At 43.0% G+C, this 69,714-nt stretch overlaps 4 protein-coding genes and 1 non-coding gene across 6 annotated transcripts in view; 2 read left to right on the plus strand and 3 right to left on the minus strand.

Annotated features, from left to right (window-relative positions):
- Positions 1-735: 735 nt before the first annotated feature.
- Positions 736-7,409, minus strand: trim54 (tripartite motif containing 54; the record flags this gene model as incomplete). Its single annotated transcript, XM_069724817.1, has 5 exons — positions 7,069-7,409; positions 5,967-6,145; positions 3,480-3,669; positions 1,443-1,538; positions 736-969 (listed from the first exon to the last, which is right to left on the minus strand). Coding segments are annotated over exons 1-5 (894 nt in total), but the record flags the coding sequence as incomplete, so codon positions are not given.
- Positions 7,410-11,911: 4,502 nt separating this feature from the next.
- dnajc5ga (DnaJ (Hsp40) homolog, subfamily C, member 5 gamma a) lies at positions 11,912-24,906 on the minus strand. 2 transcript variants are annotated; one of them, XM_069724813.1, is made up of 7 exons: positions 24,711-24,905; positions 16,947-17,074; positions 15,811-16,024; positions 14,600-14,756; positions 13,440-13,621; positions 12,710-12,753; positions 11,912-12,580 (listed from the first exon to the last, which is right to left on the minus strand). In XM_069724813.1, the coding sequence occupies exons 2-5, from the start codon at positions 17,063-17,065 to the stop codon at positions 13,443-13,445; spliced, it is 669 nt and encodes a 222-aa protein (XP_069580914.1). In that variant the 5' UTR covers positions 17,066-17,074; positions 24,711-24,905; the 3' UTR covers positions 11,912-12,580; positions 12,710-12,753; positions 13,440-13,442. The 2 variants fall into 2 exon arrangements, with proteins under 2 accessions (XP_069580914.1, XP_069580916.1); XM_069724815.1 differs by lacking the exon at positions 13,440-13,621 and having other exon boundaries at positions 24,711-24,906.
- A 1,221-nt stretch (positions 24,907-26,127) lies between these two features.
- Positions 26,128-48,130, minus strand: cad (carbamoyl-phosphate synthetase 2, aspartate transcarbamylase, and dihydroorotase). The gene is made up of 44 exons (XM_069724800.1): positions 47,840-48,130; positions 46,945-47,084; positions 46,702-46,831; positions 46,455-46,597; positions 45,802-45,943; positions 44,807-44,978; positions 43,098-43,283; positions 42,895-43,004; positions 42,541-42,683; positions 42,117-42,248; positions 41,788-42,021; positions 41,475-41,696; positions 41,176-41,364; positions 40,409-40,533; positions 39,783-39,916; positions 39,445-39,557; positions 38,486-38,650; positions 38,306-38,391; positions 37,972-38,218; positions 37,663-37,761; positions 37,348-37,572; positions 37,064-37,246; positions 36,753-36,971; positions 36,390-36,557; positions 36,039-36,221; positions 35,175-35,279; positions 34,228-34,473; positions 34,048-34,129; positions 33,796-33,962; positions 33,335-33,499; positions 32,787-32,918; positions 31,772-31,973; positions 31,489-31,679; positions 31,262-31,402; positions 30,546-30,641; positions 30,257-30,398; positions 29,895-30,088; positions 29,514-29,588; positions 28,998-29,210; positions 28,477-28,602; positions 28,196-28,351; positions 27,994-28,095; positions 27,394-27,488; positions 26,128-27,086 (listed from the first exon to the last, which is right to left on the minus strand). The coding sequence occupies exons 1-44, from the start codon at positions 47,928-47,930 to the stop codon at positions 26,987-26,989; spliced, it is 6,711 nt and encodes a 2,236-aa protein (XP_069580901.1). The 5' UTR covers positions 47,931-48,130; the 3' UTR covers positions 26,128-26,986.
- Positions 48,131-49,170: 1,040 nt separating this feature from the next.
- On the plus strand, positions 49,171-49,242 carry trnaa-ugc (transfer RNA alanine (anticodon UGC)). Its single transcript has one exon. It is a non-coding gene; the product is annotated as a tRNA-Ala (tRNA).
- Positions 49,243-49,646: 404 nt separating this feature from the next.
- Positions 49,647-69,714, plus strand: part of ift172 (intraflagellar transport 172) — a 35,971-nt gene continuing 15,903 nt past the window's right edge. The window contains exons 1-25 of the mRNA XM_069724818.1: positions 49,647-49,844; positions 50,491-50,634; positions 51,006-51,118; positions 51,216-51,255; positions 51,519-51,584; positions 52,340-52,419; positions 53,084-53,171; positions 53,267-53,481; positions 53,708-53,831; positions 54,148-54,243; positions 54,894-55,055; positions 55,143-55,196; positions 55,772-55,875; positions 56,749-56,834; positions 57,319-57,431; positions 61,098-61,265; positions 61,747-61,883; positions 63,195-63,302; positions 64,795-64,879; positions 65,381-65,473; positions 66,027-66,104; positions 66,974-67,222; positions 68,802-68,880; positions 69,018-69,138; positions 69,554-69,698. Coding sequence (XP_069580919.1) covers positions 49,806-49,844; positions 50,491-50,634; positions 51,006-51,118; positions 51,216-51,255; positions 51,519-51,584; positions 52,340-52,419; positions 53,084-53,171; positions 53,267-53,481; positions 53,708-53,831; positions 54,148-54,243; positions 54,894-55,055; positions 55,143-55,196; positions 55,772-55,875; positions 56,749-56,834; positions 57,319-57,431; positions 61,098-61,265; positions 61,747-61,883; positions 63,195-63,302; positions 64,795-64,879; positions 65,381-65,473; positions 66,027-66,104; positions 66,974-67,222; positions 68,802-68,880; positions 69,018-69,138; positions 69,554-69,698 — 2,787 coding nt within the window. The 5' untranslated portion in view covers positions 49,647-49,805. The remainder of the gene's footprint in view (positions 49,845-50,490; positions 50,635-51,005; positions 51,119-51,215; positions 51,256-51,518; positions 51,585-52,339; positions 52,420-53,083; positions 53,172-53,266; positions 53,482-53,707; positions 53,832-54,147; positions 54,244-54,893; positions 55,056-55,142; positions 55,197-55,771; positions 55,876-56,748; positions 56,835-57,318; positions 57,432-61,097; positions 61,266-61,746; positions 61,884-63,194; positions 63,303-64,794; positions 64,880-65,380; positions 65,474-66,026; positions 66,105-66,973; positions 67,223-68,801; positions 68,881-69,017; positions 69,139-69,553; positions 69,699-69,714) is intronic.

Raw genomic sequence — 69,714 nt, forward strand, 5'->3', positions numbered from 1 at the left:
CATACTATGGGATGACTATTTCTTCATATTTTAGACAACATACTGAATTATTAAGCATTTTTAAGTTTTTTTGGGCAAAAAAAAAAGTCATACTATAGTATGACATTTTTTGTGATTTTTGTGTCGATGAAAAAGTTATGCTATAGTACGACTGTTTCGATGACATACTGTGGTATGACTTATTCTTCGTATTTTAGACAACATACTGAATTATTAAGCATTTTTAGGTTTTTTCGGGTAAAAAAAAAAGTCATACTATAGCATGTCGTCTAAAATATGATAAAAAAGTCATACTATAGCATGTCGTCTAAAATATGATTAAAAAGTCATACTATAGCATGTCGTCTAAAATATGATTAAAAAAGTCATACTATAGCATGTCGTCTAAAATATGATAAAAAAAAGTCATACTATAGCATGTCGTCTAAAATATGATAAAAAAGTCATACTATAGCATGTCGTCTAAAATATGATTAAAAAGTCATACTATAGCATGTCGTCTAAAATATGATTAAAAAAGTCATACTATAGCATGTCGTCTAAAATATGATAAAAAAAGTCATACTATAGCACGTCGTCTAAAATATGATTAAAAAGTCATACTATAGCATGTCTTCTAAAATATGATAAAAAGTCATACTATAGCATGTCGTCTAAAATATGATTTTGGTGATTAAAAGCCTGCGAATGCTCGTATATAAAAAGTAACATGGATACGACTTCAGTTTCACCCACCCGTATGAAGAGCGCCTCGAGCGGCTCCTCCGTGGACCGTATGGCCGACTCCACCACCGTGACCGCGGCCTCCAGCTGATCGCTGTGCCGCCGGATGAGCGATCGGACGTGTTTGAGCTTGTCGTCCTGCTGTTGGGTGATGACGCCCACCAGCTGCTGCTTGCGCTCCTCCAAGATGGCCACCAGGCCGTCCAAGCGGGTGGCGAGTTGTTCTCTCTGCCGCTGACCGTTCTCCTGAAGTGCGGGGAGGAACATTTAACGAAAGGTCTTTGAAAATATATACATTTTTTTTTTCTTTTTTAAAACCGCAAAACGCTTGCAAAACAAAAGACAAAGTTTCGTCGTTCCTTGAGGTCGACTTTTTTCCGTCGTGATGCTCCGACATCTCAGGAACTGATGTTGATTGTTTTACCACGTAAATGTATGCAACCCGCAATCTCACCGAAAGCGTGTAATACACCCGTCTGTCCACCGGAGGGAACCGTGTCAGTGTCACGCTTTATTTAAACATGAAAGCTCACATTTTCTATAAGCTAGAAATAAAATGTATCCTCCTGTGTGTGTGTGTGTGTGTGTGTGTGCGTGTGTGTGTGTGTGTGTGTGTGTGTGTGTGTGTGTGTGTGTGTGTGTGTGTGTGTGTGTGTGTGTGTGTGTGTGTGTGTGTGTGTGTGTGTGTGTGTGTGTGTGTGTGTGTGTGTGTATCTCACCTCTACGGTGCGACAGATTCCCTCCATCTGAGTGATGACCGCCTGGATGTGGTCGTTACTGGCGACCAAGACTGCGATGCCGTCGCTCAGCTCCGTCTGAAAAACATCCAGAGAGTCTCCGACATTAATTCAAGCAACGACCATCGTCTGAAAACACTCGAAAAAAAACACAACAAAACTAATGAGTTTGAATCACGTATTAATAAATGAACCAGCAGCTCGTCGTGACCTCGAATCTCATCTAAGAAGGACGTATTGATTTGCTTTATTATTTTTTTTTGGTGTTCTGCTGATGGCGAAGAAAATGTGAAGAGAATTTACACACCTTTCATTTCAGAATCATCACCGCATTTTTACTTATTTACTGGAGTCCTACACCTTTAAAAACTTATGATGTCATGATTATAACACGATTTATTGTCACGTCACGTTTTTGACATTTTACGGAGAAAATATTCACTCGATAAATCAATAATTGAAACACTTTCTGTATCAGCGACTGGAAAGTCTGTCAGCGTTTGTGTTTTCATGCAGATTACCAAACTCTTTTCTTATTAAAAAAAAAAAGAAAGAAAAAAAAGAGCGATTTGGCGGATGCTGCTGGAGGAGTCGTTAGTAATCCTGACACCACCAAGCACAACAACATGAGTCATCTGCTTCGAGTGTCTCATGACATCATCGCACATTTTTTAAATAGCCTGTTACAGCTACTCCGCCGTTAAAAGTGTCATATATTATCGCAAACATTCGCACTTTCTGCGTGGGCCAAATTATGAAAAAAATAAATAAATAAATCACAAAAGCTCTTGTTTTTCCGCCTCGAAGACGGAGGATCAACAACTCCTCCCTTGGGCCTCATCTACATTTCAGATGAGTGATTCAGAGACGAGCGTGAGAGATGGAGAGGCCGGCGGCCAAATGTCAACAAGAGCCAACTGCTCGATAAAACGCCGGCCGCCGTCGCCGCCGCCGCCGCCGTCTGCATGACAACACCGATGCGTTCGCTGCCCCGTCTTTGTGTCCGAGTGACGGAAAACGCAAACTCTGCTTCGACTCTGCACACAGAACGACGTCCGATATCGCTGAGAAATAACAACGTACGTGTTGGATCGCTTCACGTCTCGTTTTGTCACGACATTTCTAAAACCTCAAACAGGAAAGGAAATAGAAGGAAGATTTAAAAATAGAAACGAGAGACGGAGCGATAAAGGTCGTCATCCGCCGTTTTAAGGCACGGACTTTATCGTTTCCAGTATTTGGTGAACTCGGCGGCCGTTTGACCTTTAAAACGAGCTTCGGCTGAAGCAGCGGGCTCTCTGGGACAGCGAAATTAGACAAACGGAAATGAAGCGGAGTGGAAGCGAAGCGGCCCACGATGAGAAGAACAGTGATGTAAGGATGAAGCGGAGTGACGGGAAGGGAAAACCGAAGTAAAGTGAAGTGGAGTGGAATCAAATGTGGGTGCAGAGGAGCGGAGAGTCAAGCGGAGGGCAGCAAAGGGAAAACGACCAGAACGATAGCGGTGAGATTGTGAAGTGAAAATCGAAAGTAAAGTGAAGCGGAGTCGATCGGAGTGAAGTAAAGTGAAGCGGATTCGATCGGAGTGAAGTAAAGTGAAGCGGATTCGATCGGAGTGAAGTAAAGTGAAGCGGAGTCGATGGGAGTGAAGTAAAGTGAAGCGGATTCGATCGGAGTGAAGTAAAGTGAAGCGGATTCGATCGGAGTGAAGTAAAGTGAAGCGGAGTCGATCGGAGTGAAGTAAAGTGAAGCGGATTCGGTCGGAGTGAAGTAAAGTGAAGCGGAGTCGATCGGAGTGAAGTAAAGTGAAGCGGAGTCCAACGAAACGGGGGGTTCAGAGCGAGCGGACACTCAAGTGAAGTGGGATGAAATGCAGTGAGAAAAAGGTGTGGGTGAAATGAGGTGAACTAAACTCAAGCGAAGGAAACTGAAGCGGGGAACGGTTCTGTGGTCTGATTTTTAGAGCCCACCCTCCCCCCTCCCCGGCGGGATTTACTAAAAGCTCGTCGATTCTTTCACCTTCTGTCTGACGTAGACGCTGCCCAGCGGCGCCACGTCGCAGTCTCGGTGTCGCCCGAACACTTTGCACATGGAGCAGGTCGGTGTCTGGCAGGACAGGCAGTAGATGTTGATCTTCTCCTCTTCGTGTTCTTCACACGTCAGCTGCTGCTGCTGCTGCTGCTGCTGCTCCGGCTTCACGTTCACAAGCCTGCAAAGGAGTTTAAATAAGACGATTTTAGATTGTAGCTAAGTACAATTTAAGACCCTTAAAAAGTTTTCATTTACATCTTAGTTATCCTTAAAATTGGCAATTAAGTCCTTAAAATCCATCTTTCAAAGGTGTTAAAAATGACAAAAAGTTTTGTTTGATAAAACTCTTTTTTTTTAAATTATCAGACAACAGAACAAAATGATAGAAAAAAAAATTCTATCATTTTGTTCACTTGTCTGGTTTAAACTTTGTGGGAGAGTCCAGTCTGTCTAGTATTTCACCACCGGACGATTTGGAAACACATAGATCATGTAAGGAGATTCATTTTACGGGAAATTTACAATAATTGTTTAACCTCAAAAATGGTTCGATGAACAGATACAATTCAGACCAAAGATGTTTTTTTTCGAGGATACGTTTTAAGTTATCCTTAAAGAAAACATTTGAAGGTATTTCTTCTGAAGGCATCTGAAACCACATCTGGATTTAGGAGCCTGTTTTTTTTGGACTAGTTCGCTTTTATTAGGTCGACGTAGGAAAAACACAAAAATCCTGACATGCTGGACTTTTCTTCAAGGTTTTCTTCGAGGCCCGACACTGGAAACACGTCGCCGATGGCTAAATTGAGTCCAAAAATGGGTCTGAAGGTTAACCCGATTGTAAAGTATTTTATTTTGTTTCCCCCTTAAAGCAGCACTTAAAGGAAGATTGGCCTTTTTTTTTTTTTTTTTATCGGAATAAAGGATGTGAAACAAGTATATTTCCAGGTTTCTTTGTGTGGTTTTACATCATTTTTCTTCCAGATTAATCACCGCCAGACATTCGATTTATTTCTTTTTATTTTTCTTTTTAAAACAGAACCTCTCGCGGACATTTGATGGTTCTGGCACTCTGAACATCCGATTCAGCAGGAGCCAAATTTCAAACACAATAAATTTGTCCTTTTGTGTTCTGACGTGGGCGTCTCCGACAGAAATGATGATTAAGTAATGATATGTCTTTTTTTTTATGTTCCACCGAGTGAAATAAATGATGAGAAGCTACAAGTTACAAAACATTAGTGTGCGATCGCATCTATACCAGCCCACGCGGATATTAAAAGGGGACTCCGGTCCTGCTGTTTTCTGATGAATGCCTCATTTTAAAAGCTTCTATTTCAGAAGTGAAGGTGACAAATTAAGGATGACTTTAAAATCAGCTGTAGTAAAGTGTGCACACTAAGAAATCGCATGTACTGAAGAGGCTTCGACATTTTACTTTTTATGCAAAAGCCGCAAAGAGACTTCGGACAATTAAACGTTAGTTAGTTCGTTGATAAGCAGCAAAACGAAGACAGGTACGGTCGGATTCGAGGCGCCTGCTCGGCTGAATTATTAAAGCCACAACACAGCAGAAAATAAAAAAATAAAGCAAAAAGGTCACAGAAGGTGAGACACTGGTGAATATTTGGAAGTCGGAAGTTTTGATTTTTTTTTTTTTTAAGGTCTTTCTGTCCACAACTTATTTTGAGAAACCTGTGAAAGAATCAGGAGTTTCTTTTCTTTGTTTGATTTAGTTTGTTTTTTTTGTCCTTGAGTGTTTTTGACATTCTTCACCTTTCCCAGCATGCCTTGCGCGCGCTCACAGACACGTCATCTGCCCGTAATCATCAACCAGCGCCTCAAAATGTTAAAAAAACGAATTCCCACACGGTCCCTTCGGGGTAACGCACAAAATCAAGAAGCTGCACGTGTTTCCAGGCTGGTTGAAATATTTGTGTGAAAAAAAAAAAATGAAAAGAAAACATGGAGAGAAAATGTGTGACGTGAAAAAAACCAAACACAGGAAATGACAGTTAATCCCGTCGTATGATAATTTAAGCATGCGTCATTTTGTCATTATGAGGTTCTCGTTACTGTGAATTTAATTTGTGGAAAAAAAACAAGAACGCTGCCCACGAGTCTGCAGCTCTGCAGTCAGAAGCCCGTGAACGAGCAGTAATAGAATATAACACCGCCCTCTGTTGGCAGTCTCTCATTACTACAACATTAAGGTTAGGAGGGTTGGGAGGAGGAAACAATATCCTGCCGCTTATTTTCCTGTTGAATTTTATACTATTTTTAAATGATGACAGGCTTCATTAAAACGTTCAATAATCATCTTTCCGTTCTTTGACTTTGTTAAATTCCCCCCTCGTCCAATAAGTCGGACTTAAGAGGACCTATTGGCAGAGGTGTTTTATGATATTTATAATTATGTTTTCAATCGGTGTTTAATCACCTGAAACTAAGTGTCGTCGCGTGTCGTCGTCTCACCTGGAGGACTCCTGCTGCCTGTAGATGTCGATGATGTTCTCCACCAGCAGGTTCCTCTGCAGGCCGTAGACTCCGTGGCGGTCCAGCACCACGTCGCGGCGGCACGACGGGCAGCGGAAGCGTCCGCCGCCGGCCGGCACGCCGGAGGAGCCGCGGGAATGCCACAGGGGATTCGCCGACTGGGCAGAAAAAGAAAAGTGCGAACGAGGAGAGGCGTTAAGTCGAGTCCGGTCCAACTCGTATATCCAGTGACGACAAAATATAAAAGAATGGAAGTTTACATCAATATGCATAAAATATTTACCAAAAACATTTGGGACAAAAGTTTGTCTATGATTTGCTCACATTTGGTGATGAAAACTTATAAATACATAAATGAGTAAAAAGTGAAATTCCCATCCAGCCAATGTTTGCTTTGTGTGGTTGAACATCATGTTCTTTCCTTTCGTCTATCATTAACACATTTTAATCAGAGAGCTTAATCACCTGTTTTCATGAAAGATAATATCTCAAGAGCAACCTTCGGTAAACATTTAACTAAACGTGTTCTGAACACATTTCCTTTCCAGACTCTTCAAAGACTCCAAAATCCGAACAAACCAAAGAAATCTGTCCACACACCAACAAAAAGGACATTTGACCTGTTTTGTGCACGATTTTTTTAATCAATAGGAAAGTTTTCAGACCAAATTGACCCGTTTTGTCGCTCATTTTGTAGTTCAAAAGAAAAATAATCTTGTGCATCAAAATATAAAATAGAAATTAACATTAAAACAGTAAAACAAAAAAAACAACACTAAACATTTTTCAAAATATTTTACACTAGCACAATTTGGGACAAAAGCTTTTGAAGTACGGTTGCTCACATTTGACGAAACCGATAAATCCAGGACTAATGATTAACACGGGTTGCTATGGTAACGGTAAAAGAGAGCAAAGTGGATTTTGAGGACATTTTTAACACTTTTCGGGCGGGTTTTCTAATGTCGATGTGCTGCCAATTCTCCGGGCGCTCCAGCTTCCGAGGACTGCTTGGTGGACTTGGACCTTTAAAATTGATAAAAGACTAAAAACAACGGCGGAGCGTCTGAGGCCGCCTCACCTGGAAGATGTCGTTGGCACACTTGCGGCAGAGGTTGTGCTGGCAGGGCAGGATGACCACGGGCTTGGAGAACATCTCCAGGCACACGGGGCAGATCAGCTGCTTCTCCAGATCCTCCATGGTGGCTCCGCCGCCCCCGGCACCGGGCCCGGAGCTGCCCGGTGTCGGGGGCTTGAAGTCGAGGGCAAAGTTCATCGCTTCGGCGAGTGGGACGTCAGAGAGGACGGAGACGATCCGGCTCAACCGTCCTGCCCGAAAGGTTTGTTGGGTTTTCCCCGTATTTTCTTGCCTTTTTTGTTGTTTTTTTTTTTGCTCGAGCTGTTACACCATCTCCCTCAGCAGTTGTCCATCCATTTACTCCCCCCCCCCCGTCCCCGTCCCCCTCTCCCTCCCCATCACCCCACCTGGTCTCAGTCCCACAGCAGCCGGCCTGTTGACTGCTGGTATTTTTAGCTCCCCAGTTTGTTCTGGTTCGGGTTACTGTCTAAATAAACTGTGTTCAACAGCCGGACCTTTGGAAAGTCCAGGCGTTGAGGGGGGAGGTGGGGGGGAGAAAAGGGGGGTAGGTGGATGGGGGGGGGGGTTTGATGGGGGATCCTGACGATGTGATGCAACCCCTGGCGGCCATGTTGGAGGTCATTAGCACTTTGGCATAAACAACGAGGTGCATTGCTTCACTCGGAGGTCTGTTTAAACTTAGCATCTCTATTCAGAAAGTGAGAACAGACGTAGCGTTTTTTTTAGGTTTTTTTTTACATAAAAGTCGGCTGATTTTCTGAAAGGTTTGACGGATTGTTTTGAAGATTCAAGGCCGTGAATGAATCCTCCGTTTGTTCAGAGTAAAACTCAGCGTGTTTTTGAGGGAAAAAAATATTGTACAATACTCATAAAAATGTAAGTTTAATCATAAAAACTTTGAAAATCTTAACCATTCTTTTCAGATTTACATTATTTGGGTGTCATGTAGCTTTTGGAGGCTAAGGTAAAAAAAAAAAGAAAGAAAATTCAATATCTTGAAAATAATATTTTTCCAATATGGCCCAAAAAAAAATAAAAAAAAAAAAAAAAAATCAAACCAATGCTACATATCTTATTTAATCTTAGATGGATATTTATAGACTTTCAACACATTTTTGGAAGATACTGCACGCCGTTTGTTCGTTTTTAATCACGTTACTCTTGTAATAGTGACTTTTATGGTCAGATTTGTCTTGGAAAAAGAGGAAAAATAAAATAAATGGTTAGTCATGCACAGTTTTATTTTCATGCACACAGAGAAAGAGAATCGGGAGAAACGTGAGCCAAGAAAAAACCAACAAAAAATAAATACAGCTACACCAAAAACAAAAACCAACATATCCTCAGTACCTTTCTGAATGGACTGTTTAATTAGCCAATAAAAAGTTGAGGTATTTAGCACCAGAAAAAACAAAATAAGTAATGAAAAATATTTGTATGTTAAAAAAAAAAAATAAAAGTAGGCCGGCCTCAATAAGAAGTAAAACAACTGATCAATCACACAATAAATTAGCCAACTAAACTCAATTGAGAGCCTTTAAGATGCGATTTTTAAACAACCCCGATACGGTTGACCCAGAGACACTTTCCTGCCCTCCGACCTCCACAACAGAAGAGAAGCGAGGTCGCTTCCTGGCGACCGAAAGCACACGAGGTATTTCGCCAATCGACGGAATGGAGTCGGCTAAGCAGACTGAGCTTCTAATGGGATTACGGGGCTATTTATAGGCTTCGGGGAGGGGAGCCCTGCAGCAGAGTAAGCACACAGTCATTCATGCTGCAGCCAGTGTGTGAGTGTGTGCGTGAGTGTGTGTGTGTGTGTGTGTGTGTGTGTGTGTGTGTGTGTGTGTGTGTGTGTGTGTGTGTGTGCGTGTCCAATCGCCTATTCTGCACTTTTTCTTTGATATATCTCGTTAGAAAAACACACAAACGAGCCAGGAACACAAGCTGCACAGTAATTTAATCCGAACTCAATCCCACGTAGTTTATATGCCGCTGCTGCAAAGATCAAATGTGTATTAATTGATAAATTTTTCCTCTTCAGTTTTAAGACTTTATTTTGTATAGATTTATATCTTCAGTAAAAAACAACAACAACAACAACAACTGCTCTCTCGTCCAGATGCCACGTGTTAATCCTAGACTGTATATAAAAATGGACGTAGTCTCCAAGTCTGAAAAGCAAAGCCAATGCAGAAGTGTCCTAAAGTGCAATACCACAGCCGGCCAGTAGGGGCCGGAGCCGGGAAAAAAACTCCAATGTACTCCTATGAGGTCAATAAATGTTTTCCACAAGTCATCATGGTGTCATTAACTAAAATAAGGTCAAAAATAATAATAACAAACCTGAAGTTAAAGATTGTAATCTACAACCTCACCACTAGATGCCACTAAATCCTTCACGCTGCTCCGTTGAGACAATTTCACAAGCAAATACAAGACAGACAGGAAGTTACAAAAACCCCTTTTTATTTGGTTTAATAACTCATTTACACATCATCCACAGGGGAACCACAACAGTGAGTGACAAGCCCCGCCCCCACCCCCCTCCAAAAAAAAAAAAAAAACACCCAATAACATAAAAACCTCAGCTACAACGATTGGATGTTTTTCCATCATGATGTTTTCTACTCTTACGTTGAATTTATTATTTTTCTTGTCACTCTTAAAAAGACAAAAACAGGAATTCTGGTCGATTGTCCAACCGGTCAACTTGTCCGTTAACAAAAAGTCATCCGCTTCTGGAAGAACGTTAGCGTCACGATAACAGCTTTTAGCACACAAATTTTGATTTAACATCCAAGTTGACCCACCAGTCATTTCCCCTTTTTTTGTCATTTGAAATTTAAATTATGGGTTTCTGAGACATAAAAAAAAAAAAATGTATGTACACTGTTAAATCAGTTCATAAAACATGTCAATGAATAAGACTCTGTTATTTTGCTGTTTTAACGAGTTATTTACAACAACAACAAAAAAATTTAATAAATAATGTGTTTCAGTGCTTCATCACAATAAGAATTAATTGATTTCATTTTTGCGAGACAAAAATTGAATTCATAACGAAATGCTTTTTTTTTTTTCTTTCTTTTTTTCCAGTTTTGGCTATCAAACAATAAAAAAATATGACATGAAATGACCTTTAAGTTTGCAGACAAGCTGATATGTAAATCCATCAAAAGACAGAGTAGACAAAGCGACGGAGACACTCGCCACGATTCAAATTATGAGCAGTTTGTAATTCACAAAATGATCCAACGCGGAGCTCCGTGTTAGTTTATTGCAGTTCGACAGGCGGTACTGAAGAGTTTTAGCAGCTGAGATGAGTTTTAATGTGTTTAAATTTTACACACGGATACGCCGGCCTTTAGTTATCATGGGAGAAAAAACAAAAACAAAACAAGGAATGGGCTTAAAAAAAGACCTACGAGCAACAGTACTCAGCACTGGACTAAAAAACTCTCCACAACACATCAACTTCCACAACTTCTTCCACAAGTAAACAATGTTCAAGATCGAAGATCACATGGCAGCAAAATGTTCCCTCCTCCACATTTTTTCTTCAACTTTAAAATAGTGAAATCCAATCGAACAGTTCAACATTTTTTGGATTTTTTGTTTTGTTTGGTTGTGTCAATACCACTAAAATAAATATTAAGCTTTCAAATAAGCGTAAGGTTAGAAAGATTAGCAACAACAATGCACAAACCAGCACCTCAAACTCCGCAGTCAACGTGTTCATACAAAAAAAATAAACTGAAAATATGAACAAGTTATATTTCCCAAAATGTTGAACTATTCCAAATCCGTCTTAACTGGTTTTTAACTGTAGTTTGTGAATGCGAGACGTTTTTATGGGCCCGTCCGAGATTTCAGACTGATGCTCGCCCATATAACCCGTCTATATGTTCTAGTTCTGCATCTCGGCGAAAGGCTTTTTTTGCCCACCTTTCCTTCGTCCTTTTGCACCCTTTTGTTAGCGTCCACCAACACACACACACACACACACACACACACACACACACACACACACACACACACACACACACACACACACACACACACACACTTCATCTCGACTGAAACCTTCTAATGTATTTAGTGTTTTATGATTTAGTGTTATAGTGGCTGTGTTCATTGCACAATTCGAAAGGTTAAGAAGAAACACGGATCCGGATTCACTGGAGGTTTTTGCGAAAGGAGAGTGACGAGGTCGTGTTTCACCCGTCGTGTACGATATGCACGACAACGTAGAGGCGACAAAAAAAATAAAATGAAATTGCATCGGGAGTTTGCTGTTTGTTGACTTTTCCAAGGTACCGTTAAACTCTGAGGCAAAAATCGGAGAAAAGTTTGATATTTATGGTGCAAAGAATTAATGGATCAGTCGTCCAGTTTTGAATGGCTACGTGAAGCCGTTGGCTTCGGTTCGACGCAAGAACGGAGCGCAATTACAACGCAGACATGACGACAACGAGTGTGTGTGTGTGTGTGTGTGTGTGTGTGTGTGTGTGTGTGTGTGTGTGTGTGTGTGTGTGTGTGTGTGTGTGTGTGTGTGTGTGTGTGTGTGTGTGTGTAAGCAGGAAGTCCGTCCCACGTTTCGTGGGTCCAGTGCAGTACAACGAGGGTCCCATGCAGCCGGCGGGAAACGCATGCACGTCGTCGAAGCTCGGAAATCTTCAGTTTTTTTTGGGCTCAAACATTTAAACATCAAAAGCAACGAAACTCCACCCCCCACCCCCCCCAAAGCGAATCGTCACAGCTTTCCGCCTCCTTTTGAAAGAGGAATATTTGTTTTAAATCCTCCCTCCTCCCCCCCCCCCCCACCAGACTTGGCATGAAGAACTAAGTTTGAGAGGATGGTAGTGCAACGTTGGACAAAAAGAAAGAAAAAAAGGACACAAAACAAAAAGACGTACTCCACGCCGCCGTCGTCAGGTCTTATTTCGGAGTTTCCAAATTTAGCGCTGACCTCCGTTTGTGGGGAAACTCCAACGCAAGTTAAAGGGAGAGAAATGTAGTAGTAAAAAAAACAACCCAAAAAAGCTCCTTATAGTGACCGAGGGAGTCCAAAAAAAAAAAAAAAAATGGAGGTTCGGACAGAGGAAGAGATTCCAGTTCTGGTCCGGAGAAATAACGAGGATCACCTTTCTGTCATGTTTATCGCCGTCTTTCCGCTCGGCGTCGATTCCTTGTCGGTTCTGGAAATGGGATGAAAGTAGAAGGAGTTCAAGCCGGAACCCGGCGGTTCTAACTGGACCGGCGCCGAGTTCACGTCCAGCCCGGGGTTTGGATGAAGAGACCGGGGGCGGGGGAGGTTGTGTAATTTGGAGTTCCCTCCCGACAGGCGTGGCCGGTCGGGTCGACCGGGTCGGTCGGAGGCGGGTCAGGACCGAGGCCCGGCCGGCCGGGTGGTGGCGACGGTGGGCTGGTGGTTCTCCGGGTCTCTGGCGGGCTGGCGGATGTGGCGGGATCGTAATGGGGTCTCGAAAGGCTGAAGAGGAGGAAATATTTCACTTTATTGCACGTTTTGAAACATGAACTCCAACTTGCCGCCTTCGGGTGTTCTCACGTGTATTTTATTTTATTTGTCTTTAAAAAAAAAACCTCCAGAGTATCTCACCTTCCTGCTCCTGCTAGTTGAGGCTCATCCACGCCGTCACTTTCCTGCGGGAGGAGACGAAAAGCAGCAACTTCATTGTCGACACGCTAAAAACAACCAAAAACTGTCATTGCAGGTCCGAAAAAATAAATTAAAAAAGACATCTTTTTTAAAATACATGCAGGATTCAGGGAGGCGGGGAGGGGGCAAAAAAACAAAACTTTACAACAGAGCTGGAGGTGAATTAATCAGAAATAAAAACTATTTATCTTAAAGTCTTGAAGGTGCAACGAGACAAAGATAAGCTGGAAATAAATGAGAAAAAAAAAAGCGACAAATGCACATTGAACAGCGATCTGACGACGTGCAGCCATTTCTGTCACGTCAGCGAATATTCGACGACACGAGTCACACTCGTCTTCCGGCGGCGGAGAGCGCTGCGAGGAGACATGCGGGCGACGAGACAAGCTCCGACAACGTGATGGTTTTGCTGCAAAAATAAATAAATAAATAAATAAAAATAAAACAAACGTGCGTGAGCTAATTGGACAGCAGGAAGCGGTTTGTTACGGATGAGTGAGGAAGCAAAAGACAGGCAGCTGACATGCAGAAAAAACCCAAAAAACGAATAAAACACCGAGGATGAAGACGGCTTCCCGTGACAAGACAGGAAAAATAAAAAATATGGAGGGCGATGCGACACATAAAAATAAATAATAATAATTAAAAAAAAATCGAGACGTGCTCTTACGAGTCATTTCGACTCTGGTAAGGTCTCGCCGGGGTTCTCCTCCCCCGCCGGGCCGGCCGAGGTCGGCGGCCGGGGCTCAGGTGCGGCGATGGGCATGATGGGCAGGGGGATGGGCTTACTCGGGCCTTCTGGGCCATCTGGACCCACGTTAGATGTCGGCTGGACTACGATTACCGCGTTACCTGTTTGGGTCGGGAGCACGAAAACACCGATAATCCTGGAGCGTTAAAAGAGAAGCGTGAAATCCACCGCTTCCATTTATTTATTTATTTTTTCCTAAAAGGAAGGAAGAAGTTGTCTCATCAAGGAAAAACGCCCAAAAAAAAAAAAAAAAGTGTCTATTTTCACCCCATGAATAATTGTGTAAACTTAATTTTGTGCATCTTATAATTTAATATTTATTTACTGCATGAATCAATGCGAATGCAGTTTTTGTTTTGTTTTTCGGGCCCTGCATTCTCTACATATAAATACACAGAAAAAGTCAGTCAGTCACAAAGCAAAACATTTCAGTTTAGTGCACATTAACATGAAACACAACCGTTTTTTTCCCGCTCCTGAATTATAAATCGAATTAAAGTACGTGTGTGAATCGCCCAAAAACGGTGACTAAATTCTAAATGGTGGAACTTCCTGTTGAGTTGAGGTGCTTTTTTTGTTCATCCAGGTGTGATACACATGTCCAGCAAATTTCGTGCATCTCGGTAAACGTAGCCGGCCGGGGCTGTGGTTTAGGAGGGCGGGGCTAGCGAGCCATTTGGCCCCGCCCACTACAATACTTCAGACTTTCGCCACGACTGACGTCGCGGTTCCAACTTTAGTGAGTTTTTCCGAGCACGTCAAAGCCGCCAGAAACAGGCGATTAATCTTAAGGGAGAAGAATAAATAACAGAAGAACAACCGCCTGAATAACGACGGCGCTTTCGCGCCACTCGGTGCTCGGGTCCCGATGCGCTCTCGCGCCACTCGGTGCTCGGGCTCCGACGCGCTCTCGGCCACTCGGTGCTCGGGCCCCGAACCGCTCTTGTGCCACTCGGTGCTCGGGCCCCGACCCGCTCTCGGCCACTCGGTGCTCGGGCCCTGACCCGCTCTCGGCCACTCGGTGCTCGGGCCCCGACGCGCTCTCGCGCCACTCTGCTCGGGTCCCGACGCACTCTCACCTCCGTCCTGCTCCGCTTTGATCTGGGCCTCCAGGTCCTCGGGGTCCACGTACTGGTAGTTGTCGTCGTCGTCGGGCGGTTTGCACTTCCCGCAGCAGAAACAGCAGCAGCAGCAGCAGCAGCAGCAGGTGAAGAGTGTACAGCACAGCACCATGCCCTGCGGAGGGAGGGGCGAAGGGAGGGTGGCGGTCAGAGTTTAAGGCCACGTAATCACCAGCAGGGGGAATTCAGACACAACTTTAATCTTTATCTCCAAAAATTTAACTCAGAAAATAGCGGGCGGGGTGGAGGAGGATGATTCAATCTTTTCAACCAGATTAGAGATGTGATTTCTAGAAAGTTAACAGCGCTGCAACATGTTTATGACTCGTGAACATAACCAAGAGTCTGTTTTTAAGATGTAATAATACGATTTTGACACTAGAGAAATTTTCCTTTGGGATTTTCCTCATTTTAGAAGGAAACAACTACAAGAAATAATAATATAATGCATCATTTCTGACACAGTGTCAACAAAAACATTATGAGCTTTAAAAAACATTTATATTCCAGATCTGTTGTTACTTTTTGGACCTAAACAATTTTCAATATTGCATTTGCAGTTTATAAAAAGCCTTCAACGTGAAGTGACAAATAAATATAAATCTTATAAATGGATGAAGATTCAACCTTTTAATCTTTACGAGCTTTTAAAAAGTGTATCAGGAAGTCAAATGTCAAATTCACCTGACTTTCAGACTAAAAAGCTGAATTTCCACGACCTTTAATAAACAGAAAAAACATGCTGCCGTTGTGCCGAGTAGACAAAAAAACCAAAAAACATTTCTGCAAAAAAAGAAATCTGATGTGATATTAAAAGAAATTAAAAACATACTGATTAAAGAGGCAAAGAATTTAACTAACAATAACGGTAATTATCTCACAAGCTAAATTTTTTTTGTATTTCTGTCAGCGAGCACGAACGCTACCAAACACACACACTGACAACAACTAGCTAGCTAACGTTACAGCTACATCCTCGGAAAATATTACATTTTGATCAAATTCAAACATGCAAAACAAAATTCCCTGATATATAAAAAAAAAAGAAATGATCAAATTCTTTGACTTTGGCTGTCTGGAAAAGAGTTTTTAAAATTCTCTGAAATTCCCTGATTCGTGGGAACGCCGGTCCACAAAGATACGAAAAAAATCCAATCAAATAAACGAACCTTAAACCACCATTTGGACATGAGGAAGTAGTATTTGACGCTCTCCTCTCCGAACTGCTCGGACACGTAGAGGCCCATGGAGCCGTACTCGTCGTAAATCTTCCTCTTGGTGCCATCGTTGAGGATGGAGTTGGCGTTGTTTATCTCCTTGAACTTCTCCGCCGCCTCCGGGTTGTCCGGGTTCTTGTCCGGGTGGTACTTCAGGGCCAGTTTTCTGACGGGAGACGAGAAGGCGAGGCGTTAAAAGCGTTTGAGTGGCGGTGAGTTCGAGGACCGGTGAGTTCGAGGACCGGTTCCTCCGCAGGGAACCCGGGACGCCGTAGTTGTAACCATCACACGGCGACACATCGTCCTCCATCACCAATTCAAGCTCCTCCTCCTCCTGACTGAAACTTCTTTATATATTATTAATCAATTTCTAATTGGAACCAAAAGAATTAGTTGACTGCAAACTATTTTCAGAAAGAATTAAAATATTTGTTTTGTCATTTTTTTTACAGAAATGCCAAAATTCACCAACATTCAGCATCTAAACTTTGAGGATTTGTTGCTTCTTTTTTTTTTGTCTCGTGATAAAAAAAAAATCATTTTCAGATTTAATAATGCTCGTCGAGCAACTTCACGACATCTCCGTGTGATTTAAGAATTTTTAATTGGCCTGTTTCACAGTTTTAAGACACTTTAAAGCCCAAAAAAACCAAGGGACCAACTTTGGAAATAATCACCAGTCGATTGCTCGACTTAATAACTAAAGTAATTTATCAAGGATTAAAAAAAGTCAAACTAGATGATTCCCAGCTTGTAAAATTGAAAGTTTTGTCCTTTTTTTTGTGTCTGTTTTATATCACTGAAACGTGTGAAGACGTCATTATGTCGGAAACAGCAAACAAAAGCCAAACGAGCAAAGTAACCACGTCGGATCGGGTTCTGGAAACTCGTTTCACAGTTTTTACACCGGAATAAACGATTTAACTGAAAGGATCATTTCCACGGGTCGTTAAGGTACGTTTCCCAAACGATTAACGCAAATTAAAGCTAAAGGATAATCTGGAGCAGCTATCCGTCCCGAAGACACGGTTAAAGACATTTTACAAAAAAATAATAACAATAAGTAATAATAACTGCGGACGTCTCACCGGTACGCTTTCTTGATGTCCTCGGCGGTCGCTCCTTTCTCCAGCCCTAGCACCTTGTACACGCTCTCCCCGGCCGTGGACATCTTCCTCTGGGGACGGGAGGTGTTCGGTTCAGCCATGGCTCACCTCTGTTAAGAGAAGAAAAAAAAAAAAAGGAAAAAAAGATTGAAATTTACTGGATCAAGCGTCGCGAGCTTACCGCCGTGTTGCAAGACTCCTAAACTCTCAGCAGCAGCAGCCAAGATCCAAAGTAGTTTTGTCGCCAACTTCCGCCCGTTGCTGTTGTTATTGTTGTTTATCGAAGGAGCGGCTTTTTTTTTTGGGTGTAGATTTAGTCGTCGAGCGAAGACGGAAAAAGTTTCAGAAACCCACGGTGTAACACAGGCAAATGAAATGGACGAGTTTTAAAAGTTAAATACGATCCGACGTGAGCACTTTCTGCAGCGATAAAGAAGAGAAGTAAATATATCAAATAACTATATATATATAAAAAAAAAAGCTAATTAGTTAAAGGGTAATATGAATAGTGAATGACACTTCAATAACTTGTGGAAATCTTTTTTTATTGACTTTGTATTTCATGAGAGAAGTTGAATGGCAGTCTATGGAGAGTCTTTTTTTGGAGCCGACCTCTGGTGGCCCTCGGTGGTATTGCAGCTTGAGGCGGTTTCTGCATCGGACTCACTTTTCAGGCTCCGAACACTTTTATATCCAGTCTACGATTGAAACCAGTGGTTTTCTGGAGCCAGCACCTAGTGGCCCTCCAGTGGTATTGCACTTTTTAGGCACTTCCGCTTTGGCCCTTATTTTTCAGACCCCGGAGGCTACGTCCACTTGTACATACAGTCAGTGGTAAATCCTTGACAAACCGCTAGTTACTGCTAGTTTACGATGATTAAACCTTAGTTCTTTGGGTTCGTTTTTTTTTTTTTTTTTTAATAGAAAACACACAAACACACACACACACACACACACACACACACACACACACACACACACACACACACACACACCGACCGACTCTCACTCCGTCACACAAATAATGCCAACAGGGTCATTGACTAAAGAAGATTACATTTTGCTGATCTCACAGATTACCCGTCCAAGTCCGTGTCAGAGGAGGCCGACGTCCCGGTCGGAGTCCGGCCTGTACGTCCCGACGCACACGAGGCGAACGACCGCACGGCGGGAAACGTGCCCGGAAAACGAGGGAATACGCTGCGTACGGCAGCCGTAAAAATGAAGCCAAAACAAGAGCTTTTTGAGATTCTGAATCCTGAAGAGCGCAAAAAAAAACCAACCAAAAAAAATCCAAGAAATCCTTGAAAGTAAATAAATACAATACAAAATCTGGGCCTAATCACGCGGGATTATTTGACATATTTACAGACGAGGCAGATTTCCCCAAAATGGATTAAAACGCCGGACGAATTTGCAGCTATTATTAATAATCACACGGTGAGCTTTTGTCCCCCCAAAAAATGTAAAGACGTATATTCACGTTTTAAAGACAGAAAAAAATGGTCGCGTACGCGTGTGGTTTCGTTTCATTGAAACTTTACGAACCCCAAACATTTCTGTGGTTCCTGTAACCAAGAACACATCGGTCAGATGATGTTGTTTTTAAGATGTTAAGCCCTCATTACGATGTCATCGGCTCAAAAGAGAAATTAGCGGTCTGAAGATGTAACAGAAGGACACACCAAGGTTCAGTTGCTTCGGAAATAATTGAAAATGTAAAACTTGCCGTTAAATGATCTGTTGTGAAACTCACGAAGGTGAATTTGACGTTCGAGACGATGGTCGTGATGACAACAGGACCTCGTCTGAGGTTTATTTTTTGAAAGACGAGTTGAACGGGAGTCTACGGAGGCTTTTTGGATCCGACCTCTAGTGGCACCCGGCGGTATTGCAGCTTAAGACGCTTCCGCGTCGGCCTCATTTTTCGGACCCGGATCTTAATACCTGCACACTTCTCCTGCGTCGTCCTTCTCATGTGTCCTCTTCCTACATCTCAGAGGACATCGTTTCCGATACATCGTGAAAACTCGGCAGATCAAACCGGCCCGATCAGGAAGCAGGCCAGAACCGGCCAGAGCTGCCGCTCGCTCAGAAACATCCAGCGCGTGTTCCCCGGCCGGTGAAAGGTCGTTTCCGAACGAACCCGAAGGTTTAAGCTCATTAGGACGCAGCGGCTGAAGAAACAATCCGCGATGGAGCGTCGCCAGACCCCCAAATACTCGTGCTCGGGTTCTGGCGACACCGAGCCGATCCGTTTCTGGCCCGCCGGAACAGATACTTTAATTTTCTGTCCAATCGAGACCGACTGGAGCGGTTTTTCTTTTCTTTCTTCTCGAGTGGTTTTAAAACAGGGGCCAAAAAATAAAAATAAAAATAAATGTACTCCCTGAACTCGGCACCATTTAGCCTGCCGGGGAATACACGAAAAGACTGTACGCAAATGTACGAGAGAATTGACGCTCTTTTAAAAGCCGAAGGGTCGTCGTTGCTATCCTTCCTCGAAGTTAATTAATAAATAAAAACTATACAAGACATTTTTTTTAAATTTCTTTTAAAGTATCCTCTGAGGTTTCGTTTTAGTGCGTTAAAACGTTTGGCACGGTGCTTTAATTTCACCCTAAACGTGGTATATGTGGTTTATTAAATCAAACCCCTAAAATCTTTCAGGCGAGTGTACGCTCACATTACCTTCCGCTCTCTTCAGACTCGCTTAAGTTTAGATCCTCGTCCTGAGTGCGTCTCTCGGACGGGACAAACCTCGAGTGAATTCTGATTTAATAGCCGACCGGCCTTCCCTTTATGGCTTTTCGCACTTTAAAAGTGATCTATTTTATTTTTTTGCATCTAAAATGAGACGATTCCCGCCGAATCAAACTCGTATCTCGAAGCGCCGCATCAGCAGCAGCTTTGTCTCTATTGTCTCTCATCCAATTAGCAACGAGCTTCCCTCCTTGAAAAAAACTAAACTAAACAAAAAAAATAAGCTTCATACTGCTTACATGCATTTGCAACAGATGGTACTCTCAAGTTAGCCTCGTCTTAGTGCTCGTTATTACAGTCATTTAAAAAGATTAGTCACTTCAGAGTTTATGTAAACGGAGAAGCTCTGAAATACAAACCTGTGAAATATCTTTCTTTCTTTTTTTTTTGATCTGGCAAGATGGCAGCGACAACAGCATCTCACGCTTTCACTCAAGATCTCCCACTTAATTACGCTCAAGTGAATAATAAGGGAAGAATAAAAAAAAAAAATGTATAAACCGGGTGGAAATTATTCTGTGATTGTGCAATAATTTGTTTTAATGCATAAAAATTCACCGGAATGGAAATATATTTTAGAGCGAACGCTCCTGTCGACATTTAAAAAGGTATAAAAATGAGTAAATATGTGAAAAGTAACATTATATCTGCCAGACTGGATTGCTGGAGGAATATTACAGATTGCATAATAACACGTTTATCGCTGCTCCATTGTAACGACATACGGTCTGGAAAAGAAGATTTAAAAAATATATTTTTTCTATTCGCCAGATAACCCATTTAATATCTTTCAAAAAGAAGATTTGATCCTTCCAGCTTTTCAAACGGGAGGATTTAACACTGCAGCACATTTGTATTTTTCCACAATTTTATTGTGTTTTTAAAAACCCAATTTAAAAAAAAAAAGAAATTGTATTTGATTTCTTGGGGAAATAAACTGCAGATGTATTGATAACCATAATAAACATCGGTCGGGGCAGTACACGACAAAACGACTGAAATGAACCCTGAGAAGATGAGTTCAAAAAAATAGAAGAAAAAAAAAAAGGACAACATTATTCCTCGGCGATGGAGAACGCTGCAGGAACAGATGGTGTTTCCTGCTGGAGTCGATGTAAACACTTCTCCCAAAAAAAAACAACCACCAAAAACAACAACAACCACCTATCCACCGGACGGAGGAAGCAAAAAGCCTTTGGATATTTCCAACGTGAAACGCGCTGCACTCGTCAGACTGCGGGTCGATCGATCGGGTGTCGCCCGGCCGGCTCTATTAGCTTAATTACACAAACTGCAGACTTTTCAAACGGCGCTGCTTTAAAGAGCCTTTTGACTTTGTCTCTGGAGACGGAGTCTTTACGAAGTGCGGAGATTTATTCAACTATCCACTGGGATTTTATTTTTTTTTAGCTGTTTTCTTTGCTTGCGTAATAAAAAGACGCAAAAAACAACCTTTAATTGCCTTTTTCTTATTTCCAGCCGTCGTCTCTCAGCTGATGTGATGCTATTTTTGTGCCTTTATTGTGCAACGAAAATGGTTTTGAGAGCAAATGTTTTCGCACTGCAATCGAATTTTTTTTTTTTTTTTTTTTTAAGTTAAACCACCAATAAAAAGCCCCGTTTTCAGCGCATGTCCCGCCCACTACATCCGACTCAACTCGCAAACGTTTTTTGAACGTTTACTTTCATAAGCAAAACGCTGAATTCTGTGACCAAAGCTGAGAGAATTTGTTTGAAATGCAAATAATTTCATTCTCAGTTCATATATTTTTTCTTACAAACTTGATTTTTGATTGCAGAGAAAAATGTGCTCTCAAATTTTTTTTTTTTTTTTTGTTTTTTGCTTGCATAATAAAGACACAAAAACACCTTTATAGCTAACGGCATGTGTTTCGCATCAGATAAAAAAAAATTTGTAGACATCACTCGCAGGTTTGCAGTGATAAAACCGATCTAAACATTGTTTTGCGTATTCTTAATATTAATAACTTGGTATGCAGTTAACAATGACTTCTATTTAGACCGTTTTGTACTCATAACCTGCAAATGGCAAAAGGGAGAATCTAAAAAAAAAATCCAAAACAGACAAGTCAAACAAAAAAAAAACTGCCTCAGCAAAATAGACCCTGACCTGCACCGACCGAAAGACTGCTAACAAAATATGTATTTAACATCCAACTAAGCTGCTTAAAACAGAAGAAATCTACATGCAGTTTATCAAAAATCACTTTTCAAGCCAAAATCTACCAACATAAAGAGAAATTAATGAGCCTGGGCTGGAAAAGTTCTTAGTTTATTATTCAGATCCAGATTTAGAAGTACTTAAATGATCATTTTCAAAAAAAAAGAAAAGAAAGAAGCTATAAATAGCAAAGAACCTGAAAGCATCTGACTCCTGTTTCGTGCCAGCTCAATAAAGCGTCTTTTAAAAAAAAAATTTTTATTGCTGGAGATAAGAGCGCCTGTCAAAAACCAACAAATGAGGGAAAAATCATGTGAAGGCTGCGGGCAACATGAATATACTCATTCGGTGAGGACAGCAGCTCTTAAGATATTCTGCAGTCTTAAAATAGGCGTCTTTATTGTTAAAAATAAAATTTAAAAAAATCGCTTTCTTAAGGTGTGCGACAGCCGAGGCCAAGAAAATTCAAATCTGTCAGACGGCTGATGTTCAGTGTCTGATGAATATTATAATTAAAAGCCGAATTGTCCAGTTTCATACGAATTAAATGCTGCACTTTGTGGACCTTTAACGTTAAATTCAAACTAAACAAAAAGAAAAAAAAAAAGTAGGGAACATACAGCATCACTGTATTTTTTTTAAACCCTGAGTTTAGTCTGACAGGAAGACGTGACTCTCAGGCCGAGTACCAAACCTCCAACACACGGGATTGATAAGACTTTAACACCAACATTAAATTAAATTGATTAATCCACTACGCAACTGACAAAGTTACTGATAACCGATTCATCAGTGGGTTAAAGCAAAAAAAATGTCAAAAATGTGCAGGTAAGGGCTTCTAAAAATGTGAATATTGACATTTTCCTACTTTTCTATCATAATAAACTCCAGCTGACAGCTGCACAAAGAAAAAAAAAAAAGAAAATACAATATATTAATGAGAAATTATGACACTGACCAATCAATTTGATTATGAAAGAAAATAACTCCGGGACGCGCTGACAAGGAAAGTAACCATTGTCATGGAGTCATCTGACCTTTCACCTTTCCCCTGGTTTTCTGTGGTAATTACTTTAAAAACAACAAATGAGTCAAACTTGTACTGTGGGGGGAAAAGAAAAGAGGTTTAATCGCTGTAATTATTACAACATAAGCAGGTTTAACCAACCTCACTGTCTGGGTATGCTGATTATTTCCTCATAACACCACTTAATAATTCAACTCAAACTCATTTTGTTTCGGATTATTTACTTAACGTTCAACAGATTTGCAGGCTTTTCCTTCCCATTACGACACTATAGGTGCAGCAAAGCCACGAGAAGCTTTGTTTCACCACCGTTTTCTGAATATTATTATTGTTTTATGTTTATGTTTTAAATACTGTTGCGATAACAGCAACAACAAAAAACAAAAAAAAAGGTCTGTCAAATCAGTTACTGATCTGCTCCCCGCATCAAACGTGTAAACACACACATTCACATTATAAAAAGAATAATTGGGATTCAGAGCAGCTCTTCAAAAGGACTTTTTTTTTTTTTTTGTACATAAAATAGTCAAAATATATATTCAGAATTTGATTTGTGATGATGGAGGACTCGTGACCACCTAGAGACAACCTGTGAGGTTAAATTCAGGGCAGAGCAGCCTCTGCTCCCCATCATTAGGTCATTAGATCACGCCTTAGTAAAAACAGAAAAGACCTGGTACCTGGACTCAGGAGGGGTTTTATTTTCCGTGGTGGGTGTTGTTGTTGTTGTTGTTGTTTTTTTAGGCAGGACATTTGCCTAAAGAAAAAAAGCTAACCTGAATGAATAAAAAAAACAGAATAAAATGCCCACGTGGGGGTGATTTCAGGATCCCGATGACGTGTGATGAAGGAAGGAAACCCGCGTGATGGTCGTCTGTTCGTCCTTGTGGAGCTTTAATCCTTCACTAATCTCCCTGCACACCAGAACTACTTTCTATTTTACCCCGGGCCATTCAGAAATACAGGTTACCAGGTTCTTCATTATTATTATTATTATTATTATTATTATTATTGAGCACGTTTTATAGCTTTATTTCTCCTTTTTATTCCCCGTCAGGTATCTTTCTTCATATCCCTCCATAGATAACTTTTAAAACGACACACGTTGCAACTTAAAAGGATAAAAAAAAAACAACAACAACAAAAACTTCCTAAATAAAATGTACTGAAAACATCTGTGTCCCCCCCCCCCCCCAACCTCCCTCCCCCCCCCTGCTACATAAAGCAAACCAGCTACTAGCTTTGAAGCAGCCAGCGGCTGTGGCGTGAAGACCAAGCTGCATTTATAATTTGGTTAATTTAATATATTCTCGTCACCCGGACGCGGACTTTGTCCCCCGATCTTTGCACAACGTCGACGAAAGGCCGGTTTTCAATTCGGCACACGCCGAACACATTTACACGAATTCATTTCGAGCGATTTAAAAAAGAAAATCCCCACAAAAAAAGAAAAGAAAAGCGCCCTGATCGTTGGTGTTTGTAAGGACCGACAGCTGCCACCGCCCTCCAAACGTACAGGGACATTAAATAAAACGGTGTTTATAACGCTGTTGGGGGCGCGACGTCTGAACCGGAGGACCGGGCTTCATAGCTGCGAGGTACCGCGACGGTGCGCTGAACCCTCGCTTTGCTCGAGACGCACGTCAACCGATTCCTCTAAAAATGACCGTTTTTTGAATGGACTTCGGCGTACGTGACCGTGACAGCTACCCCCCCCCCTCCCCACTAAAAAGAAAGCTAACCTTAAAATGCTAAGCTCGTGGCGGCGCCTTACCTTGCGCGAACTGAACACTGTATATCTCGTTGTGAGGTTAGCTGGATCATAGAGGCATCCGGTGTTAATGTCTCGACTCCCAGTTTTAACGGGTGAGAAACGCGGTTGAACGGAAGCTCCCCGGTGGCGGAGGTGTCGGGTAGCCTGCTGTGGCCGCCGGGTCGCCCGCTTCGTGTGTGTGTGTGTGTGTTGTGTTGTGGCTCCTCCTTCCAGGAAATGAAGGGATGGTGCTTTCAAGGGGTCTCGGACAAAATCCGCCGTTCTGGAAGAAATAACAGCTCATCATAATTTAATCAGTCCGCCCCCTTTTTCAAGCCCGTGACAATCCTAGTAGCTACCTGTGAGACAAAAGCGTAGTTTTACGTTTTATGTACTGACTATCGTCGTCATATTTTCTGACAGCATTTACAGACTTTGCCGAGTCATTCAAACACGCTTGTAACCTGGATGTCGTTTACATGTTTTCAGACAGTTCCTGAACGCACCGTGATAACCCGAGTTTGTTAAGTCATCACGTGCTGTGTTGGACTGAAAATCACTAGTTAAACTGTTTTCAGTCATTTTTTCAATTAACTGCTGTTGGATTATTTTAAAAACGTTTTTAATCTCTACTCGTTTCTACTGTATTTAAAAAAATATATATTTAAATACAAACAAAACAAAATCTTTGTTTCTGTCCTGATGCTGCAGCAACACCTTAAATTTCCTCCCATGGGGATTAACAAAGACATATTTAATTTCCTTTTTTTTTTTTATTTCACTTTATTAATCCCTGAGGGGAAATTTCTTCACTACAGCAGGGGGTCTCTCAGGGGGGAGCTGCTGCAGCAGGCTGCCACTAGGCGGCGCCAGGTAACCTGACCTGAGGTGCATGTTGTTGGATGATGGGAGGAAGCCGGAGAACCCGGAGAGAACCCACGCAAGCACAGGGAGAACATGCAAACTCTGCACAGAAAGGCCCAGGACCGGATTCGAACCCGGAACCTTTTTTGCTGTGAGGTGACAGTGCTAACCACTGCACCACCGTGCCCGCGCTTACTAGAAATATTAGCATTAAGCTTTCACGTGTCAAATGTTGTTTTTCACTAAAAGTAAATTCGTTGCCATGGAGACAACCAAGCACCAGAAACGGATGTAAAAAAAAAAAAAAAGGAAGTTCATATTATTTTGCATACTTCTTTTGTGGGAGATATTCAAGTTTTTAGAAGGTTTTAAATTTGATGTAGTCAGATTTTGCCATGATTTGTACAAATAATAAGTAAAAACGATGGGACCGATTGAGTTTCTACTAGTGTCACTGAATTAAAGATATTTTTCACTGAAAATTATTAAAAAAAAAAAAAAATTTTGAATTAAAATCACTGAGCAACATTTGTCTGTTGCTTCGTGTTTTCAGTACTAAAAAGATTACATCGAATGCAAAAGGGAAAATTGTCTTTTTATTATCTATATTTCACCACATAACACAAACAACAATGAAACCGACATGAATTCACTCATTTTGATATTAAAAAAAAAAAAAAAAAAAAAGACAGTTACCTCGAAACCACCAAAGATTGCTTTGAGAAGATCTGTTGCGTTTCCATTTTTTTTTTTAAGAAGAAGAAAACTCATTACAACTCATTATTGGTCAGAGTGGATCCGTGAAAAAGGGGAGAGAAACTGACACTTTTGGCATAAAATCATTGATTTTAACATCCTTGCAGGTCCCTTTTAAAAAGTTCCCTCCACAAGGAGATACCAAAACACTGGATTTCCTCTCACTGCAAATGAAATAAAAAAGTATGATTTCCAAATGCCCTTCTTTTAAATCTTCCTCCTGTTAACCATCTCAAAACAAACAAAAAAAATAAGAAATACTGATTGTATATGTTAACGGTGTAAAATTTCCCCTCGGGGATTAATAAAGTAACTACCTAACCTAAGACATGTAAACATTTAGCGATTTGACACTTGGATATGGCTGTAAAATAAAAATAAAATGGTTCTATGAGAGCGGTGGGGGGGAGGGGGGGGGACCAATACTTTACAGCAGCAGTTTATAAAACTTTACGGCTTGGTTTTTATTTAAAAAAATGTTACTCTACGAGATGCTGATAAGACTTCAGGAATGAATAACGCAGGTAACTGTGACTTTTCCTTTAAGTACCGTTTGTGAGGGTTCAGACGAGCAGCGTGGTGTGTGTGTGTGTGTGTGTGTGTGTGTGTGTGTGTGTGTGTGTGTGTGTGTGTGTGTGTGTGTGTGTGTGTGTGTGTGTGTGTGTGTGTGTGTGTTTTTATCTGCCCAGTACGGTGGCCAGCAGGGCCATTCGGATGTACATGCCGTTCTCCGCCTGACGGAAGTACGTCGCCCTCGGGTCCGTGTCCACCTCCACGCTGACGGGGACAAAAACAAAACAAAAACAAAAGACAAAGAGGAGGTTTAGATCGACCTAATATAATAAATTAAAAACATCACTGAGCTGACCAACAGCTGATTTAATCATTTATTTGGGCTTTTGAAGCACTAACGCGGAAGAAATTTCCGGTTTCTCCGATTTTCTAATTTTCTATGTTGACGAACAAAAATCTCTTTTCTTTTTTACAGTATTTTTTTTTTTCTCATCTTATCGATTTATCAGGAAAGTAAGATGCAGACTAACTGAGAATGAGATTCCCCCTTTTAAAAAAAACGAGCTCTTACCTGATTTCGTTGACTCTGGGCAGCGGGTGCATCACCACCATCTTGGTTTTGGCGACGGTCATGATGTGAGGCGTGAGGACGAACTGACCGAAACACTGACGGAGAAACGACACGGACGCACGGTTAGACGGCAGGAAAACGATTACGAAGTTAGCAAGACTGAAACATCTAAAAAAAAAACAACAACCTGAAACATTTATTGACTGAATTTTATGAGACTACGGCGACGTCTGGTGGCAGTCGGTGGTATTGCAGCTTTAAGGCACTTCAGCCTAATTTTTCAGACCCGGAAGCTACGAACACTTTTATATCCGATACTTAAAAAAAAATAATAAAAAAATTTAAGAAAAAGAGAAATATATTTCTCATTGCAGTACAAACTGAAAACAAACAAAACCCGGTGTTGTGTTTTTTTTTCTTGCAGCTACAAATCAACAAATGTCCCCTAAATGACTAAAACGCAAGTTATCGCTAGACGTTACGATTTACGTCCGTCCGATAAATGACTCACGCAATGACCTATAATGACCGAGGCAAACATGCCGACGTTGTGCCGAGTAGACAAAAAAAAATAAAAGGTCTGTGGGGTCTAAAACTTACAGCGTTGTACTCGTCCTCAGACGCGAAGCGCTCCTTCTGGATCCTCGTCATGTAGAGGACGTCGGTCTCCGGCAGCGCCTCCTCGATGCTGTCGAACTCCTCCTGCAAAAAAAAAAAAAAAAAACACCACAAAATTCAGTTTGTCTTTTTTCTTGTGTCGAGTCCTCCCCTCCTCCCCCCTTCCTCTCCCCCCCCCCCGAACCTGTTTGATGCCCTTGGAGGCGACGTAGCTGATGATCTCCGCGGGCATGTGGAGGTTCTTGGGAGCGACGTAGCGCAGCGTGATGCGGTACTGAGTCAGCAGTTTGGCGAGGGAGTGGACGGTGCGACCGTGTTTCAGGTCCCCGACCATCGTTATCTGTCGGGTGGGGGAAGAAAAAAAACAACAACACACGAGTCGCGACGAGTTTCTCTTCTTTCAGTTTAACGGTCATGTGTTTGTTTATTTTTGTATTTTTTTTAATAATTCGAGTCGTCCCTCACCGTCATGCCGTTGACCGTCCCCAGCTCCTCCCTGATGGTGAAGACGTCCAGCAGCGCCTGGGTGGGATGCTCCCCGACGCCGTCGCCGGCGTTGATCACCGGTTTGCGGCAGTGACGTGACGCACTCTGAGAGATAAAATGAAAAAGAAGAAAAACAAAAAAGTCACGTGAGGACGAAACTGAAAAGTCCTCACACCTGCTGTTAGCTTAAAAAAAAACAGGTGAAGCTACACGACTCCAACGGCATCCAGCAATTATTAGGGTTACAGGAACTAAGCAAAATAAATAGTAGTTACTGGACGTAACTCCAGTTCTACGAGTATGTTTGGACTTTTCTTTTTTCTTTTTCTTTCCTAAGACATCAGTTAGGGAAACACTGGAAGGTTTGTCGATATGAGGGCTCACACAAAGAGCATAGAGATGATATATAAACCAGATTAATATCCAATATAGAAATCTCGTCTTTCTGGAAAGTCCGCTTTTGTTTCTCCTTTTGTACAACAACAACAACAACAACCCACCTCTACAGCTCCGGGCGTCGGGTGCCGGAGCACCAGCACGTCAGCGTAGCAGCTCATGGTCTGAACCGAGTCGGCCAGCGACTCTCCTTTCTGCGAGGACGACGTGGACTCGCTGAAGTGGACGACGGAGCCGCCGAGGCGCTGCATGGCCGCCGCGAAGGAGCTGCTGGTGCGCGTGCTGACCTCGTAGAACATGGACGCCATCACTTTACCCTGGACGGGGAGGAGAAGGAGGAACACGTGTTTGCGCGCGCGTCTGAATCCCGAGAAACAAACCGCAAATAAATCACCAGCGTATTAAAAAGGAAAATTCAGATTAATTTCACCGTGGTGTTTTTTTCCCCCTGACTGTGCAAGGTGGCCAAGTTCTGGGTTTACTTTCAGTCCGACTCAAAAAAACAACCCACATTTTGAATTATTTACGTAAAAGAAAAAGGAAAAAAAAAACTTTTTTTGGGAAGCTGCTGCTGGGAGTTTTACGCTAGTTGCTTCAATATGTTTTTTTTGGGGAGATACCTTCAGGATTTCCAGGCTTCGCTCTTTCTGAACCATCAGACGCAACGTGTGGGCGACGTTGAAAAGGTGCGAGATCTGAAAACAGGAAAAAAAAAAAACAGGTGCATGAAAATCAAAAGTCCCGGCAAGCACGGACACATCAAGCTTTTTTTCTTTTCCTGCCGGTGTGGTTGTGTGTTTGTGTTGTTGTTGTGTGTTTGTGTTGTTGTGTTTGTGTGGTTGTGTTTGTGTGTGTTTGTGTTGTTGTTGTGTGTTTGTGTTGTTTTGTGTGTTGTTGTTGTGTGTTTGTGTTGTTGTGTGTTTGTGTTGTTGTGTGTTTGTGTTATTGTGTGTTTGTGTTGTTGTGTGTTTGTGTTGTTGTGTGTTTGTGTTGTTGTGCACCTGCTCCTTGCTGAACTGCCTGACGGACAGGACGTGCTGTCCCACCAGCAGGTGCAGCAGAGGCGAGGTCTGGAAGTGGGCCACCTGTCCGGGAGGGTTCGGTCCCAGCCCGGACTGCGGGGACAGCAGCCTGGACAGAGGCGGCGGGTGGCCGTAACCGTCGGCGACGCCGGCCACAGGGAGCGCGACCATCTCTGCGGACAATACAGCGACACCAATGAATCGGATATTTAAAACATAAGACTATGAATAAAACAGAGATATGAGAGTGAGTGAGTGAGTGAGTGTGTGTGTGTGTGTGTGTGTGTGTGTGTGTGTGTGTGTGCGCGCGTGCCACTAAGGCATCATGGGAGTCGTAGTACCTGGCAGTAGTCCGGGATCAGAGGAGCGGTGGGTGCGGGGCGGCTGCAGGTAGCGAGAATCTCCGGTGGCCCGGCGGGGGCTCGGCGCTCGAGTTCGGACCGCGGCGTCGCGGGGAGGAGTCGGACGCGAATGCTCCGGAGTCTGACGCAACACGAAGGAGGATGTTTACAACGCGGAACAAGTAAGATGCATTTTTTACATTTTATTTTAATACTATATAATACCGAAGCCTTTTGAAGACTTGTAAGTAGTCGGCTGCTTTTGTTTTTTTATTTATTTTTTTCCTACCATCGGACTTTCTTTGACGGGTTCAGCAGCAGGATGGACGGAAGCAGCAGCGGGCCAAGTCTTCACATCCTCCCCGTAACCCGGAGCAACCAGCACCTGATGGGACACGGATTCAGTGAGACACAGAAGACATAAACATATATACAGTGGGTACGGAAAGTATTCAGACCCCTTTACATTTTTCACTCTTTGTTTCATTGCAGCCATTTGCTAAAATCAAAAAGTTCATTTTATTTCTCATTAATGTACACTCAGCACCCCATCTTGACAGAAAAAAACAGAAATGTAGAAATTTGTGCAAATTTATTAAAAAAGAAAAACTGAAATATCACATGGTCATAAGTATTCAGACCGTTTGCTCAGTATTGAGTAGAAGCAGCTCAAAAGGCTTCAAAAAATAAACTTTTTTTGATTTTAGCAAATGGCTGCAATGAAACAAAGAGTGAAAAATTTAAAGGGGTCTGAATACTTTCCGTACCCACTGTATATCTATATGTTCATCAGTCTGAGGTCAGAGAACAACAGATTTTTGAGGTTGTATTTACATCTTTCTGATCATATAAATAAATACAGACAACATGTGAGACAAAACAAACTAAAGTCACAGAAGAAACTAACAATTTGGATGACCGTTAAAATAAAAACTGTTTTTTGTTTTGTTTTTCTTTAACAAAGGAGTCAACAACATCAGCCTGTGTGCTTCCCGGATGCCTGACCTGCCCGTCGATGTAGGCCACCTCTCCTCGGAGGACCACGCGGCGGACCTTCCCCTTCACCTTCAGGCCTTGGAACGGGGTCCACTTGGACTTGGTGAACTGCATGGCCGGAGGGATGACCCACTCCTGCTCCAGGTCCACCTGAGGAGACGCGGACGAGGAGGTCAGAGGACTAATCGTGTGTAGAGAAGGAGCCCCGCCCCCCCACGTAAGATTCCCCCGCGTACCTCCACGTAGGTGTTCTCCTGCACGGGCAGGTTGAAGATCCTTCGCGGATTGTCGTAGAGACGGCGGATGATGTCGTCCAGCGTCAGGCGCCCGTCGCTGACGGCGGTCAGCAGCAGCGGCAGCATCGTCTCCAGGCCGGGGTAGCCGGGAGGAGGCCGCTCGCCGCTCTTCTCCTCCAGCGAGTGAGGAGCTGACAAAATTAAAAATAAAAATAAAACGCGCGTTGTTCGGGGGCTGAGGGCGACCGGCTGTCTGAGCTTTTAAAAGGGACGGGAAACTGACCGTGGTCGGTGGCGAAGCAGTCGATGATGTCCAGGTTCTCCCAGAGGGCCTCCATGTCCTCGCGGGCTCCGAGCATCGGTCGGACCTGCGCCCGTCCGTCACCGATCTCCGACACGTCGTCCTCGCACAGGAAGAGGTGGTGAGGCGCCACCTCGCAGGTCACCTGGATGCCCTTCTGCTTCGCCGCTCGGATGATCAGGATCTGAAAGAGTCGGAGAAGTTGGTGACGGGTATAAAAAAAAAAAAAAAGTGACCAAGAATTTAGAACGGAGAACTTAAAGTAGTCCCGACCCAGCGATCTGATTGGTCGACTGCACGATTGACTCGTCGCTAGAAAATATCACTTCGCCTTCTCAGTGGGAATATATAGTTGGAATGAAATATGACATAATATGAAATATAATGTTGTTATAGGTCTATTAAATGTGCAACTTCAAATCCTAGCGGCGGCTAGCTTGACCAGGTTTGGTTTTTAACACAGAACACGGTGCGAAAAATCTTTAAAAAATCGGGGAGAAAAAAAAAGAGTCCATCGATATATTTTTTTTTAGTAGATATCTTACTTACAGCAAGAGTTAGCTCGCTGAGCAGTTTCGTGTTTCTACGTGCTTTATGTATCCGTTTAAGAAATAAATAAAACGGACCAGATCTCGTCTCTCTGTTGCTAGGGTCGTTGCTAAGCGTCAGCCCCTACTTTCCTGGAGTAGCAAACATTGCATTCGTTACCCGTAACAGTCTACTTGATGCGACCGACCGACCGACCGTTTTCCCAGTTCTTAAGTCGTACACCCAAGCGTTGCCACGGAAACGGCGATCGCGCGAACAAAAAAGGTTTTATATTTTGAGAGCGAATCGCCCCCAAAATATGAACCAAGTACACGCAGGAAGTTAAAAGAGGATGAACTTACTTGAATTTTAAAGAATAAAACATTAAACTAAACACCAGTATTTATTTCATCCGTCCTTTTTGAAGTTACAAACATTTTTTTTTAATTTTTAAAAAAATATTTTTGACCTCCTCCTTCTTGGCCACGTGGCAGATGTGGACGGGCCGCTGGTACAGCTGAGCCACCATCAAGATGGCGGCCACCGTCTGCTTCTCGGCGTGAGCCACGATGGGCATCTGCTTGGGCCACTTCTCAAAGTGCTTTAAAAAAAAAAAAAAAAGAGTTTGTAAGTGACAAACGAATGGATGCAGCACCTCTAATGACCACTAGAGGCCACACACCGATATGACTGTAAAACTTGAGCTGATCCACAAAATAAATGAAGCTTTAAAAAAATATTTACAGATGAATGTTAGTGACAGATATATAAAATGACGCACAAGATATTTTCATTTCAAACATACTCCTATAAAAGAAAGAAAAAAACAATTCGGTATTTAAAAATATATAATAAATCAGTTAGAAAGGAAACAATCAAAGCTCGTCAGACAGGATGAAAAAGCGACTTGAGGGGAAACAAAAGGAGAAAACTGCATGTTAATGACTATGAATGTTAAATAGCTTCAACTTCAGGTAAACTTCAGCTGAAGAAATCTCCCGGGTGACTCTGGCCCACCTCCATCCACAGAGAGACGTTGTCCATCTTGAGGGTGGAGTACGTGTCGTTCAGGTACATCTTCAGGCCGGCGGTCTGGCCGGCGATGGCCGGCAGGGCGGCGGCGTTGTCCGACGCGGCGCCCACGTAGAGGGCGTAGTCGCAGCGGCAGCCCGCTTTGGCCAGCTGAGGAACAGAGCAGGGTTTATGTCGCATTAATTAAAGTGACTTTCTTCTTTATTATCTAATTAATGACGGAGTATTTTCAGATGGAACTCTAGAAAACTAATAATAACTTATTTTCTTATAAACAACGAATTTTCCCAAACTAGTTGAATGGGAGTCTATGGAGCCGACCTCTAGTGGCACTTGGTGGTATTGTAGCTTAAAGGCACTTCCGCATCTACAGATTACAGTTTTAAACTTCCAGACACAAACAAAAGCAACAGGTAAGGACGTCGGCGTGTTTTTGTTTTTTTTACCTTCTGGACCAGAGCCAGAGTGCCGGCGTCGGTGATGGCGGGCGACGTGTTGGGCATCGCACACACCAGGGTGACTCCTCCGGCCAGAGCGGCCGCCGTGCCGGAGCAGAAGTCCTCCTTGTGGGTGGCGCCGGGCTCCCGGAGGTGAACGTGGACGTCGATCAGGCCTGAGATTCAATCGAAAAAAAAAAAAAAAAATTTAAAACAGTGAACAACAAAAACTCCCATCTCCCCTCTGAGCTGCCGACTCACCGGGCAGGCGGACGAGGGTCTGCGACGTCATGCTGTCGACGTGAGTTTTCACCGGCGGCGTCCGTCCGATCTGACGGAGAGCCTAAAAAAACAACAACAACAAAAAAAACGCTGCTTCAGCAGTCTTGAAACCGAAGGGGAAACACTTCACCAACCCCCCAAAGGGAAGACGGCTCTCACCTGAACGAAGAGCTTGGTGCACTTGATGTCGATGATGAGCGGGACGGAGTAGTCGATGGCCATGCGGCGGGTCCGGTAGCCCTTGGTGACGAAGGAGGAGAGCCGCCGGCCGCCGCTGTTCCTCATAGAGAGGTTGATGACCAGGTCGAAGTGGTTCTCCTCCAGGTAGTTCATGATGCTGCGCTGCTTCTCCTTGGTGGGACAGTCGCTGTCGTCCTCCTCGAACGGCCAGTCCACCGCCGTCACCTGGAGACGGGCGTTTTAGGGAGTCGCGCGTCGTCATGGTTACCATTAAAAACACTTAAACGATAGATAAATATCACCGCAATAAAATGATCGGATTTACAGGTGAATTCACGCAGTCTTTAAAAAAAACAAAAAAAAACATGATTGAATCAGGATTTTTACATTTACACGTATGACTGGATGTTCAAAAACTAGTTATAATTTTACAACAAACATAAAAACCAACAAAAAAACCCGGCATTGTAGAAAAAAAACAGTAACCAATAAATATTAAAATGAACTCATCTCCGATTACGCCAGTGTTTTTATGCGAATGAGGCAAAATGATTGAGTTACAAGAATAATATCTCATTGCAAAAAAATAACTTTGTGGCACAACAGCACCCCCTCCTCTAAAATGCGGTACTGCACCCACTTTTTTCTTTTAATTTGCATGATTTTGATGATTAAAAAAAATTGGCTTAACATTTTTATTTTCTTTATTTGCAAAAAGATGGGAATTTTTAATTCTAGTGTTTCTTTTTTAAACTTGAGAGGAGACGTTTTCTAAACCGGTTTAAATTGTCAAGTTTTGAAAAAAAAAAAAAAAAGAGCCAAATTTTGGTTGAGGGATTTTTTTTTGTTGCCTTTATTCCAACTCTATCATTATATGGAGTTTCTTCTTTTTTTTTTAAAACAACACATGACTCGAGGAGACGTACCTTGACTCCATGTTCGGTGTAGAAGTCGGCCGTCCCCAGGCTGGCGTACAGGTCGTATCCCAGAGACTCCAGAGCCTGAACCGTGGGCAGCAGCTCGCTCTTGTTCTAACGAACACACAAAAATAAAAAATAAAAATCGAGGCAAACTAATCAATAAAAATCACCTTCACTAAAAAAAAAAAAAAAACACAACAACGCTGGTTGACGACAATTTTTAAATGCTTCAGTTCCGGCCTCAGTTTTATATGGTGGCACATTAAACGGTAACTGAATATTTCCTACAATATATATTCATTTTGAGATAACTAATAGTTTAAATTTCTTTTCGAACACATTGATTACTTTATTTTCTAATGAAAAATGAAAAATATACAGAATATTATTTATATTGTAAAACTCTGGTTAGAAAGATGGGCTTTAATGTTAGTTATTTTCAAGAGAAGATGATTCTTTGTAAATGTTCATATGAATTCATATTCATCATAATTATTCTGTTATATTTTGTATGCCATATGTTTGGTTTTGACAGAAGTATTTAATCGTATGCAGTGTTAAAATGTGAGCATTTATTGATTGTACTGCGCAACATGAACCCTCGGGAAGAATACCTGTTGCCACGGTAACGTGGATAGAAACAAACAGTTAACATTATGCTGTATATTTTACCATCGATTATTCCATTTATTTGTGTGTCGTATATTTAAGTTTTGATACTGTATGTAGCGTTAAAATACGAGCATTTATTGACTGTACTGCCTATTTACGAACATCAGGAGGAGTAATTGTTGCCATGGAAACATATGGGTGCAAATAAACAGCGGCAGCCCCGTTCACCGAGCGTTATGAGATTTTTTTTTTTCGTACCTTGTAGCTGCCGATGGACAGCAGGATGTTCTTCTTGGGGATCTTGAAGCCTGTGGACAGCATGGCCTTGAGGTACGCCTCGTACCGGTTCTCCCCGAAGCACGCCACCTCGCCGGTGCTGGTCATCTCCACGCCGAGCACCACGTCGGCGCCGGCCAGCCGCGAGAACGAGAACTGAGGGACCTGGAGGACGGACGACACACAGTCAGCGTTACTTTGGTGATTCCACTGGTGTGTGGGGGTTAGAAGAAGAAGAAGAAGAAGGAAGAAGAAGAAGAAGGAAGAAGAAGGACGAAGAGGAGGAAGAAGAAGAAGAGGAAGAGGAAGAAGAAGAAGGTCCCCAAAACTCACTTTGACTCCGACGATGCCTTTCCCTCTCATCAGGCCCACGGGCTCCACCTCCTCCCCCATGATGACCTGCGTCGCCAGGGCGACGAGGTCCACTCCCAGCGTCTTGGATACGAAGGGGAACGAGCGGGAAACGCGGACGTTGCACTCGATCACCTTCAGCTGGTCGTCCTGGAAGAATTAAAAAAAAATAAAAATAAATAAATAAGTGGAAAATCATTGTTCTCAAATGTGACGACAGAAAGAAAGAAGAAATCTCAAAATCCATTACAAAAAAAAAAAGGTATACGAACACGGGTTAACGATAAATGTATAGCCTGGTGTTAACCAGACCCCCCCTCCCCCCCTCCCCTGATGGGTTCTCACCTTAGCGATCAGCTGCAGGTTGAACGGCCCGGTGACCTGCAGCTCCTGTCCGATGGCGTGGACGATCCTCTGGATCCTCTCGATGGTTTTCTGATTGAGGTCCTGCGGTGGCGTCACCAGCGTGGCGTCGCCCGAGTGCACGCCGGCGTTCTCCACGTGTTCCGACACGGCGATGGCGATCACCGCGCCGTCGCACGCCACCGCGTCCACGTCGATCTCCTGCGAGAGACGGCGCGGTTTTAAGCACTTTCAAATTTTCGAACTTTGACGCGTTACCTCTCGTGGGTGAACGTTTCCTTCATTTCCCTGACCTTTGCCTCCTGGATGAACTTGGAGATGACCACGGGGTGTTCCTTGGACACGGCCACGGCGCTGCTCAGGTACTTCTCCAGGTCGCTGTCGCCGTAGGCGACGTTCATGGCGGCGCCGCTGAGGACGTAGGAGGGACGCACCAGGCAGGGGTACCCGACCGTTTCGCAGAACTTCACGGCCGACTGCGAGGAAAACAAAAAAGGAAAAAGGAAACATGACGGCGACTTTGAATAATCTCGACACCCTCCACGTTCTTTCAATTTAAATGCCTAAAATCGGTCACCTCGATCTCGGAGAGCTCCCTCCACTGCGGCTGGCTGATGCCGATGGTGTCGAGCATGCGGGAGAACTTGAAGCGGTTCTCGGCGCAGTCGATGAAATCGGGCGACGTGCCCAGGATGCGGCACAGCTGGCGGTGCAGCGACATGGCGATGTTGTTGGGCAGCTGGCCGCCCATGGACAGGATCACGCCCTCCGGGTTCTCCCGCTCGTAGATGTCCATCACCACCTTGAGGGGGGTGGGGGTGAGGGGTTGGGGTGTCAAGTTAACGCTTTGCGCGACGAGAGGTTATAGTTAGAAAAAGGAAAAAAGTCAAACCTCGAAGGAGATCTCGTCGAAGTAGAGGCGGTCGCACATGTCGTAGTCGGTGCTGACCGTCTCGGGGTTGTAGTTCACCATGATGGTCTTGTAACCCATCTGTAAAAAACAAACAAACAAAACAAAAAACACGACTCGTTTAGGGAACGTTCGGTTTATTGGCTCCGCCCACAAACGGTTTAACGTCATTCGATGATAGAAGGGAAAGTTAAAAACATTTCCTCCCCGTTATTTAAATATTTAAAATGTTAAAAGTAGCTTCGCTTCCATTGTAGGTAAATCTTTTTCTGCGCGGTGTCACCGCCTCACCTTCCTGAGCTGCGTGATGCAGCCGACGGCGCACCAGTCGAACTCCACGCTGCTGCCGATGCGGTAGACGCCCGAGCCGATCACCATGACGTGCTGCTCGCCGAAGCTCAGGTCGTCCTCGGCGCCGTGGTACGTCAGGTACAGGTAGTTGGTGTGGGCGGGCCACTCGGCCGCCACCGTGTCGATCTGCTTCACCACCGGCAGGATGGACCAATCGTGACGCAGCTTCCGGACGGCCAGCTCGGTGCTGCGGAACATTTTTTTTTTTACAGAATTAAGAATAAAAAGCAAAACTTCAGGCAAAAAAAATATTTTTGACTTTGGCCCCGCCCACCTCTGTACGGCCTGAGCGATCTGCTTGTCCGAGAAGCCGAGCTGCTTGGCCTTCCTCATCACCTCCGGAGGCATGGCGCTCTCATCCTGCACGGACAGAAAGAAATGGCGGTCAGAAGAAGAAGAAGAAGAAGAAGGAAAAAAAAAAAAAATTGCGTCGTCCCTCGTCGTCTTCTCCCACCTGGTTGTACGTCTCCAGCAGCCGCTCGTGGTCGGCGATGTTCTTCATCTTGTGCAGGAACCAGCGGTCGATCTTGGTGAGCTCGTACAGCTGGTCCACCGTGTAGCCGGCCCGCAGCGCCGCCGCCAGCACGAAGATGCGCTTGTCCGTCGGAGTCTGCAGCTCCTGGTGGGCGAAAAAAATTAAATAGAATCCGATGAATATCTACCGTGGTGCTTCTTTGTTTTTGTCAATTATGAGCAATCTGGTCGTGGTAATTTGATTTTGATTTGCACTAATCAAAAACATAAAAGATTTAAATAAATTAAAATGATGCAGTGCAGGGAAGCGACATCGCTACATAAAAATAATGGAAACAAATAACAACAGAATATTAGTAACAACAATCACAACAATGTCAATATGAAAGCAAAAAGATATGGCGATGGACGAGTGTGTATATTTGTATGTTGCAGTTACAAAACAGAAGTTAAATGGGTTTTTTTTTAAGCACGTTTTCAAGCATTTAATAGAGAAACAGCTTTTTGTCAGATGGGAGAGGCCATCCCATAATTTGTTACCCCATTGGCCTCTGCAGGGGAGAAATTTAGGTGGATGAAGATCTGAGACTTGACGGGTGTAAATTTGCTTTAAAGTAAAGTCTTAATCTGTAGTTTCTGAAATAGACTGTGAATCTGATCGGGTTTACAATCCTAACAAAATGTTTTTTGACGAAACAAATTTGATCAACAGGTTCCTTCAGAGGTTAAAACAAATAAAAGGTTGTAAAAAAAAAAAAAAAAAAAAAAAAAAAAAAGCTCAACAAGTCAAGAAATAGCGTCTTCGCGAAAGGTTTCGAAGACTTTTGACTTCCCTACGGTTGAAAAATAAATAAAAAGCCTTCAAGAACTTCGATGGATGCCAGTTTCCTTTCAGATAAAACGTACATCGAAATGCCCTTTTTGCTTTTTTTTTGGTACCTTTTCCGAGGCGGGCTTGATGGTGTGGTCGAAGCCGACGCAGTTCTCGTCCACCATCCTCAGAGCTTTCTGAAAGGCCTCCTCGAAGCTGCGGCCGATCGCCATCACCTCCCCTGTAGAGATAAAAAAAAAAAAATGAAATGTTGGTAACGTCAACTTCTACTGGGAACCCGTTGGAGAAATTAACTGCGTAGCCGAAGAACCACGACTCCAAAAGAAATGCCGAAAGATCGAGTTTTCAGACCGATATCGGACGAAATATCACGTTGAAACGTGAAAAAAAATACTACCGATTTTTTTTCCTTTTAAAAAGATCAGTTCAAGCCGTGGTTTCTTACCGACGCTCTTCATGGAGCTGCCGATCTGGGTGGAAACCCGCAGGAACTTGCTCAGATCCCAGCGGGGCACCTTCACCACACAGTAGTCCAAACTGGGCTCGAAGTTTGCCGTCGTCGAGTTGGTGACAGAGTTTCTAGAAAAAAAAAAAAAAAAAAAAAAAATATATATATATATATATATATACATACAGATGTAAAATAAATACTCAGAATTCAGAACTGGAATCCCCCAATTTTAAAAAAAAAATCAGACAGTTGAAAATCTAAAGGGAAAAAAATATATCAAAAAAATAAACAGCAACAAAAAAAAGCAGGAAAATGAAAAAGAGGATTAAGTCAATAATCAGGGTCTCAATCAGGTTTGCTATAATTAAAAAAAAAAAAAAAGTTCAGTACTGTTGCCAAAACAAAACTATTAACTCTTTTTCAAAATAAGCCAAAACCAAATCAGACGCCTTGTTGTTGAACATTATCTTATCGCTAACTTTTCCAAAACCCCCAAAAATACTCAAATTGGTTTTATATTCGAATTTTCCAGAAGTTGTGATGAAAAAAAACCAAAAAAACACATTTTCAAATGATTTACTTGTGTCTAAAATCTGCTTATCCTCAAAACCGAGACGTACTTGAGGAGCGGCAGCGGGATCCCGAGGCCGAGTTTCGCCGCGACGTAGGCCAGAGGGTAACCGGTCGCTTTGCTGGCGAGAGCGGAGCTGCGGGACAGCCGGGCGTTCACCTCGATGATGTAGTACTACGAAACGTTAGAAACACAAAGTTAGACCGGGCAGCGTGGGTTTTTCTATGAATTTGTGTGTTTGAACCTTAATTTTTGTAAAAACAAAACTAAAAACAACCAGCCTCCACGTTAAGAAGGCGCGTCGGGTCAGGAGACACCAGGTGGCTTTTTTTCTTTGTGAATTCGTCCTCCGGAGTCGGATCGTCAACACCGAGTTCTACCGGGACCTTCTGAGGGTTGTTAGCTGTTAACTTGACTTCAGCTGGTTTTTTTGGGGTAAATTTATCTCTTTGTTAACAGGTAATTAGCATTGTTAACTCTTTGTTGAGTTTTGATGTTTTGTTTTTTTTAGCAACATTAGCTGCTTGTTACAGTTGTTAGTTGTAGCAAAATTATCTCCGTTAGCCGTTTGTTCACTTGAGTTAAGCTCATTGTTTTAGCGAAATTAGCTCCATTAGCTATTTTTAAGCTGGTTGTTACTATTTGGTTGTAGATGTATTGTCGCCAAATTAGCGGTCAACAGCAAGCACTATTGAGACGGAAAAACATTCGCTGCAAACCACTTGAACCATGGCGCCAGGGTTCTCCAAATATTTGTCAACGACAGATTCGTCGCTCTCCGACCTTTTCCTAACCCTCGTTGGTCTTCGCGCGTACCTGCTCGGATTCGGGGTTGAGGGCGTACTGGATGTTGCACTCCCCCACGATGCCGAGGTGCCTGATGACTTTGATGGCCGTGTTCCTCAGCATGTTGTACTCGTGGTCGTTGAGCGTCTGACTCGGCGCCACCACGATGGACTCCCCGGTGTGGATGCCGAGCGGGTCGATGTTCTCCATGTTACACACCTGGAAACCGAGAAGAACCCCCGAAACGTAACCGTTAAAAGTCGCGTCGCTGAAGTGTGCAATCGCTCTCCGGTTGCATCGGATTTGACCTCCGGCGTCTCGGCACTCACGGTGATGCAGTTGTCGTAGGCGTCCCGCACCACCTCGTACTCGATCTCCTTCCAGCCCTTCAGGGACTTGTCCACCAGCACCTGGGAGGTGTGGGCGAAGGCCGACGTCACCAGAGAGGTCAGCTCCTCTCGGTTGTTGGCGAAGCCGGAGCCCAGACCGCCGAGGGCGAACGCCGAGCGCACCAGGACTGGGTAGCCGAGACGCTCCGCGGCCGCCACCGCCTACGACGGAATCGGAAAAAAAAAAAAAGAAGTTTGAATCCGTCGAAACCTTGGAGACGAAGCTCGGAGGGACGGTCCGCCTTCCCCTCACCTGCTCCACCGACAGCGCCGCCTCGCTGGGAGCGACGTGCTCGTTGATCTCCTCCATTTTCTCCACGAAGATCTTCCGGTCTTCCGTCATCTCGATGGAGGCGACCGGCGTTCCCAGGACCTTCACGTTGTACCTCTCCAGGACGCCCAGCTTGGTGAGCTCCACGCCGCAGTTCAGAGCCGTCTGACCGCCGAACGTCAGCAGGACGCCGTCCGGACGCTCGTTTTTGATCACCTGCGGGCGACGACCAGGTTCAGGATCTGAGAGGTATTTTTCCACCTACCGCAAACCGTTGTGTCGGTTACAGAAGAAAGAGAGAGAGTCCACACCTCGGTGACGTACTCCGCCGTGATCGGCAGGAAGTAGACTTTGTCGGCGAGACCTTTGGAGGTCTGCACCGTGGCGATGTTGGGGTTGATCAACACCGTCTGGATGTTCTCTTCCTTCAGAGCCTTGATAGCCTGGAAAAAAAAAAAAAAAAAATACAATGGAATTAAAGAGAGAATAAAAACTGTGATCGACATTAAAATACTAAAAGTACCCAGAAAGAGCGGTTCTCAACTGGCGGGTCGTAACCAAGCGGCAACCAGCAGCCAGTTTTAAACCAGTATTCATTGGGATTTTAGCCGCAGTTGCACGTTTATCGCAGGTTGTTTTCAAGTTTTTACTCAGCCAAATTTAAGTCCCGGCTAAAAAGACTGAGGAAAAATGCGGGATCCTGAGATTAAACCAGATTAAACCTCTTCGACAGACCTGCGAGCCGGAGTAGTCGAACTCTCCGGCCTGGCCGATGGACAGACCTCCGGAGCCCAGGATGAGGACTTTCCTGGGTTGGAAAACCTCCTCAGTCTTCGAGGGCCCGGTGAAGGTGAGGTGGTCCAACAGACGCTGCTTCACTGGAAGAATGAAAGATCATCACAAAACAAGCGGTTTTCATTACGGTAACGACCGTTGTCTCGTTACAATTAAATGCATATTTGAACTAATAAAGCTTAAATTACGAATGAGAGACTTTTTTTTTTTTTGTATGATACACGTGTCCACCGGATTTCGTGCAGGTAGATGAAACTGGACTGTACAGTTAAAAACCGCCGGGGCCGTAGTTACCCGATGTCGCAGCTTTGCCCTCTTTGTGGTCTTTCACGGTGTCGAGGAAAACATCGAACAGGCCGACCAGATCCGTGGGACCGGCCATGTGCTCCGGGTGGAACTGAACGCTGCACGAAACGGGTCACAAGAGGATTTAAATGACAAACTATTTACACAAAACAACCGGCTGGATTCAGGCTCCGACGGAGCCCCCGTGTTACCTGAACAGGGGTTTGGTGCGGTGCACGATGCCCTCGTTGGTGTGGTCGTTGGCGTTGGTGAAGAGCACCTCCCAGTCTTTGGGCAGCGTGTCGGGGTCCACGGCGAAACCGTGGTTCTGACTGGTGATGAAGCAGCGGTCGGTTCCGCTGTGGATGCACGGCTGGTTGTGGCCGCGGTTACCGTACCTGAGAAACGAGAGAATGGAAGACGAAATTCTCCTTAAAAACAACAACAACAACAACAACAACAACTTTGGAACGCTTCCTGTGAACAGGTGCGACGTCACTGTTCTCCGATCAGTTGGATTTATATTACAACCGGGGGGGGAAAAAAATATTCGTTTCTGATAAACTTCAAAGAATACTAGATTTTATTAATGATAGAAGCTGCAATATTTGTTTTGTTTGGGGTTTTAATGGAAACTATTTGTCTTGAAAGGAGCGACTGTGAGAAATGTAAAACGAAAACCCACAAAATTGACTACAATAGAACAAAATGCAAAAAAAAAAAAAAAAAGATAAAATTCTTCTCTATATGATTTTTTTTATAATAGTTATTTTCTAATTATTAAATTGGCAGTGAAGTTTACATCACAAAATATGAACAACACAACTAATACGTTTTTAAAAGACATCTCCACCGGAAGCTTTTAGTTCACCGAATTCAACCAGGAAAAACGGCTGAAACGAGGAATTTCCCACAAATCAAATTCCCCAAAAATACTTTTAATTTGAAGGACTAATAGGTCACATAATGACAACATGCATAACGAGGTGTGTCAAAGCGTTCACCAACCACTAAATTTAAATCCAAGTGTAAATATAACGCAGCTACATTCAGAAGGGGCTTCGCATTTTCTGTCGAGGTAACAAAGAAAACAAGTTTTACTCTTTTTTTTTTGGAGTGAATATCAGTATTTTATCTGTCGAGATGCCAACAACATTCCAGCCGGGCACTGGGAAAGAGCTGCTGCCCACCGCGACCTTCACACGGAGCCTGATACCGCTGCCACCGGCAGACTCCCCCCTCCCCCCCCCCTCCCCCCGCCACAGATGTGGTGGAGGAGCTCTGAGCGTTGGAAGTGCAGAGTTGTTTATTCAGCCCCCATTTTCATAACAACGCCGGTCCATCCGCCACTCCGCTTGCTAATGCAGGGAGAGGCCAGACGGCTGGGAACAGCAGAAAAACCCCCGCATTTCACATCACTGCTCTCCCAGAGAAAAGTGGCCGAGTGTGAGAGTGTTTTGCAGTTAGCGCCGAAGGGGGGTGTGGGGGGGAAGGGGTGAAGGGCTTCTCTGGTTCAGGTCACCGGGGGCAACATTTCTGTCTTTATCCCGTTTCGAAAAAGTCTTCTGTAAAGCTTGGCAAGAGGCCGACCGAGCTTCAGACACGAGTCCAAATTTGACTGTCTGCTCCTTTAAAAAGGTGTTTTTAACAGTTTGAAAGAATTCTGGTTCATTGACATTGAAGAATTTGAGCAAACTGTAATTGTTTGGAAAGTTATTGACAATCATATAAAAATTTAAAAATATAAAAATTTGACCAAGCATATATATATATATATATATATATATATAAAGTTTATATATATATATAAAACTTTTTTTGTTTAATCAGATTATCTTTTGGTGTAATCTGATCTAATTCATGTTGTTTGCATGTAAATAAATGAGCCCGACTTCCAACAGTTCAGTTTGGAGGTACTGACTTCATCTTGTAGGTCTTCGCTCCGATGACCAGAGACAGCAGCTGGTGTCCGAGGCAGATACCGAACACCGGCTTCGGGCGGTCCACGCAGACCACCTTCCTCACGCTGCCGATGGTGGCCTCGCAGAGCCGAGGATCCCCGGGACCGTTACTGATGAACAAACCGTCAAAATCTGGAAGAAAGACAATTAAAAAAAATAAACAAAAAAAAAACCCAACCCTAAATGATAAAAGTAGTCCATAAACGGCAAAAACTTTAGGTTACAGAGGTAACCTCGGTTCTCCGATAACAACAGCGTGCCAGTTTCCCGCCAATCAACCGATGTGGTTGCGTACGCACAATAAGACGGGTTTGATTTGAACTTTATGAGATTCAGAAAATCTAACGAAGTCAACAATAATAATAATAACAATAATAATTTTATGTATATAGCACCTTTAAAAACAGAGTTTACAAAGTGCTCTGCAGAGAATCAAAGCATAGTCATACATAATGTCAGTACCGGTAAACATTTAAGAAAACAGGAGGCAAAAAAGACCGAACCATGAAGGTAATGAATACAAGAAAACCAAACAAATAACCAAAACGAGCAAATGGAATAGAAAACAAACAAATAAATAAATGATTAAAATAAACAAACAAAAACAGGGGAACAAAAGAACTGCATAAAAGGACGACATCACTTAAAAGCAATTCTATAAAAATGTGTTTTAAGAAGTGATTTAAAAGAAATCAATGATTCTGCAGGCCTTATCTCCTCAGGTAGGTCGTTCCAAAGTCGAGGGGTCCTAATGGCAAAAGCACGGTCACCCTTTGATTTAAGCCTCGACTTTGGAACGGCCAGAAGGACCCCACCGGAGGATCTAAGGCTGCGAGTCGGCTCATAGAAGTCATAGCGTGTTAGAAAACGTGGCACAATCATTTCTTTGGGCATGTAAACTGCCTGAAAGTCTGAATTAGGTCAATAAGTGCCAGGAAGAGAGCGTGTTACCGACCGGCGGTGTCCAACGGGTGGTCCCAGGGCACGACGGTGACACGGGCTCCCCTCTGAGCCAGGCAGCGGATCTGGTTGTACTTGACGCCGCAGTCCACCACTGTGATTCGCAGGCTGCCGCTGGGGTTGAAAACTCTCGGCTCCTGGAGACGATGAAAAAAATAGAAAAAAAAATAAATAAAAATAACCGGGCATGTCTTGACGATTTCCAGATAAATATTCAAAAACGTAGACTTTGGATCCTTTTATCATCAGCTGACAAAGAATATTGTATTGGTTTTGTTTTTTGTAATAAATGTCTGTTAGTTACTCCTTCGGCTGGCGCTGTCCGGCGAGGCGCATGCGATTCTCAACAGGCGGGCAGAATTGGGCAAAACAAAACAATAACTTCGATGCTTCAAAACAATGAGCTTCAGTTTCTCATACAACTTTGTGTACAAGTATTCTTCTGTAGGAACACTGAACCTGAGTTTTATTCTGGTCATAAACTAAAAAGATCTTTTTCTCCATTTTGAGCCAAGAAAACGCCGTGAGAGAAAAATGAAGTGAGACGGACGGACAACCTGCAGAGAAGAATTGTTAGCAAATTTAAATTGGTAATAAATAATCCCTTCTACTACAGACAGTAACACAAGTCTGGCTTCGGGGTTATACCTTCATGGAGACCTCCTGGACCAGGTTCCTCTGGTCCGGGTCGTCGAAGGCAACGCCGTCCTCGGGAGTCCCGTCCACAACCAGCTTCCCCAACATGGTGCCCTTCTCTCGGATCTTTTTGGTCAGCAGGCGGGTGTCGATCCCTTGGAGGACAACGGGGGGAAAAAAAAACCACTCGTATCGTTTAAAATCGAATAAGCTCACGCAGCGTCATCAAAAACCAGTTTTGAATGAGTTTTTGTGAGACCTTGTAACCCAGGAACGCCCTGCTCTTTGAGCCACTGGTCCAGGGACTTGACCGAGCTCCAGTGACTGGGACTGTCCGACAGCTCCCCGATGATCAGGGCCGCGGCGTGGATCTTGGACGACTCGAACCACTGGTAAGAAAACACATCGCGTTTAAGCCAATCTTTGCTTCGTCACCTGCCGAGACTCAAATAAAACCTCGCTTTTTACAGTTGGACCCCCAACTTTAAAACAACTCGCTCACCTTGCTCAGTCCGAACTCTCCGTCTTCATCCTTCGGCACGCCGTAGTTGCCGACCAGAGGGTAGGTGAGGGTCAGCAGCTGGCAGTGGTAGGACGGGTCGGTGAGGGCCTCGGGGTACCCGACCATGCCCGTCTGAAACACTGAGCGCACACGCAAAATCTGTCACATTCAGCCGCTGCCACAAAAAACAAAAAAAAACCAGAGGCTGGAAAACTACACTGTAAGAAACCTACAACTCCGCATGTACTGTAAAAGATGTCAGTTTACACAAGCTGTTTATTCAGCTCTGTATTATTAAAACCCTGGAGCTGGATTATGTCATCCAACGTCATATAAACCTGACTCCACCAGTCTTCGTTTAAAATCCCGCCACTTCAACGCTGACTCGCTCATTTACTCACAACCACGTGCTGCAAACAGGAAAGTTTATGCATTGACAAAACCGGTGTCCCCTCATCTCCAACTCGGCGTGTCCTACGTTGAGTTCCACGCATTACATGAGATAGTTCCAACTTTCAGAGCATCAAGTCTGCCCCAAAACATCAACCCGGAGACGGACACTTGCTGTTAAAACGTCACGGATGACCCGCGAGGGGCATTTAAAAGAGGACGGAAACCAACACGTGCTGCTATTTTGTGCCCGATTGACGACGTTACGTGCGACAGCGTTGAATTGAGTGATTTTTGAATGGAGTTTGGTTACAGGGGCGGAGGCGGGGGGGGGGGGTGTCAGGTATCTTGTCGGGGGGGGGGGGGGGGTTTGGCGCATTACACCTCTGGATCCGTGACCCTCGTGGCACGCGACAGTCAAAGAGAAATACACACGAGGTTAAAGTTCAGACAGCAAACTGGAGTGAAGTTAAAACATCTTTCAGAAGAAGAAGAAAGGACTTACCAACTTCTCCCGACACCGACGCGCTCGCACCAAAAAGGCGGCCTTTGAACGTCGTCCCGTCCTCCAGCATCAAGGTTGCCATCTTTGCCATTTTATTATTTTGTTGTTGTTGTTGTTGGGTTTAAGATTAGCTGATGCTAACGACTACCGCTCACGAGACGAGCCTCCCCCGGTGTCCACGTGAAAACTCGCGCCGCGCGAGGAAGCAGGAGCTGTAACACCTGGACGACCGAAACACCGCCGGCACCCACCCCCGTCCCTCCCACCGCGATGACGGACACCGGATTTGAAACCGCCGAACACAAACCTGTCCGCGTCCGGTGTAGAAAAAACAACAACAACAACAACAACAAAAAACAAACGGGGGGAACGATTGAACCAAAACAAAACAAACAAACAAAAAAAAGCGCGTAGTTGGGGATAGTTTACCGATTAATCGGGACAGGACGACGGGTTGAGAAACGGTCCACACGCGCCGCCAGCAGCGTGCAAGTCGGTCTGGCGCGAGGACAGGTGAAGTTTGACGCATCTGCGACGCGGCACGCGTTTCCGGTGAGGACCTTTCAAAATAAAATTCTGCCCAGCGCGTTTTCAAACGGAAACGATTACAATTTGATTAGAAGCATCAAAACATGCGCCAAAAACACATTTAAAGACATTAAAACATTAAAAACAGTCATTAAAACATAAAAAAAACTGTGATTTAAAACAAGAAGCGAGCATGAAAATGAAATGGACATTAAAAAAAAAAAAAAAGATAACAGAAAACAGAGCACAATAACAACATGAATTATAATGCAAATGCAACAAAGAGTGCAGAAATCTGTAGCTGTTACAAGTTTATGTGAGGCTTTAATTTTGAAGGTGGAATCGCTTGTTTCCGGTACGATATGGGCCACTTAACACGTTTTAACGTGACCCTGCGTCACCACGCCTACATGGGGGGTGGTGGGGGTGTGGGGTGGGGAGTACCCCCAGCAGAAACTTTTCAGCAGCAGGAAGACTTTCTGCAAATAGGTGAGTTTTAATGCAGCCCCCCCCCCCCCCCTCCATCTAGCCAAACAAACTTCCTCCATTCCTGGATTTTTACAAACGTTTGTGTGTTGTTGTTGTTTTTTTCTATGGTTTTAAAGCACAACGTGTCCAACCTGAATCATCAAAAAGTTATTAACAAAGTTTAATTTTTACCTTAATTTTGTGTGACCCATCACCCACTGCGATGGAAAGTTGTTGTTGTGGGTAAATAACAGAGTAAATAAACATGACCTTCAATAGATTAATATGGGTTTTGTAGGATTAAATAAACTGCTGCTCCGCCACTGAAGCAGGTAGGGGATGTAGCTCAGTGGTAGAGCGCATGCTTTGCATGTATGAGGCCCCGGGTTCAATCCCCGGCATCTCCACATCTTTTCATATCCGTCACAACGTTTAGTGAAACGCTCTTCTTTTTTTGTTTTTCTTTTAAATAAAAATGTTCTTTTGTTGGCTGTAGACATGTCTGAAACGCAAAACACGCACATTTGAACATTTCTGGAGATCATTACACGGACGGAAGGCACGGAAATGAAACCTTTGAGGATAATACGAAGACATATGGGCTGCCCAGTTGTACTCACGAGTACTAACGTTACAGGAAATAGTTCCACTGCTCTTCACTTGTTTTTGTTTCTTTATTCTTTACTGAGACGCATTTGTCGAAATGAAGAAAAAAAACAACCTATCAGACGAACTACTCAAGAGACACTGATATTTCCCACAGTCCTAAACGCACCACCGAAGCCCCGCCCAGGCCGGTAACTAAGGAGATCACAGTTATGTTTACTACGAAGATGTCGTCCCCCTGCTAGCTGCTTTAGCTTCGGATCTGCTCTCCGCAAAATGACCAAAATCTGAAGATCATCCCGGAGCCGATAACACCACCACCTCCACCTCCACCACCTCCGCCTCCCTGAAACACGTCTGAAAAATGCAGCTGAAGCATCTCAAGACACTTCTAACGCCCCAGGTGCGTTCAGGGACACGTTAGCTTAGCAGATGCTACGGAGAGCCAGATCCGTTTCAAAAGTGTGACCGTAAACTTCGCCGTTAATAATCTTACAACGTGACTCGACAGCTGTAAAGAAACAGTGAAGTTCCTGTTGTCAATTCGGCGTTCAATTGATCGGTCTAATGTCCCTTTAACGAGTGTTAAATACCGGATTTATTACAGTTATCTTACCAGCAAATGCAGCACGTTATGTTTGATTGGACATATTTGTGACGTATTTAAATGATTCACGGATTCTAGCAGATAAATTACTTTCTTTTTAAATGTTTTTACAGCAGTTAAAATGGTTTAATCTAACGTGGAGTCGTTATAACGCACGACTATAGGCAGACACGTGTGTCAGCAGAAACTGGATTTGAATCATTGGTATTGAAAGTTCAATTCAAAAACGTGAATGATTGCTTTAAAATTTTTTAATTTGAATGGCAAAACTGGAAATTGAAATATTTAGCTCGAAACTGAAGTTCAATAAACTTCAAAACTGGACGTTTAAACTTCTGACTTTTGAATTGATTCGCTCGGAAACCGCATTCAAATGTCACTGAAAATTCACCTCTCTTAAATTCGCTGACTGTAAATCTGTGTTTCTGTGATTCCTCCGTAGGAGGGCGCTGCCAAAGTGACCTGCTTGGCCTGGGCTCCCAACAACTCCAAGTTCGCCGTCTGCACCGTTGACCGAGTGGTGCTGCTCTACGACGAGCAAGGAGAGAGGAGGGACAAGTTCTCCACCAAACCCCTGGACTCCAAGGTCAGATGTAAACACCGGCGTTGGGGAAGGTTGCTGTCGACATGTATTTAATAAGAAGAAGAGTAGTAGTGAAACTTGATTTTCATACTAGAAATGCGGCTCAAAGTGCTTCAAGAGAACCACATGCAGCGTTTCACATAAATACAGATATAAAGGAGCTTTTTGAAAATATAGAAAAGAAATGAGATGCGGATCAAATGCATAATAAACAGTTAAAATCACAAAACAAAAAACACACGAGGACGCTGGTGGAGAGAAATCCTGTTTAAAAGCCTACATATTATTAAAGCACCCTTTCAATATCTGCTGTGTCAGATTTGTCCCTTTTGTGAATGAATAACATTCAAATGTCCATTTTTGTTCCTCCTCAGTATGGAAAGCAGAGCTACACCGTCAACGACCTGGTCTTCTCACCGGACTCCACCAAGATCGCCGTCGGCCAGTCGGACAACATCGTCTTCGTCTACCGGATCGGAGAGGACTGGTAAACCTCCCCGCCATTAAATACCATCCTGGCGATGCATCCGAACAGATTTCTTTAAAACAAAACTGTACTCCGTCTTTTTAATCTTTTCTCCCAGGGGCGACAAGAAAGCCATTTGCAACAAGTTCGTTCAGACGGTAAGTGAACGAGAAAGGCTGAAACCTCATCATTTATGTTTAGATGCTAAAATGTCTTTTTTTTTTCCCGGGTTTCATCATTTCATAATTCGTTAACGTAAAATGCTTTCGTAATCACGGGTTTACCGGTTGAGTTATCTAAGTCTGTTTCTCTTAGTACGAAGGGAAAAATTTCCCATCTTTTTTTTGCCCACTTTTGCATTTTTAAAGCACCATAAGTTGAAGCCTCGTTTTGGCCTTGACGGTGTTATTTTATGCCCCAGAGTGCCGTGACTCGCCTGCTTTGGCCTTCGGAGAACGCCATCGTTTACGGATTAGTTGACGGCAAGGTAAGACCTGTGTTCATATTATCGGTAGAGGTGTCAGTAGGACATGAGAGGAATTTAATAGCGTTCCCCGAAGACAAATAATTCTGTTATTTTACTTTTAATGGACATTTTGGCTCCAGATGGTCATATTTTCTTGTCAGAGGTGTTTTAAAGGTCGTCAATAAACATCATTTTTTAAAAATATTTGTCCTACAATGGGCTTTAAAAGACTCGTAGCTGTTCTCCAAGTAACATTTTAACATAAAAAAAATGTTTTAACTCCAAGAAATGTACCTCTTAAAGGTCCGGGGTGAAGGATTTAAGGGAATTTATCTATAATAATGTACTTCAATCAACACAATGGCTGAGCATTTCTACTTTGGAACTGCGGTGGGCCAATGATAGACTCTAAAACACAAATTCAGACAGCCGGGTGGCGGGGGGGTTCATACATCACATACCGGATTAACCAATCCCGTCAATTTGGGGGCGGAGCTTTCCACATTATAGAGCACCAGTGGAGGGGTGGGCGGAGATAGAGGCGGGGACTGTTTGAATGTTCATAGATCTGAACTTACTGAACAAAAACAAACACGTGAGGTTTCATCGAAAACACCTTCAGGCACAGCGGGATTTATTTCTTTTAAAAAAAAAGAATTAAATATGTAATTCAGACGAACAACAATGAGTTATTACGAGTTCAATCAATGCCATGAGAGCGACTTTAAAGTACATTTATGAATATTAATGAATACGTTTTCTGACTTCTTTGACAGGTCCGACTGGCCAACACTCAGACGAATAAGTCTTCAACCATCTACGCCACAGAGTCCTGGGTCGTCTCACTGACTTCCAAGTAAATGCTTAAAACAAAGAGTTTTGCTTGTCTGGAAGACCTTTTCTTAAAGGTCCCATATTTTACTCTTTTCCAGTGTTTATATTTTCAGTCTTGACATCCATGAGAAGATACTTTTGTGGTTTTAAGTACCAAAAATCATTTTGTAGTATAGCTTTACATCTATCTGGAGGTTTTTACCGGAGCTCTACCGATAACAGCCTGTTTTGTGCCTTCAAGGTGCGTTGTTATCAACGACCCTGTCTTCTGATTGGCTGACTATTTTCTGAGTGACACACCCCCAGACCAACCACAGGCTTTCTTTGGTCTTTTAGTTCGCTACTTCCTAAAAAAAGAATAAATGGTCGGTGTTTTTCTTCTGCGTAAAAGGTTGGAAAAGTGGTACATATGACATGAGCCACGAGTTTGTGACATCACAAACTTACGGAAGTCTGACCGGGACGGTTGCTGAATACAAACTGTACATTTTTTCAGTGGATTGAGCATTTTGGCACTTTCCCGGTATTTATACAGCAAATCTAAACCTGCTTTGTCATAAAAAAACAAACAAATGGTAAATCTGTATTCATGCAAAACAGGACCTTTAAAATACTACGCTATTTTGCCAGTTTTCTGTTTTATTTCTTCTGTGAGTGTTATTTGTAAAGTCTCCGCTCTGTGTCAGCGTATCCGGTAAAGGAATCCTCTCCGGCCACGCTGACGGGACGGTCGTCCGTTACTTCTTCGACGACGAAGGCTCGGGAGAGTCTCAGGTAGGCCACGCCCACATAATGTCCATCAACCGTGTTCCTATTTGACCGGAAATATTGCCGATTAGACTTTAAATGTAAAACACACCGTCTCACAGGGTAAGCTGTTGACGCACCCGTGCCCGCCGTACGCCCTGGCCTGGGCCGCCAACGGCGTCATGGTGGGCGGCTGCGACAAGAAGGTGGTGGCCTACGGCCGGGAGGGCCACGTCCTGCAGACCTTCGACTACACCCGGGACCGGACGGAGAGGGAGTTCAGCGTGGCCGCCGCCAGCCCCGGCGGACAGTCCGTCGTGTTCGGCAGCTTCGACCGGTCAGTCTGTTTCGCGCTCTCTCGACCTTTCAAAATAAAAGCCCCTACAGTTTCACACAGGGTCCAGACATATACTAGGTTCTGACTTAGACTTGTGTTTCTGTCAGGAGGGGCACTGGACACTGGATTTTATTAGTTAAATCTGATATAAGAACGCTGTATTTGACCCTTTTCAAGCCAGTTTTATGATTGTAGTTTATTTTTTCCGCTCCCGATCTTTGTCCAGGTTGCGGGTGTTCAACTGGGCTCCGAGGAGAGGCGGGTGGGACGAAGCCAAACCCAAAGAGATCGTCAACCTCTACACCATCACCTGCTTGGCCTGGAAGAAAGACGGGTCGCGCCTCTGTGCTGTAAATATTCAACACAACACACACAAAACCACCCCCAAAAATCCCATGGTTTTAATCCACAGTGTGACTTTAACGCCAACCTGCTCTTAGTTTGCGCTTTTATTTCTTCGGAGAGCTGTTGTCATTTTAGTAACCTCGATTTTTAACTCCAATGACTGAAATCCTTTATCTTTACAATACAACTTCAACGTCTTCACCGTTACCATCAGATGATTTAAAAAAAAACAAAAAAACAAGCTCCTGAAAAACAAATCAGTAAAAACATAAATGGGTGTTTTATGAGTGTGTATTTTTTTATTTTTTTATATCTCGACAGGGAACTCTGTGCGGCGGCGTGGAGCTGTTCGATTGCTGCCTGCGAAGAGCCATCTATAAGAACAAGTTTGAGGTCACCTACGTTGGCCTGAGTCAGGTACAAACAGTCGGTCTGCAAGAACAAAATACAAATAAAAAAAATGGAAAGTTATCCCAACTGGTAAAACAACGCAAAGAACTGAGGGCCCCAATAACCAATTGCCAATTAACAGCAGACGAGAAAGTGAAAACAGCCCGGTTGATTGTGCGAGAGCTGTGGTTTAAAATATAATGAATTGAAGTGCAGGAGACGGCCCGGTGTGTCAGCCTCCTGATTAGAGAAAAAGGGACGGCAGCAGCAATTACAGCTCTGGAGACAATCATCCATTTTGTTTATCTGCTATGTATTCTGATTTGCTAATTAATCAGCGGTAATGCCGAAAATATAACTGATAGGAATTTCACTGATTATTTACAAGTTGATTAAAAAGCGTGAATTGTCATTGATTGATAGAAATTAGAAGTGATTACGACCGAGGAATTCGTTCCGCCGTCTAATGAGACGGTGAGTAGAGGTGTAATTGCGGCTTCCTGGCGAGACTTTCATTAGCGAACGTTTTTCTTTCGGGAAGAAGTTCTTAAAATTCTTCCCGTCGTGATCGAAGCCGAGGCGGGTTTTTGAATTCACGGGTGTGCTTGCTGGGCGTAGATCGTCTTATTTGTTTTGCTTTAAAACAATAAAAATGTCCTTTGCGTGTCTTCTCGCAGGTGATAGTGAGGAACCTTTCCACGGGAACTCGGGTGGTCCTGAAGTCCTACTACGGTTATGAGATAGAGGAGGTCAAGATCATGGGGAAGGATCGCTACCTGGTGGCTCACACCTCCGACACTCTTCTGTTGGGAGACCTGCTGACCAATAAATTAAGCGAGGTAATGCGGAAGTTTTTGCTGAGTTTCTGGGTTGATTGCGTCATTTGCAGGGACGCAAAAATGTTCATTGAGCGTCTTTTCTCTCAGGTGCCTTGGCCCGGTTCTGGGGGAAACGAAAAATTCTTCTTTGAAAATGAAACCGTAAGTACGCAAACGTTTTTAAATAAATCAAAAATGCAGCCCGGTATCCCACCGGAGAGTGTAATACGCCCATCGGTCCTCTAGAGGATATCGTGACAGCGTCACGTTTTGCCTTCGCCGAGGCGTGAAAAGTACACGCATGCATGACTGGGTCCAAAAAAAAGTACAAGGAGTGATTTAAAAAAAAGTAGGTCGGACATCGGGCTCGGTTGGTAAGACCACAGACTGATGCAGAAGTGTCTTAAGCTGCAATACCACCGAGTGCCACTAGAGGTCGGCTCCAAGCACTCCCATTCAACTTCTCCCATAATGGTCTCCTCGGTGTTGTTAGCTAAAGTCACTCCTTCTTATTCGTTTTCTGGAGGTCCATCTGAAAATAATCCCTCATTCATTAGAAAAGAAGCTTCAAAAAGCCGTATTTTGGTCTGTTTTGATTGACAGGCCTGTGGTGCATTCAGGTTACGGCTATCGGTGGGCGGGACGTATTATCGTCAGGGTTTCCAATCAGATCGAGTCAGGTCACCGTGTTGCATTCACTGCTCTGTTTAATGGTCGTGCATTTTTTTTGTTTTCAGGTGTGCATGATTTTTAACGCCGGCGAGCTGAGCCTGGTGGAGTACAGCAACAAGGAGATTCTGGGATCGGTCCGGACAGAGTTTATGAATCCTCACCTCATCAGGTTGGTTAAATCATAATCACACGAACATGAATAAATCAGATACACATCACTGATCTAATGATGAAAAATGACAAATTTGAAGCCATGAAAGGAGAAATTTCAGTGTAAAAATGTGACAATTTAATCAGCTAAAGAGAAATTTAGGGGGCAGACATAAAATTAAAAAAAAAAAAATGTTTTAGCAGACTTTGGGTTGTTTTACTTCAACATTTTTGAAGCACTTTCTGTCCAATTAGATCCCAAATGTGGCTTGTTCAAACATGCTTTTACCGATTTTGACGACATTTCTGACATTATCTGTAAAATATATATTAGATAAATAAAACTCTTTTCTCTTCCTTTTTTTTCCAAATTGTAAACACGTAAAAACAACAACAAAAAAAATTGATATACTGTACATGCAATTCAAACAGTCTCTAATCCCATCAACCCTCATTATTCTGAGTAAATGACGTGTTTCCAGCTCCGTCCATTAGATGGCGGTATTGAGCTTTGCAGAAATCCCAGATATTCTTCTCCAGGCCAGAAGTGCTCAGGAGTCAGTGAGACGTGAACCTGCCCGTCAGTACACGTCCACGTTAATGTATTCAGACCCGTCAGCAGTGTCGGGACTGACAGCCGCTCGCCTCCGGCTGCACGCTGTAGCAAGACAACACCAGTGACCAGGTGGATGCTGGGAATTTTTTTCAAGCGTGAAAAAACGGCAGCGGAAGCCAATTATTGCCGAAGCGGATGCTGGATTTGATATTTAACGTGTTAAAAATACGAGGTGTATTCACATCACTGAAGTGTGTGTGTGTGTGTGTGTGTGTGTGTGTGTGTGTGTGTGTGTGTGTGTGTGTGTGTGTTATGTGTGTTTGTTTGTGTGTGTAGTGTCCGACTAAACGAGAGGAAGCAGAGAGGAGTGGAAGACAACAAGAAGCTCGCTTATCTGATCGACATAAAGACCATCGCTATTGGTAAGAAAGGAGATGTGTGTGGGTTTAAAAAGTCAAGGTGGAACTCTGGCAAAAAGTTAGAAAGTCTTTTAAATCAAATGGAAATTCAATCAAAAAGAGATTATTAGCAGTGGAAAACTATTTATTTAGTTTAGTTTCGGATATTCCCTGATTTTACACAGGAAGTGATTCCTGACCATAATATTAAACTTTTGAAACTACTGCAGCTGTATTATTTCATGCAAAAGGAACCACGCTGAGTAGATGGTACCCCACTCTAATAAAAAAAAAATCCACTGTATGGGCCCCCTGATGTCAGCAGACTAATATTCATCTGATCCCAGTGTAGGTACATTTTCTAAAGTAGAGAAACTCACTTGTTGAATGACAGAACAGCTGATTTCTGATCTCTAATAAAAACTTTTAGCCGCTCAGCTAATCTGTCGTTTCTCTTCCTCCTCCTCCTCCTCCTCCTCCTCCTCCTCCTCCTCCTCCTCCTCCTCAGTGGACTTGGCCGGAGGCTACAATCTGGGAACCATCAGCCACGACTCCAAGATCGACTGGCTGGAGCTCAACGAGACCGGACGCAAGCTGCTGTTCAGGGACAAGAAGCTGCGGGTGAGAGTTAAAAAAAAAAAAAGAAGTAAAATAAAAATCAGCAGAGACCCCCGGAGGCGCTCGAGGGCCGAGAGGGAGAGCCAATCACAGGCGAGATGACGGGTGATAAAGCAGGGAGGAGAGTAGAGGAATCTGTCCGTGGGTTACAGCCACGTCCATCACACCGCGGCCGTTTGGTCCTCGAACGAAATACTGGGAGAAAAAAACCTGAGATTCAAACGACCACCGAGGAACGAATCCCACGCCGAGTAAAATAAGTCCAGGCGAGCAAAAATGTTTCCCAACCAAACAAAGAAAGAAAGATGGCGACCTTCACTTTGCCTGTCAATATATTTAGATTCACTTGATGTCCCCTGGAGCTTCCCAGCACCTTCAAAATAAAAGAAATTTAAATAATGACACCGATGGTGTAGTCAGACAAATTCAGCCATATTCATCCAGCAAAAATGGTTTCATTATGAAACGGGATAAAAACAATAGATAGATCCAACAAAAGAAAAAAATATATATTTATGTGCCTCACTGTAGTTTTATTGACCCCTTAAAATGAAGCAAAATCTACTTTTCGTGTTTTATTTAAATATTTTTTCGAATCCTGAAGAAGTAAAAAGATTAAAGAAACATATATATAAAGAAATATTTATGTTTATGTTTATATATAAAGAAATATTTATGTTTATATATATATATATAAACATAAATATAAATATTTCTTTTGTGTAGAATAAATGTTTTGTTTTTTTAATTCAGGAACGCCTCCGACTGAGAATGGTTGGAAATGAGCATTTCTTCTGCAATAGACACATTCATCTTTTAAAGTGGACAAAGTTTATTTCGATTTTCAAAAACGACAAATTCTAACGGTTTTCTTTTCTTAGTTTGATAACTGAAGTAAATTTATACTTTCTTCGGTCCTTTTATTTGAACTGAGCGGTTCATAGTTTTATTCCACTCTCGTGCATCTCGCCAGAGAAACAGAAAACGCAGTTAGAGAAAGTGTAGAAGTTTTTCCAGTTGTGTGTGTGTGTGTGTGTGTGTGTGGGGTGGGGGGGTGTTGCCGAGGCAACATGACAGTTACAGGCAGCGGTGTCAGTTGTTGCCCCGGGGTGATGAAACGGTTTCATACTCGACCCTCGGGGCAAAGACGCAGGAGAAGGCAGGTAATTGAGAATCCCTCAGTGGAGGTGAACTTTTTTTTGACGTTTTTACAAATGTGTGTTTTTTTTTTTAAATGATTTTTTTTTTTTTTTTACAAAATTAACTTTAGTTGCGACGGGATGAGAAATAATGATGTGCACCGACGACTTTTTGAAAGAAGATAATGAACGGAAAAGTTTGACGATATTTAGATAAAAAGAAATCGCTGTGGAGTTTTGAGCTTCTTGTACAGATTGAAATCTCTCCGCTTAAATATTTTAGTGTGTTGTTTGTCTCAAAGGTTTGACTCAGCATTTTTATTTTTTTTTTTTTTTTTATCCTTCTGATTTTGCAGTAATTTCATGTCAATGTTAACAAAGTCCTTGAAAGTACCTTACTCCTTTTACTGCAGGACTGACGGTGCCATAGATTTGATAAACTAGTCTCTTAAAATACAAAGTCAATAAAATGTCTCCAGCAGTTATCTCGGTGTTTTTAGCGAAAGTCGCTCCTTCTAATTAGTTTTCTGGTCTGAAAATAATCCGTCATGAAGTAGAAAATAAGACTCAAAAAGCTGTTTTTTTGGGGGGCGTGTCTGTTTGATTGACAGGCCTGTGGTGCAGTCAGGTTAGTTCGGCTTTTGGCCCCGGCAATCTTGCTAGTTTCGGAGCAGGTTTGGAGCAGGACGTGACCATATTTGGATGAGCCGGGGGGAGGAGCCAGCAGTGGATCTGACTCGATGTGATGGAAAACCCGACGATACCACGTCCCCGCCCACCGAGAGCTGTAACCTGACTGCACCACAGGCCTGTCAATCAAACAGACACGCCCCCAAAAACAGGTCTTCTTGAATCTTCTTTTCTAATGAATGAGGGATTATTTTCAGATGGACCTCCAGAAAACTAATAAGAAGGAGTGACTTTAACTAACAACACCGAGATAACTGATGGACACATTTTATTCACTTTGAACTTTAAGACATTAGTTGAATGGGAGTCTATGGAGTTTTGTTTTGGAGCCGACCTCTAGTGGCACTCGGTATAAACTTAGTATAAAGTCTTTGGTTGCCGCTTGGACGGTAACTGAATGTTCTGCATCACTCTGGTTTCTAAAAGTCAAAACACACTTGACGTGGGAGACATTTTTAGTTTCTTATTTCCCACCAGTGAGAAATCTTACATAAAAAAAGAAAAAGTTGTCGAAGAAAACGTTTCTTTTAATTGAACTATTCTTCCGAGTGAATTTATCGACGGCCTGCTCGTCCTCGTTGCATTTAAAAAGTTCGGCCGGCTGAGCTCCAGGGTGAAACTACAGACAGAGCGTTATTAAAAAAACAACTGGTGGGAGGAGGGAGAGGGGGGAGAGTGGGGAGAGGGGAGGGGGGGAGGATATTAAGGTAGCTGATTAGGACGGCGGGAGGTCCTCCGTGTGTCTTATAGAATCCATAACACTCATCTCATCGAGCCGCTGGAACTTTAATCAACTTTTCTTCGAGACAAATGATTTCAACTGCGCCAATGTGGAGCTAAACGTCTGATATTCTACGATGTTCTGGAGAAACGCGGTGGAATATGGTTTTAATATTTTTACTGCGGCGACCCGGTCGTCAGTCGTTGATTTTTGATTTCCCGAAGGCTCTTTAATATTTCCCCGCGGACGTTTCGGGAAAAACGCCGATTCGCTTCATCGCGGAAAGTGTCGGAAACACGTTGGCTTAGCTTCGTACGAAGATCGGGAAACGACGTCTCTGAAGATCACTGAAGTAACATATTATGTTTTGTTTGTTCAATGCATTCAAAAAACTAAGAATTAAAAGTTCAAGTTGAGTTTATGTGCCAAACTTTTTTTTTCTTTTTTTTTTTTAAATAAGCGTATTTCACTTAATTTTTCTCGCTATTTCAGCAGCTGTTACATTCCAACTTCAAACAGACATCTTCAACTCTTTAAATATAGAAAACTTAAATCAAATTAAATTCCTCTTAGCCGGACTTTCTGCGGGGGAATTTGGTGTGATCCGTGATGATTTAAATATTTCCAGACAAATCACAAGTACGATTTTTTATTTTTTTTTATTTTAAAGAAAGTTAAAGATGGCTAATCGCAAGTGGACACATTATCTGGTAAAAGTATGTGGTTACATGAAGCCTAGCTTTGTATTGTCCGACAGTAAAATATGAGCTTTAATGGTGCCGGGGAGGCAGATTTTGTTTCTCTGCTTCCCTATTTTTAGGCCTCATGCTAAACTAAACTAAGCTAAAATAAGATAAACTAAGATAAACTAAACTAAGGTAAGATAAACTAAGCTAAAATAAACTAAACTAAGCTAAGCTAAACTAAGCTAAGATTAACTAAGCTAAACTAAACTAAGCTAACCGTCTCCTGACTCCAGCTTCCTGTTTCCAGATGGGAGTGGTTTCGTTCCTCTCGTGGAAACGTTGAACTCTTTCTTTACCGCCGCGGGTAAACAGGCCTCCGATAGACCGTTGGTCGACGGTGCGGTGACTTCCTCCTCTTCCTCGTCCTCCTCAGCTCCATCTGTACGACATCGAGTCCTCCGTGAAGACCACCGTGCTGAGCTTCTGCTCGTACGTCCAGTGGGTGCCCGGCAGCGACGTGGTGGTCGCCCAGAACCGGGGGAACCTCTGCATCTGGTACAGCATCGACAGCCCGGAGAGCATCACCATGTTCCCCATCAAGGTGACACCGAGCATCTCGTCTCTCGCCAAACTCAACTCACAACTTTATGATGATGAGTTTTGGACCAAAATCAGCGGCGTACTCCTTTAAATCATCATGTCCTATATATTTTTCATTTTTATTTTTTAAAGAAAAAGCTCCAAACCGCACGTTTCCCTTTTTTTTTTTTTTTTTGCTGCCCTCCAGCGTCGCGTCTCGGCGCTGCCGGTTAAATTCGCCGGGGTTTTTTCGGCGCTGCTGTCCTGCAGCAGTCGGTCGCCTCCGGCGGGGTTCAGAGGACCTGCCTGACTCACGGCTCGCTGGTGTTCTCATAAATAATACAGAAAAACTAAAAAAAACAACAACAGGCGCTGCGGCCTCTCGGTGTTTTCGGCGAAGGGCACTGAGTAAAAAGATTTGGATTTTATCGGCGTCGAAGTCTAAAGGGAGATTAACAGATTCCTCAGATCTGCGCAGAACTTCATGCATTTGTCTTCGTCAGGGAGACGTCGTGGATCTCGAGCGAGCCGACGGGAAGACGGACGTGATCGTGACGGAGGGCGTCAACGCGGTGACGTACACGCTGGACGAAGGCCTCATCGAGTTCGGCACGGCGGTCGACGACGAAGACTACGACAGGTGAGTCCAAAAAAAAAAAAAAAATCGCCGACGTCCGCCGAGGCGCCAGCGGGCCGAGCAGAAGGGACCAGATGTCCCTTTCATCCGGCAGCTTCCTCCGGCTCTCCTCGAGTGTTTCCTCGGCACTCAGAGCCCAGCTGGGAGATATAATCCGTCCCCACAGTGAAGCCTCCTCGTGTGATTCTAACTGACCTCTCTTATTTTGAAAGGGGAAGCGACTCGTTAGCTGCTGGAGGATCGTTTCGGTTTCTTGCATCTTCCGAGGACACTTTTTCTGCTTAAAAAAAAGAGGGAAACCGCAGGTCCCGAAAAGTTATAAAAAGTAATGAATTCAGTTTCCTAATCTGTTTCCCTGAAGGCATTCAAAATTTCATTAAAAAAAAAAAAAAAAAGTCTTGCCAAAACTCACTTTTCTCTCATTAGGAGTAAGATTTGTCTCAAAATCTTAAAATCTAGAAAACGTTGTAAAACTATAAAATAAATGTAGGAATCTTTCACAAAAACGTATCATAAAATCACTCAAAACAGACAAATTGATTTAATTTGATTAATCCATCAATTCTTTTCTGTTTTTTCTGCTGCTTATTCCACACCAGCTTGTATTAATTGAATTAATCATATATTTAGGAATTATTGTTATACGCTGCTGAGAAGTGCTAAAATAAAGGCCGTATGATGTTTATTATTATCATTTATTATATTTTTGGCCAGGAAAAGTTGAAAATACTATTAAATTGAATTTACTGTGGCATTACAAATGTCTTCAAAGATTTACATTTATCCTGTAAAAACTGTAAAATCACAAAGACTGACTGATAAAGCCCTTTTCTGTGACTTGGTAATATCATAAAATATTGAAAATGGTAATACAAAATGTATGAATTAATGTCATTTCGCAGTTTTTCTCGACATCGAGGCCCATTTCGGCGGCTTCCTGCAGAGCCGATCTCTTCATTGTTCTTATAAATCGGTCCAATCAGCACATTTAGACTACAATAGTAAATGTTATTAGCAAATTTAGCTTCCGGCCGTACGCGGACGGAAAAACCTCTCGGTTCTCCTCGAGAGACTCTGCAGAGGGAACGTAGCGGACGGTCCGACGCCTCCGTCACAGTCTGAAGGACCTCAACCTTAAAGCACGAGATCTCGGAGTTACAAAAAAAAAAAAACTACTTCACTGTGACTCAGAAAAGCATCATGTCAACCCTGAACAAGCCACAACTGTGTGTGTGTGTGTGTGTGTGTGTGTGTGTGTGTGTGTGTGTGTGTGTGTGTGTGTGTGTGTGTGTGTGTGTGTGTGTGTGTTTACAGAGCCACGGCATTCCTGGAGACTCTGGAGATGTCGCCAGAGACCGAAGCCATGTGGAAGACGCTCAGCAAGCTGGCTGTGGAGGCTCGCCAGCTGCACATCGCAGAAAGGTCAGAGACACACACACACACACACACACACACACACACACACACACACACACACACACACACACACACACACAATAAGCCCTTTAAAGCATACACTGCATGTAAAAGTGTTCGTAGCTTCCGGGTCTGAAAAATGAGGCCGATGCAGAAGTGCCTCCAGCTGCAGTACCACCGAGTGCCACTAGAGGTCGACACCGAAAAAGGCCTCCGTAGACTCCCATTCAACTAAAAAAAATTCAAAGTCAATGAATGTGTCCATCAGTTATCTCAGTGTTGGTCGTTAAAGTCACTCCTTCTTATTAGTTTTCTGGAGGTCCATTTGAAAATAATTCCTCATTAATCAAAAAAGAATTGGGGGCGTGTCTGTTTTGATTGACAGCCCCGTGGTGCAGTCAGGTTACAGCTATCGGTGGGCGGGGCGTAGCATCGTCGGGTTTTTTTCCAAATCACATCGAGTCAGATCCACCGCTAGCTCCTCCCCCCAGCAGCTCGTCCAAATATGGTCACGTACTATTTCTCTTTTACTTCCAGTTCGTACTGCAGCTCCCCTTAAAGACTTCGTACCGTCGCGTGTCGTCTCTGCACAATCGGGACAAATTACTTCATCATAAAAATGCACCTTGAACTTTGACCCACTTTGTCGCATATCCGTAACGATTTGGAACGATAGGCCTCTTCTTCTTCTTCTTCTTCTTCCTTTTGTGGGCGGAGCTTCAGCGCCACCAAACCGTCTCGGCGGTTCAGTCGTCGGCCAAAATCCGAACTCGCGGCTTTTCGCAGCAGCCGTCCGCAAAACTACCCGACCTAATTACGTTTCCGTGCCCGTCTCCACCGTGACTGAGACTCGTCTTCCGGAGCTACAGTACGCGGAGACGCCTCGCGGCACCTTTCGTCACCTGAAATGAGGAAACTAACAGAAAACGGTTGCTATTCTTTGACCTCAGAGGACGGTTTTTTATTTTTTTATTTTCTCTCTCTCTCTTTCCATCTTTTTTTTTGATTTCTCTTGTTTCGCGAACGCTCTCCGATGTGAACCAGCCGTCATTAATAATGCACGCGCGTTCGTTAGGCGGCGGCTTTTGCATTTTGCATAAATCATGAAATGGGGGAGAAATAAGAAACATTTTTTTTCTGTGGATAATGTTAATGAGGGGAGGCGAGAAAAGAAGAAGGAGTTTTTCAACTTTTTTCTTTTTTACTTTCATGACTCATTAATCTGATGCAACTGTTCAGAGAGAGTCGGTAATAAAGGGACTCGTCAGGCTGCAGCTCATCTGAAGACTAATTAGACAAAAGCTTTAATTTATCCGAGTTCAGACAGCGACCGGCGTTTTTTGTTTCAGAGGCGACCGGCGTTTTTTTTTTCTTTTCCTTTCGTTGAATTAAAGATGTTTCTCTCTTTGTTTCATTGTTTTCTACGCGTGTCTCTCTCTTTTAATTGCTTACTTCCTGTTTGTTTTTTTCTTTTTTTCTTCCGCTCTTATTTTGAAAGGTGTTTCGCCGCGCTGGGTGACGTCTCGACCGTCCGGTTCCTCCACCAGACGAACCAGGTCGCCGACAAAGTGTCGCAGAAAATGGTGCGTTTCGTATCAGCAACACAGCAGTGAGGTTTCAAGGTTTTTTCTTCTTTTTTTTGGTGTAAATTAGCAGGTTTTTTTTTTTTTTTTTTTCAGGCACTGATATGTAATAACTTTTGATATTTTTGTGCCAAGAAAAAAAAAAAAAAAATCGCTGAATAATTCAACACTTTGCTTGAAAAGATTTATACTTTTGGAAACGCAAGCATTCAGACACGCAGAAGGCCCGAAAAACTCTCATGCTGGAATTTATATTAATGAAATTCATTTTGGGCCGAATATCTCTGATTACTTCTTTTGAAAAAAAAAGAAAAAGAATTTGCAGCGTTTGCAAACCTTGAAATGCCATAAAACTTTTCTGGTAGAGCACGTTTTCTCCCTGAAATTAGTTCTCAGCGGTGTGTGTGTGTGTGTGTGTGTGTGTGTGTGTGTGTGTGTGTGTGTGTGTGTGTGTGTGTGTGTGTGTGTGTGTGTGTGTGTGTGTGTGTGTGTCCTGATCAGGGAGACGATGGGACTTCCTTCTACCAGGTCCAGGCCCACGTGGCGATGCTGGATAAGAACTTTAAACTGGCTGAGGTGCACTACATGGAGCAGGTTTGGTGACTTAAAATCTGTTCTGATTGGTCAAATTCAGACATTTAATTTTACACATAGCAATAATTCATGATGCATTTCAGGGTCAGATTTTTACAAAAAAAAACAAACACGATAAAAGTCAGTGTTTGAATGGTTTTCCCTTTTTGAAAGCCGTGCAATAAAAAAATACATTAACCTTCTGACCGTTTAACCGGCGGGTTGGAGGGGCATGATTTAATGCACCAGAAGAAGATGAAAACAGACGGGACTCAAATACACGACTCAAAAAGCAACAGGTAAACGTTTAAAAGTCTTTTACTGGAAATGCATTTAGTATATATATATATATATATATATAAAAAAAAAAAAGATTAGACCGTAGAAATGAATTGCTGGTAAGAATAAAGATGAACTGATGGAAACACACAAAAGGGAGGAAGTCGAGAGTCTGAAACAAGAGGAGGTGTTAGTTACAACAATAAAACACAAACTGAGCACATTATTTCCATATTTCTGCAGGATGAAGTCAAATGTTTCATTTTTATTTCATTTTTTTTAATTTTTTTTTCAGAACGCCATCGACGAAGCCATCGAGATGTACCAGGAGCTCCACATGTGGGACGACTGCATCGCCGTGGCTGAAGCCAAAGTAACACTATATCCACAATACGACGTCACGTTACACAAAACAAGGACGTTTAAAGACACTCGATTCGCAAATCCAGACGACGGTCTCTTGAGTTTCTGAAGGTTTCGGATCCGTCGGTCGGTCCTCAAACTGATCCAGAATGACTCCGGATTTATTTCATCTTTCTGGTCTTTAGTCAGAAAACACAAATTACTGACCTGAAAAAGTGTATTTTAAGACTTTGTTCTTCAGTTTCAGTAATTCATCAGCTAACTGCCGTTTATTTTATTAAGGGTAGAAGTATTTGATGATAAAATGAATTGCTTTGTTTACAACGACACAGTAAACGAGACAGAAAAGATTTTGATAATAAAATGAATTGCTCGTTCAGAAAGTTAGCCGATTTTTTTTTTTCTTTTTGCCTTTCAGAGTTTAACAAGACACGTTTAAATTGTTTATTTTGATTTCAACCAACAGCTAAAAAAATAATATTCTGTTTCCAACGACAGTAAACAAATTAAAAAAGGTTTTCATAATACAATTAATTGCTTTTTCAGAAAGTTATCCACATTTTTTTGAAATTGTTTAGCCTGTCAGAGTTCAAGAAGACACGTTCATGTTGTTTATTTTGATTCCAACCAAACGCTAAAAAAAAACAAATCCCAAACATATTCTGTTTACAACGACACGTAAACAAGACAGAAAAATATTTCATAACACGATGAATTGCTCGTTTAAAAAGTTATCCGAATCTTCGTTGAAATGTTTTTTGCCTTCGTTAAACAATACAGGAAAAAAAAAAAAAAAAAAACCAGCAGATCTAAATATCGGACATTTCTGCTTCATAAATTACTTAAACGATCGATTATAACATTCATTCTCTGTCGCAGGGCCACCCGGAGCTGAACAGTCTGCGGGGGAACTACTACCGGTGGCTGACGGAGACCGGCCAGGACGAGAAGGCCGGCGAGGTGAAGGAGGGCGAGGGAGACTTCCAGGGAGCCATCAACCTCTACCTGAAGGCGGGGCTGCCGGCCAAGGCGGCGCGCCTCGCCATCGGCCGGCCGGAGATCGGCGGCAGCGGCGAGACCGTCGGCCGCATCGCCGCCAGCCTCATCAAAGGAGAGTTCTACGAGAGGGTGAGCGGAACCTGGCTTTTCTTTTTACCTCCCGTCTTCTTTTGAAAACCGCCGCTCCCTCTCCGCTCCCGAGGTATCGACGCCGGGACGCCGGCGCTCTTTTGTTATTTCCAGTTTTTAATTTTTTTTGTATTTTTACACTCGGGCTCGCTCCATCTGTCGGTGAGCTCTCTCTGTGTGTTTATTCGGGAGCCGTTTGTCTGAGAGCTCGCTTCTTCTCCTCCGGCCATCTGTGTTCGCGTAACAGGTGGAGGGGAAAAAAATAAATAAATAAAAAGAGGCTCGAAAAACAAAGACCGAAAAAAACAAAACCTCGGAGCGAACGTTGCCGCCGTGTGATGATGGTGTTCAGGTTTCTGCGGTTTAAAGTGGCGGGAAGTCGATACGGACCCTGGTGACGGTGGTTTAACGTGCAGCAGCCGTACGATAAGATGTTATTAGAATATTTAAGTCACGATATGATATTATTACGATATTTATGTCACAATATGATATTACAACGATATTTAAGTCATGATGCGATGTTTAAGTCCCGATTACGATATTATTATGATATTTCAGTTACTATGCTTTATTTTTGTAATATTTAAGTCACGTTACAATATTTAAGTCACGATATGATATTATTACGATATTTATGTCACTATGATATTATTACGATATTTAAGTCACAATATGATATTATTACGATATTTATGTCACTATGATATTATTACGATATTTAAGTCACGATATAATATTATTACGATATTTATGTCACAATATGATATTATTACGATATTTAAGTCATGATGCGATGTTTAAGTCCCGATTACGATATTATTATTATATTTCAGTTACTATGCTTTATTTTTGTAATATTTAAGTCACGTTACGATATTTAAGTCACGATATGATATTATTACGATATTTATGTCACTATGATATTATTACGATATTTAAGTCACAATATGATATTATTACGATATTTAAGTCATAATGCGATGTTTAAGTCCCGATTACGATATTATTATGATATTTCAGTCACTATGCTTTATTCTTTATATTTAAGTCACGTTACGATATTTAAGTCACGATATGATATGATTACGATATTTAAGTCAGGATGCATTATTTTTGTTATATACAAGTCCCGATACAATGTTGCGATATTTAAGTCTACATACGATATTATTACACTATTTAAGTTACGATTGAGTATTATTAAAAATTTTAAGTCACGTTATGATTTCGCGATATTTAAGTCTCCATATGATACTATTGTAATATTTAAGTCATGATGCTTTATTTTTGGGATATTTAAGTGACAATACAATATTATCAAATTTGAGTCGTGATAATATTACAACGTTAAAGTCACGATATGATATTATTACTGTAGTCATGTCACGATACAATGTTATTACAATATTTAAATCACAATATAAACTTATTGCGATATTTAAGTGGTGATATGATATTGCGAGATTCAAGTCATTACGCAACCTTAAGTCACGATATAAATATTTGATTTCCACCCTCTGTAAAATAGTTTTCAATTAAAAAGACAGTAGCTTCATGTCCCGTCTCTTTTACTCAGGCAGGAGATCTGTATGAGAAGATCAGGAACAACCAGAGAGCTCTGGAGTGCTACTGCAGAGGAGGTGCCTTCAGGAAAGGTAATATAGTTGTTAAAGAAATGAAGCGCGAGTCGGCCGTGAAGATGTTTCGACACCAGCCGGAGCCTCGAGCTGAGTTTTGGTATCCGGCAGACCAGTAAAGTAAAGTTTCTCTCTTCGCTGTGCTTTTCCCGTAGCGGTGGAGCTGGCTCGCCTCACCTTCCCCGCCGAGGTGGTGAAACTGGAGGAGGCCTGGGGAGACTACCTCGTCCAGCAGAAACAGATGGACGCCGCCATCAACCACTTCATTGAAGCGGGGTACGTGGTGGAGAGGAGCGAGGAGACACAGATGGAGAGGGAGGGAAGATGAAAAAAAAAACAACAACAACAATCCAACAGGGATGGCCAAAATTTCTTTAAAATCATCACCAGGACCACGACAGAGAGATGAGAGGAGATAACTTTAAATATGGCCGACAATAATACCAAATAAAGACAGGTAATCGGCGCCCAGATTTTTTTTGTTTTTTTTGGTTTCCTCCGAGTTGAAAAATCTTCTGAGACTGAATTCTGACTCTGAAAGTCTCCACAGAAAACAAAAGCCAGTAAAGTTTTGAAGCAGTTCTCACCGAATTATGGAGCTTTGTCTTGAATCCGAGCGTCAACGACCCAAATCTAAACCTGATAAAAAAAAAATTTAAAAATGTAAAAAACGTCTGGTCTTTCTTCTCAGCTGCTCCCTCAAAGCGATCGAGGCGGCCATCACGGCGCGCCAGTGGAAGAAGGCCGTCCACATCCTGGAGATGCAGGAGGACTCGGCGGCGGGGAAATACTATGTGAAGATAGCTCAGCACTACGCCTCCATGCAGGACTATGAGGTGAGAGGAGGAGGAG

Source organism: Brachyistius frenatus, unplaced genomic scaffold, assembly GCF_029030835.1.
Source record: "Brachyistius frenatus isolate BFR_SWC_R1_liver_20210118 unplaced genomic scaffold, ASM2903083v1 Contig_396, whole genome shotgun sequence".
In the NCBI taxonomy this organism is placed as follows: Eukaryota; Metazoa; Chordata; class Actinopteri; family Embiotocidae; genus Brachyistius; species Brachyistius frenatus.

Bases quoted from the DNA above. Each gene is read 5' to 3' on its own strand.
- dnajc5ga (XM_069724813.1), bottom strand. From the start codon at position 17,065: ATGGCTGAACCGAACACCTCCCGTCCCCAGAGGAAGATGTCCACGGCC. The intron at 14,757-15,810 runs GTTCGTTTATTT...CTCCCTCCGCAG, and splicing joins TGTCCAAATGGTGGTTTAAG to GGCATGGTGCTGTGCTGTAC. The intron at 13,622-14,599 runs GTGAGAGTGCGT...CGACCCAAACAG, and splicing joins CAAAGCGGAGCAGGACGGAG to GTAACGCGGTAATCGTAGTC.
- cad (XM_069724800.1), bottom strand. From the start codon at position 47,930: ATGGCAAAGATGGCAACCTTGATGCTGGAGGACGGGACGACGTTCAAA. The intron at 46,598-46,701 runs GTCTCACAAAAA...TTGTCCTCCAAG, and splicing joins GGGCGTTCCTGGGTTACAAG to GGATCGACACCCGCCTGCTG. The intron at 41,697-41,787 runs GTGAGGGGAAGG...ATTCCGTCGTAG, and splicing joins CGGCGCTGTCGGTGGAGCAG to GCGGTGGCGGCCGCGGAGCG.